Consider the following 72,089-nt stretch of genomic DNA (forward strand, 5'->3'; position numbering starts at 1 on the left):
AAATTAAATATTCTCTTTTATAAGTTTCTACAAAAGATTAAGAAAAGATTTGATATCTTTCCTTATTTGTAGATTAAAAGAGATTTAAATTTTTAGAGATAACTTTCTTTTTATCCACATGTTTAAAAGAAAGATTTTAATTTATTAAATTTCCTTTTTATAAACCAATCATAAAGGGATAAAATTATTGGAGAAATTTTTTTTATAAAAAATTTCTGGAGACAAATTAGGAAGTTTTAATTAATTAAAACTCTCCTTGTTTGTAGCTTTCATATGGCCGGCCAAATAAAATTGAGAAAGAATTTTATTTTTAATTAAATAAATTTTCCTTTTCAATGGCAAAAGAATTAAGGAAGTTTTTATTAAAATTTCCTTATTTGTCAAGATCAAGGATTATAAAAGAGGGGGTAGAGGAGGCTTCAAGGCTAATGACTCTATTCTATTTTTCTCCCTCTTTTCCTTGGTGGTGTGGCCGGCCCTTTCTTCTTCTCTTCTTCTTCTCTTCTTCTTCTCTTTGTGGCCGAACCTCTTCATGCTCATGGAGTTTTAATTGGTGGCCGGATCTAGCTTGAGGAAGAAGGAGAGAAAGCTTACATCCCTTGGAGCTTGGTTGGTGGAAAAGATCTTCATCTTTTGGAAGCTTTGTGCTTGGCCGAAATTTGAAGAAAGGAAAAGAAGGTGCTTTGGTGGTTTCTCATCTCGGAAGATCGTTGCCCACACAACGTCCGAGGTTAGAAGAGGAATACGGTAGAAGATCAAGAGGTCTTTCTAAAAGGTATAACTAGTAATTTTTTCTTTCCGCATCATACTAGTTATTTTTGGAAATAATACCAAATACAAGAGGCATACGATTCTAGTATTTGAAATATGTTTTCGATGTTGTGTTCTTTTGTTTTTTTTCTTGTGATTTGATTGTTCTTTTCGGTTCACCTAAAGTTATTTTAGGAAATTAAATATTAGCTTTCCATAAAAGGTTTTGTCTAGTCGGTGGTGGTTGCTCCCATATCCAAGAAGGCCATGTGCCTCGCCACGTCAGTACTGGGAACCAATTATGGAAATTAATATTTAATGGAATTAATAACTTAAGGTGATTTGGGTCGAACGTGTTAAGTTCAGGAAACCCAAGTCAAAACCTAAAAGAGCGAATAGATTAAGTTTTGGATCAAGCGTGTTAAGTTCCGCAGGCGATCCAAATTTAATTTAAAAGAACACATGGTAGCTAGGAAAAGGTTCAGACCTTTGTACAAAATTTTTGTACAGTGGAACCTCTAGGTTTTCCGAGTAGCAACCAACAATTGGTATCAGAGCTAGGGTTTTGCCTCTGTGTATTTGGTATTAGGTTAATTATGCACATGTCATACATAATTTAGGCAGGTTAATAGTAGGATGTGCTAACTTTGTGGATGTAGGATCCAACTATTATGGCTTTTAGTTATTATGTGTGTGATTGGACCCTTGGACATGTCAAGGGCATTTATATGTGTTTGCATGATTGTATTATAAAATACAGCAGGAGCTGTATTTAGTTTTATTAGGATTTTATTTTTGATCTAGATACATGTACATTTCTTTTATGGAATATAGGATCAAAAATGTAAAATTCTATTTTTATCGCGGATCGAATCTTGCAAAGCGTGGAACCTTCTAAGGATCAGAGGCACAGCGGAACTTGGAGCAAGATGGATGCGACAGCTAGACCCGGTGGCGGTGGCCAAATATGGCAGCAGCTTGGGATGACAACACACGGAGGACAACTAGAGATAAAAGCCATAATAGTTGAAAATTAGTTTTTCTATTTATTGCTTTTATATTGTGCTGTGTGTGCATGTTGGTTTACATATTTAGTAGGCTAGCATAGTTAAAATTCCTCATTTATAAATAACTAAGTGGGAGAGGGATTTTTAAGTAAATCCCATGGTCTCCATTACTGGTTTGTAAGTGATGCAAACAAGCTTGCGCGTTGGCTCTGAGTGCCTTCCTCCATAACGGATGAGCTTGTTTGTGGATCACTAGAACAGACTTCCATTTTTGGATGACTATAGGAAGTTAATTAAGAGCGTGTGATCTTCCCCAACGGAAGGGGCATAATCTTATTAATGGACTTAGTGTCAAGTAATGGTATACACTTAGACACATCTAATAGTATCCTCCCCATCGGAGTCACTGCTATTATTTGTGTGACTAAATGATACCAACTATTAATTTTATTTGTCAAAAAGTTAGGTTGACAAGATAATAAAATTAATGGGTTAAAACCCTCCTTTTACAAATGTTGAATTTGTATACGTCCACACTAACGTGGCATGCAAAATTCACGGTGTTTGAGGTGTTGGTGAATTTAAATAATATTGTTTGAGGAATCAATGTTATTTTAAATTCAAAAAGTTTTGACCAAATATTTGATCAAAGACAGATCAACTATTAATTTTATTCGTCATAAAGTAAAGTTGACGAGATAATAAAATTAATGAATAAAATCTCCTCTTCGATTTTGTATACACAAAATTCATGGAGATTTTAAGAAGTTGATCTTGACCAAATATTTTTGTGATTCTTAGGATTGAAAATGTTTGTCAATCCCTAGTAGTCATACTATAGAAAAGACTTAGTAGTCCCAATTGTAATGATTGGAAATAGGACTTGGACATTAAGGTAGACTGTCTTCTTAGAACTAAGAACAATATAGGTGTATTTAATTCATTAGTTGAAACATGTTTAGTGGTGTTATCTACCAGAACCTGGAGTGTAGATACAGATGCCATTAATCATGTCCGCAATTCATTGCAGGGTTCCAGGAAACCCGGCAACTAAATGAAAATTAAAACACCATCACATGGGCACTACTGTAAAAATGGTAGCTGTTGCAGTGGGAGATATTTATCTTTTGATAAGAATAAAACATGGATTTTTGAGTAATTGTATTTACGCACCAAGTTTAGAAAGAACTAGTTTTCAGTTTCTAAACTATTCAAAGAACTTGATATTCTGCCTCTTTTAATAACAAAGTTGTTATTAAGAAAAAGAGGGAAGTTATCTGTTCTGGTACGTTGGTTGGCAATTTATAAATCCAATAACTCTCACGATGCAACAAATGGAAATTAGTAACACATCTTCTAACTTTAAGAGAAAGTAACCTTCGGAAATGAACCAATTATATCTTTGGCATCTAAGGCTAGGTTATATTAACTTGAGTATGATTCATTGGTAGCTGATGAACTTTTAGGTTCATTAGTAGTGGAAATCTTTCCAACCTGTGAGTCTTACTTGGAAGGAAAAATAACCAAGAAGCTTTCAAGTCTAAGGGGTATGTTGAAATTGGTTCATTCTGATTTGTGTGATCCTATCCAGACAAGAGATAGTATTGAATATTTCGTCTATTTTATAGACAACTATTCAAGATACAAATAAATTTACTTAATGTACCGCAAGACTAAGTACTTTGATTAGTTCAAAGAGTACTAGGCTGATGTGGAGAAACGACAAAGTAAAAAGACACTATGGTGAGATCATAGTGGCAAGTACCTCTTGGGAGAATTTAGGAGTCACTTATCAGAAGTAGGGATTCAATCCAAACTAACTGCACCTGGTACACCTCTACAGAATGGCGTAGTAGAAAGAAGGTATAGGACTCTTATGGAAATAAGTAGATTGATGATGAGTTATTTTACCAAATTCATTTTAAGGATATACTCTGGAAACGGAAGTGAACATAGTACCTTCCAAAGTCAGAGCTCTCTACTCATATAGAATTGCTGAATAGGCGTAAGCCTATTTTGAAGCATATTTGGATTTGGGTAGTCCAGCACATATGCTGAAGAGAGACAATGATAAGTTGGACAGGAATTCACTTGTTTGCGGGTTATCCTAGAGAAATGAAAGTAGGTTTATAGTCTTAAAAATTAGAAGGTCATTGTTAGCATCAATGACCAATTTTTAGAAAAGGACTATATAATGAACCACGTGCTCATAAGTAAATTTGTTCTTAAGGAAATAATAAAGGACATGTCTAACCTAGTACCAACTGTACAAGATGAGATACCACAAGAAAACTGCAACACGTATCACAAATAATACACAATTGCAGAAAGTGCCTTGTCGTAGTGGGAGGGTTGTTAGGCAACCTAAATAGGTTCATGTTTTGGGAGAGTTTTTGGACTCGATCCCTGGATGACATGAACCTGATCTCTGGTCATATGATGAAGCACTCCAAGATAAAGATGCAACATCTTGGCAAAGAGTAATGAATAACAGAATTAGAATATATGTATTCTAATAAAATCTGGAAGCTTGTAGAATCACCAAATGGTGTAAAAGCCGTTGGGTGTAAAAAGGTCTATAATAGGAAAAGAGGGATAGACAGGAAGGTAGTAACTTTCAAAGCAAGGCTTGATGAAAAAGGAAACTTTTTCACTGGTAGCCATGCTTAAGTCTATCCAGATTCTTTTATCTATTTGGCAAGTGGATGTCAAGACAGCATTCCTTAATGGAAGTCTTGAAGAAAGCATCCATATAAAGCAACCAGAAGGGTTCATTGCAAAGGGCTAAGAGCATCTTGTGTGCAAGCTCAATCAGTCTATGGACTGAGGCAAAACTTCAAGGTCTTGGAACATCCGGTTTATCAAAGTAATCCAGATCTATGGATTTAGTAACCGGATAAGTCTTGTGTATACAAAAGGTGTGATGGAAGCGTGGTGGTATTTCTTGTACTATACGTAGATAACATTTTTGGTGGTTGGAAACAATATCAAAATGTTGTCAGAAGTAAGAGTATGGTTGTCCAAACAATTCGATATAAAGGACTTGGGAGAATGTATATATTCTTGAGATCAAAGTAATAAGTGATCGCAAGAAAAGAATATTTTACTTATCCCAAGCTTCATATATCAGAAAAATTCTTGCTCGTTTTAAGCATGCAAAACTCCAAGAAAGGTTTCTTACCTTTTCAGGATGGAGTAACTTTATCTAAAGATATGTCTCTGTAGACATCAAAGGAGATAAAGGAAATAAAGGCAGTTCTTTATGCTTCGGCTGTTGGAAGTCTAATGTATGCTATGCACGAGATCAGAAATCTGGTTTGCCAAGGGCATAGTTAGCAGATATCAAAGTAACCCTGGACAAGGATAGTGGATTGCAGTAAAGCATATATTGAAGTACCTTAGAGGCACTAGAGATTATATGCTAGCTTACAAGGCAATTAATTTAGTCCTTGTGGGTTGCATGGATTTTGATTTCCAATCGGATAGGGACAATAATAAGTCAACCTCGGGGTTTTGTGTTTACTTTAGGAGGTAAAGTCATAACTATGGAAGAGTGATAAGCATAGGTGATTTTCTGGACTCCACCATAGAAGCTTAGTACATGGCAAGCCTCTGAGGTAGCCATAAAAGCTGAAAGACTCAATAACCTCATGATAGACTTAGATATGATTTCTGGTTTGTCCAAAGATTATTACAATTTATTGTAATAATGTTGGTGCAGTAGCAAACTCGAAAAAACCATAAGTCTATAAGACAAGTAAACACAATAGAGCGCAAGTACCACCCAATACGAGAAATCGTATAAACGAGGAGAAGTTGTTGCCGCCTAGATTGCATCAGGTGATGACCTATGGATCCTTTTACTGAGGTCCTTAAGGCAAGAGCTTTTGATGGGCATGTTGAAGGGTTAGGAATCAGATGTATGGCAGCAGATATAGCAGTTTAGTCTTTTAGTATAAGTGGGAGATTATTAGGATGTATAATAAAAGCCTAGCTTTTGGTATAAACATTTATCTAGAAATAAGAATCACATTGGTCAAATGTCTACATTTATGATAAATGTAGTTGTTCAATTAATTTATATTATAGATAACATGGTGTGCGGTGTCACACACAGAAGATCATGTTATCGGTTCCTTATAAATTATAAACAGTAGCTCACGACCAAGATGGTAAGGAACAAACCATTGGAAGGTCGTAGTGTAATTAGGTATTAGTTTATCTTAACTATATAATTACACTAGTACACTTAGAGTGTATTGAGTAGGACCATTTGAGGTCGTTCCTTTTATACTGACTTTATGAAGGAACAAAGACCTCAGTTATTATGGAAGTGTGTGCTCTTAATCCTAATATAATAACAAGCACATATATTTGATATTTATTTCTTTAATTTATCAATGGGTGAGATTTAGTTCGATGAATCAATAAGCCCGATAAGTTGGGAAATGATATCACTTATAGTGTGTGTTGTTGATTATAGAAGGAAGCGTGTCCTCTTGATCTAGGTTGAGAATGCCCCCAAGAGGAGCTCATAAGGATTGTCATGTTAAACCCTGTAGGTGGACTTAGTCCGACATGACGATGAAGTTGAGTGGTACTACTCTTGGAGCTAGATATTAATTAAGTGAGTTGTCAGTAACTTACTTAATTAGTGGACATTTGTTATCTTAAACACAGGGAGACTAACACACTCATATTAAGAAGGAGCCCAAAATGTAATTTGGGATTGGTGCGATAGTTCAATAATAGTTCTTTAGTGGAATGAATTATTATTGATGAAATTAAGTTGTGTGTTCGGGGCGAACACGGGATGCTTAATTTCATCGGGAGACCAAAACCAATTCCTCCTCTCGGTCCCTATCGTAGCCTCTAGTATATAGAGATTTATACCCACCGCATACCCACCTTCTTACCCATCCAATGGGGCCGGCCAAGCTAGCTTGGAACCCAAGTTAGGGCCGGCCAAGACCAAATGGATGAGCCATGTAGGTGGCCGGCCAAAGCATGGGTCCCAAGCTTAGGTGGCCGGCCACTAGAATATTAAAAAGGATTTTTATTAAAATTGTTTCTTATGTGGATATCATGATTTTAAAAGAGAGTTTAAAAATTAAAAATTTCCTTTTATAGCTTTCTACAAAAGATTAAGAGAAGAGATTAATCTCTTTCCTTATTTGTAGTTTAAAAGGATGGTTTTAATTTTTGGTAAAAACTTTCCTTATTTGTAAATCATCTACATGTTTAAAAGAGAGTTTAAAATTTGAAATCTTTCCTTATTTGTTGATTAAAGGAGGATTTTAAATTTTAAGAAAACTTTCCTTTTTAACCATGTTCATGATTTAAAAGAGAGTTTAAAATTAAATATTCTCTTTTATAAGTTTCTACAAAAGATTAAGAAAAGATTTGATATCTTTCCTTATTTGTAGATTAAAAGAGATTTTAATATTTAGAGATAACTTTTTTTTATCCACATGTTTAAAAGAAAGATTTTAATTTATTAAATTTCCTTTTTATAAACCAATCATAAAGGGATAAAAATTATTGGAGAAATTTTTTAAAAAATTTCTGGAGACAAATTAGGAAGTTTTAATTAATTAAAACTCTCCTTGTTTGTAGCTTTTATATGGCCGGCCAAATAAAATTGAGAAAGAATTTTATTTTTAATTAAATAAATTTTCCTTTTCAATGGCAAAAGAATTAAGGAAGTTTTTATTAAAATTTCCTTATTTGTCAAGATCAAGGATTATAAAAGAGGGGGTAGAGGAGGCTTCAAGGCTAATGACTCTATTCTATTTTTCTCCCTCTTTTCCTTGGTGGTGTGGTCGGCCCTTTCTTCTTCTCTTCTTCTTCTCTTTGTGGCCGAACCTCTTCATGCTCATGGAGTTTTAATTGGTGGCCGGATCTAGCTTGAGGAAGAAGGAGAGAAAGCTTACATCCCTTGGAGCTTGGTTGGTGGAAAAGATCTTCATCTTTTGGAAGCTTTGTGCTTGGCCGAAATTTGAAGAAAGGAAAAGAAGGTGCTTTGGTGGTTTCTCATCTCGGAAGATCGTTGCCCACACAACGTCCGAGGTTAGAAGAGGAATACGGTAGAAGATCAAGAGGTCTTTCTAAAAGGTATAACTAGTAATTTTTCTTTCCGCATCATACTAGTTATTTTTGGAAATAATACCAAATACAAGAGGCATGCGATTCTAGTATTTCGAATATGTTTTTCGATGTTGTGTTCTTTTGTTTTTTTTTTTTGTGATTTGATTGTTCTTTTCGGTTAACCTAAAGTTATTTTAGGAAATTAAATATTAGCTTTCCATAAAAGGTTTTGTCTAGTCGGTGGTGGTTGCTCCCATATCCAAGAAGGCCATGTGCCTCGCCACGTCAGTACTGGGAACCAATTATGGAAATTAATATTTAATGGAATTAATAACTTAAGGTGATTTGGGTCGAACGTGTTAAGTTCCGCAGGAGACCCAAGTCAAAACCTAAAAGAACGAATAGATTAAGTTTTGGATCAAACGTGTTAAGTTCCGCAGGCGATCTAAAATTTAATTTAAAAGAACACATGGTAGCTAGGAAAAGGTTCAGACTTTTGTACAAAATTTTTGTACAGTGGAACCTATAGGTTTTCCGAGTAGCAACCAACAGATGGTAAGGTGGAAACCTTCAAAGCAAGGCTTGTTGCGAAGGGGTATACTCAGAAAGAGGGAATCGATTATGAGGAAACCTTTTCACCGGTGGCCACGCTTAAGTCTATCCGGATACACTTATCCATTGCCGCTCATATGGATTATGAGGTTTGGCAAATGGATATCAAGACAGCTTTCCTTAACGGAAGTCTTGAAGAAAACATCCATATGAAGCAACCAGAGGGGTTCATTGAAAAAGACAAAGAGCATCTAGTGTGTAAGCTAAATCGGTCAATTTATGGACTGAAGCAAGCTTCAAGATCTTGGAACATCCGATTTAATGAACTAATCCAGTCTTATGGATTTATTCAATGTCCGGATAAATCTTGTGTATACAAGAAGTGTGATGGAAATGTAGTGATATTTCTTATACTATATGCAGATGACATTTTTGATAGTTGGAAACAATATCAAAGTGTTGTCAGAAGTAAGGGTATGGTTGTCCAAGCAATTCGATATGAAGGACTTAGGAGAATGTGCACATATTCTTGGGATCAAAGTAATAAGGGATCGCAAGAAAAGGATGTTGTGTTTGTCCCAAGCTCCATAGATCGATACAATCCTTGCTCATTTTAGCATGCAAGACTCCAAGAAAGGTTTTCTATTTTTTAGGCATGGAGTAGCTTTATCTAAAGAGATGTCTCCGAAGACATCAAAGGAGATAGAGAACATGAAGGCAATTCCTTATGCTTTGGTTGTCGGAAGCCTAATGTATGATATGTTATGCACGAGACCAGATATCTATTTTTCCATGGGCATGGTTAGCAGATATTAAATAAACCCAGGACAAGGACATTGGACTGCCGTAAAACATATATTAAAGTACCTTAGAGGGACTAGAGGTTATATGCTAGTTTACAAGGCAGGTGATTTGCTCCCTATGGGATATACGAATTTTGACTTCCAATCAGATAGGGACAATAGTAAGTCGACCTCAGGATTTTGTGTTTACTTTAAGGAGGTGAAGTCATAACAATGGAGGAGTGTTAAGCATAGATGTTTTCTGAACTCCACCATGGAAGCTGAGTAGATGACAACCTCTGAGGTAGCCATAGAAGCTATATGACTCAGAAATTTCATGATGGACTTAGATGTGATCCCTAGTTTGCCCAAAATTATTACAGTGTATTGTGATAATAAGTGGTGCAGTAGCAAACTCGAAGGAACCACAAGCTCATAAAGCAAGTGCCACTTAATACGAGACATCGTATAACGAGGAGAAGTTGTTGCCGCCTAGATTGCATCAGATGATAACCTGGGAAATCCTTTCACTAAGGCCCTTAAGGCAAGAGCTTTTGATAGGTATGATGAAGGGTTGGGAATCAGATGTATGGCAGGGTTTATGGCAGCATAATCTTTTAGTATAAGTGAGAGATTGTTAGAGTGTATACTAAAAATCTAGTTTTTTGTAAACATTTTATTTTGAAATAAAGAATCACATTGGTCAAATGTCTACATTTATATGCTAAGTGTAGTTGTTCAATTAATTTATATTGTAGATAACATGGTTTGTGGTGTCACACACAGAAGATCATGTTATCAATTCCTTATAAATTATAAACAGTAGTTTACGACTAAGATGGAAAGGAACAAACCATTGGAATAGTCGTAGTGTAATTTAATATTAGTTTATCTTAACTATAAAATTACACTAGTGCATTCTGAATGTATTAAGTTGAACCATTTAAGGTCAGTTCTTTTTATACTGACTGAATAAAAGAACAAGACATTTGTTATTATGGAAGTGTGTGCTCTTAATCCTGATATAATAACAAACACATATCTCTAGTATTTATTTCTTTGACTTATCAATGGGTGAGATTTAGTTCGATAAATCAATAGGCCCGATAAGTTGGGAAATGATATTATTTATAATATGTGTTGTTGATTATAGAAGGAAACTGTGTCCTAGTAATCTAGGTTGATGATGTCCCCAAGAAGAGCTCATAAGGATTGTCATGTAAACCCTGCAGGTGGACTTAGTCCGACATGACAATGAAGTTGAGTGGTATTACTCTTGGAGCTAGATATTAATTAAGTGAGTTGTCAGTAACTCATTTAATTAATGGGCATTCTATATCTTAAACACAGGGAGACTAACATACTCATAATAAGAAGGAGCCCAAAATGTAATTTGGGATTAGTGCAGTAGTTCAATAATAATTCTTTAGTGGTATGAATTATTATTGATGAAATTAAGTTGGATGTTCGGGGCGAACACGAGAAGCTTAATTTCATCGGGAGACCAAAACCAATTCCTCCTCTCGGTCCCTATCGTAGCCTCTTATATATAGAGAATTATATTCACCAAATATCCACTTCTTACCCACCCTTAGGTGGCCGACCAAGCAAACTTGGATCCCAAGCTTGGGTCGGCCAAGCCAAAGGCTTGAGCCAAGTAGGGTGGCCGCCCATAGCTTGGAGCCCAAGCTTGGTGTGGCCGGTCATATTAAAATAAAAGGATTTTATTTTTAAAAAAATATTTTCTTATGTGGATACCATGGCTTTAAAAGAGAGTTTAAAATTTAAATATTTCCTTTTATAGCTTTCTACAAACGATTAAGAGAAATTTTTGATATCTTTCCTTATTTGTAGTTAAAAGGAAGATTTTAAATTTTGATAAAACTTCTCTTTTTTGTAACCATCTTATTGATTTAAAAGAGAGTTTTAAAATTAAAATTTTCCTATTATAGTTTCTACAAAAGATTAAGAAAAGATTTGATATCTTTCTTTATTTGTAGATCGAGAGGAAGATTTTAATTTTAAAGATAACTTTCCTTTTTGGAAATCATCCACATGTTTTAATAGAGAGATTTTAATTTATAAAATTTCCTTTTATAACCAGCCATGAAGGGAAAATTAATAGAGAAATTTTTATTTTAAAAATTTCCGGAAACAAATAAGGAAGTTTTAATTTGTGTTTAAAACTTGCCTTATTTGGAGCAATTGAAGGGGCCGGCCATTAGAGGTTTAATAAGGAGATTTTAATTAAATTTTCCTTCTTAAACAATGGCAAGAAATATAAGGAAGTTTTTATTTATAAAACTTTCCTTATTTGCTAAGACCAAGGAATATAAAAGAGAGGATAGAGGTGCCTCATCTCACAACATATCTTCTATTGTTTCTCCTCTCTTCCTTGGTGTGTGGCCGACCCTATTCTCTTCTCCTCTTCTCTTCTTCTTTAGTGGTCGGTGCATCCCTCTCTTGGAGTTCTTGTGGTGGCCGGTTATTGCTAGGAGAAGAAGGAGAGAAAGGAGGCTTTGCTCTTGCATCCATTGGAGCTTGAAGTTGGTGGCTGAAACTTGCAAGAAGGAAGTTGTCTTGGTGGTTCTCATCTCGGTAGATCGTTGCCCACACAACGTCCGAGATAGGAAGAGAAATACGATAGAAGATCAAGAGGTTGTTGCTTACAAAGAAAGGTATAACTAGTAATTTTATTCTGCATCATACTAGTTTTCTTTGTATGGATTTTGAAATACCAAGCACAAGAGGCATATGATTCTAGGTTTCGAATTTGTGATTCGAGTTTGTATTTTTTTTATTTTTCGAATTTGTGATTCGATTGTTCCTTTTGGTTAAACCTAGGTTTACTATAAGGAAATTAAATATTAAATTTCTTTAAAAGACTTTGTCTAGGCGGTGGTGGATGATCCCATACTCAAGAAGGCCTAGTACCTCGCCATGCAGTCCTGGAAGCTAATTTTAGAAATGAATATTTAATTGAATTTGTAACATGGGTGGATTTGGATCAATAATGTTAAGCATCGTTTGCGATCCAAATCTAAACCACTAAGAACAGATAAGTTAAATTTGGAATCAATAATGTTAAGTTCCGTTTGCGATTCCTAATTTAATTTTTAAGAATACAATAGGTTGTCAGTAAAGGTTCATGACTTGTATAAAATTTTTGTATAGAAGAACTGGTATGATATTCTGTATAGTAATCAACAAACATTTACTCTGATCGATTGCTTTAAAATGACATGAAAATCACGAGTAATATTTATCCACCTCTAATGCTTTCGATCTTACCAGACTAGCCGACGGCTAATGGAATTCACCCTCCAACGATTCCATATGATTGGTCCTACGACCGTCTCTAAAGAGCTAAATCGAAAATTTATTGACCAATAAGATTTTAATGCGTAGGTCTTATGACTCCTGTACCAAGTTGAAACACAGATTTTAGAGGACTCCGCCGCGTGAATGTTGAAAAAGACCAATTTTGATGGAAGGGAAATTGTGATGGCACGTATATTATCAATGTTGCAAAGAGCAAGAAAATATTGGCAGTCCTCTCAAAATGGTATGGTAGTTGAGTCATGAGATGGTGTTATATAAAATTTGGAGGTCTAAATTTCGAGTTCGGATCCCTAAATTTTTCTATCCCCGTATTTCTTTGTCGATCGGACAGGTCATATTATATCTTAAAGATATCTTACATATCACGAGGATACTATACACATTTTAAGGATGTCATGATGTCTTATAATGTAATCTAGTCCGTCCGATCAATAGGGAACACCGGAACAGATAAATTTAGAGACAGAAAATCTGAACTACTAAACTTCACGCCTCCGAACATATTTTCTTTTATACTTTGGATACTTATATTAATGATTAATAATTATTTATGATTTATTTTGTTTAGTATTGATCTAAAAATAAATTGACAAGATACTAAAAACGAATGAATATCTTCTGCCACTTAAGAAAACATTGACAAGGCATGGTGTGCACGTGCGTGAGAATTGATTTAATTTGTAGGAAAAAAGGAAAATTTTCCCATGGTTTGGTAATGTCATATGCTTAACGACTGTTAACACACTTTGACTAAAAAGAAACATGTCTTATTTGCTGGGGAGATGCTGGGGAAAAATGATGTTTTTTTTATGATTAGCATCCTCCATTATTATTTTTGTCTTCATTACTATGCATTGGACTCACAGCCTGCGCAGCCTGATCGGAGCACCATGCTGAGGCTTGAGGGTGAGAATTGTGTGCGGCGCATGAGTGTACGACGGCGACAGCTCAAACGAGAAGCGTTGAAGGATCAAGCACAGCACCAACTTGGCTTCCACCAGAGCAAAGTTCTGGCCGATGCAGATCCGGTGGCCGGCGCCGAAGGGGAAGAACGCGTTCTTCGCCGACGCCTTGGACACGCCCTGAGCGAACCTCTCCGGCTTGAACTCGTCCGCGTCTTTGCCCCAGAAGTCCGGGTCGTGGTGCATCTGGATGAAGGACAAGAAGAGCAGTGCGCCGGGAGGGTAGACTACGTTCCCAATTTTGATGGTCTTCAAGACCTGCCGCTGGATGCCGATCGCCGGCGGGTACAGCCTCAGAACCTCGTACAGAACCATCGTCATCTGCCGATGTCACATTCAATCGAATTTAGACATTTTGAGGAAAAAAAATTAAGTGGTTCGCGAATAAGGTCTAAGAAAATTAATGTTGCTTACGGTCTTCAACTGGCTCAATCCATCAAAAGTCGGCTTCTCTTTTCCGAAAACTTGCAGAACCTCTTGCCGTGTTCGTTCTTGCCAATCTTGATGCATGCTCAGCGCCACCATCGTCCATGTCAGCAACAGCGACGTCGTCTCTTGGCCTGCGAAGTAGAACAGCTTGCATTCTTCCACCACCTCTTCGGTGGTCATACCGGCCTTCCCGTGCTCCCGGAGGTGTTGCAGATTGGACTCCATCAACAAGCCAAGAAGGTCATCGTTGTTTCCTTTGCTCGATTTCATACTCTCCTCTCTCTTCTTGATTATGCCCAGTAAAATTTGTCGCACCTCTTTGTCGATCGATTCCAATCTATTGTTGTTTCGGGTGGGCAGAAACCTTCACGGAAGGTATCAATTACATATGAATTTTATGCAGAGACCGAATTCTTACTCCATACATGTTGTTCCAGTTATAAGTGCTCACCTGTAACCTGGTATATGTGCATATGGCAGAGTAGTGGCGACGAGCAGAGCTTGCTCATCCTGAAGCCGGAAAACTTTCCTTCCTTCCTCGAAATTACTACCAAAAGCAGTGCGAGAAATGACATCTCCGGTGAAGCTCTGAAGCTCAACGCAAACATCTACCTCTTTCCCTGTCGCCGCCATCTTCTCCCACTGGTCGACCAGGTCCTCGCTGCAAGCAGCGAAGGCCGGCAACATGCCCTGCATAATTAAGGAAAAACAAAGTCACCGTCAGATTTCAACAAACAGGAAGATAAGGCGATTCAATTCTCAGACCTTTAGCTTCTCCATGTGGAAAGCGGGGTTCAAAATCTTGCGGTGTTGGGCCCATTTGTCGCCTTCATAACCCAGCAAGCCTCGAATGAAGTACCTCACCAGGTAGGTGGCTCTCGCCTTCCCGATCTCGCCGGTCTTGTTGGCCAAAACCTCCCTCGCTTGATCAGGATCCACGATCAGCGCTCTGGGAAGCGGTCCCATCCAGTGGAACGTCACTTTGTTGTCATTCCCTGCATCAAATCCGACATCAAAGTTTTCAACTTTAAGAGAACTGAAACAGGGGAGGGCAAAGTCGTCGGCGCTCCGCTCACCGTAGGTCTCGATGACGCGCTGGAACAGGGGCATGACGCGGGGAAAGATAGCGTGGGAGAAGGCGGGCATGGGCTTGGCGCGTGCCTCCTCGGCCAGCCGCGCCATGTCCTTGAGGTCGCCGCTGAGGGGCCGGTAGGTGGAGCCCTTGAGCCCCTGCGCCCGGAACGACTGCTCCATCCGCCGCGGCCGCCACAGCGCCCAGTCCAGCATCCTCACCGCCCATGCCACCACCAGCAGCAACACAGCCAGGCCACCGGACACTGCCAGCCACGCCATGTCGGCAAATGAAACAGTCGAATCGAAGACGGCACTGCCTTCCTCACACTTAACCGGTGGATTCATTTATATAATGGCAGGCAGATCTAGATATGGGAGAGGTAGATTGGTCGGAGACTTTGACTTATGGGCGACGGCTCCTCCCCGGCGTCTCTGGATGCTAACTATTACAACAACGCAGACTGAAAGCGCCATAACTTCTCAACCGAACAAGTATCTCCGGCATTTTTTTTTAAGTAAGTCTTTGACTTATTAATACTGCAATGGTTGATCGGTTCCATATAAATTTTCAATCGAAATTACATGAAGGTTAATCCTTATGGTAAAAAAGATGAATACGTTTGCTCTCAGTACTCTTGTCAATTTGTTCTAAGATCAACACGGAGGAGATAAATCACGGACGGCTACTAATCTTTGGAATAGTACTAATATATAAGAGAGATATTTACCTCGATTTTACCGAGATTCGAATATCAAACCTCATTACGATAATACCTCATGCGTTTAGCCATTAGATACATCCGAGAGACACATGAACACTAATCCTGTATCTACAGTGTGTCCGACATTTGCGTTGCAATTTGTAGTCTTCAGGTTTTGAAATATTTAGGGTATAATTTTAAGTCCAAAATTATGATTATTCTAATGAAATTATTTAAAATTCTGAGTCGTTGAACAAAATACTTCAAACACCAAAAGCAATGTAGGCCCTACCAATAAATTTTTAATGAACATGCCTATTTCATTTATGTATAAAAAGATTATTTAATTATATTATTAGTCAATTACAATTATTGATGAGAATTAATTGTGCAGTACAAGATATCGAATTTTTAGAGTATAGGATGGCAGATATAATACGCCAATATGTATGTTTTATTCAAAATCAAAAATTAAAATAATACTTTTTTTAAAAAAAATAGAAATAAAAAGTAAAGATATAAATTATTCCATAAATTTTTTAAAATAACTATGTTAATTACATATTTAACCCTAAGTTGTAGATCCTTTTCTTATTGAGAACTAGTATTTCACTCGTCACCGACTATATCTCGTATACAATATGATAAAAAAAAAATTGGATAATATGAATCTTTTTGGCTATACAATTAAAACGTAAAAACCAATTAATTTGACTATGACTAATACATTTAATATGTGGAAAAAAAATTATTACAAATTATGAAATACTTCCTTAAATACAAGATATATGGTCGAACTTTCTTGGTTATCATCTACCTCGCATATTAAAATTTTGAAGCCCGTAACTGAAAATAGATTTCTTTCAAAAAAAAAAAGTCTTATATGAGATACTGATTGTCTTTGACTTTTGTTAATCGTCATTGCATATGAAACAATCAACAAACTTGAAAGGAAGTCTTGGATCAAAAGAGGTCAATGATATGTTTGGAATAAGAACTTAATGACCTGCACTACTAGTAAAAAATTTTCCTTCCAAAACTTGATTTCAAGTCTCGTGATGATCAATTTAGTTTCATTGCATAATCCAAGAGAATGATCTATGTTCCGTAATAACATAACCAGAGTTCCAATCTTCAAATTCAGTTCATGATTTATAACTCCAAAACATCTAATTCTATTTTAAGAATTCGAGTGTATGAATACCGTGTAATAGATCAACATTTCTATTTGGATAACATGATGAATCAGAACTTAAATGAAACCTTCCCTCTGAATTGTTCATTGATATCATGTATTTATTTATGGACTGAACGACATCATGAGTAAGTGCTAATATGGCTCTCTGCTGGAAGTATGTTCTATCAATTATTGTACAACTAAATAATGGATATATATTCTCGATGATTGTTGCAATGGGATCATCAATGTCTTTAAGCAACATTTCATCTGGATATCAATTGTGGCATAATCAACATTTGATTCTTTAATTTTTCCATCTCTTATATTTGAAATCCAATTAGAAAATCTATTGATTTCATCACCATATTCATCGGAAGCTGAATTATGAAGTTACATATTCTTAGTCAATCTCAAAACTTTGCAATGTTTCCACATATATGACGAATTAATAGTTGCATAAATAATATCTTGTCTGCTACCCTTCAGAATAATTGGCAAAATCTATCTAAAATCATCACTGAGTATAACTCTTTTGCCTCCAAAAGAGAGTCGAAATCTTGAGGGATTTGCAAATCTCAATATGTCACGCATGCTTCTATCTAGTGATTCAAAACAAAACTTGTGCATCATTGGAACCTCATCCCATATGATAAGTTTGGATTTCACAATGAGTTCCGTAAGAGGACTCCCTTATTTGATATTACAAGTTGATTCTTCATTGGGATGTAATGGAATTGCAAAGTGAGAATGAGCCGTTCTTCCACCAGGAAGAAGAAGAAATGTGATACCATTGGAAGCCACATTTAATATAACTTCTCCCTTCGAACTCAAGGCTGTTGATAGTGTGTTCCATATGAATATTTTTCCAGTACCATAATCGTAAACAAAGAATATTTCACCCTTATTTGAATCAACTATAGTTATCACCGTATCATACACATGATGTTGCTCATCGTTCAAATTCCATATGAACGTTTTATTCAAAATAAAAAATTTAAGTCATACTTTAGAAAAAATAAAAAGAAAAAGTAAAGATATAAATTATATTATAAATATTTTAAAATAACTATATTAATTTAGATTTTAAAATATTATATTATCTTATATATATATATATGATATGACAGATGATGTGGAGCCTTTGAGTCGGGTCAAAATCGAGAAGATTGGTCAACGTGACAGTCAAAGTCAAAGAGGGGTCAACCCTCAAAGCTAGCGCAGTCGATCGTCATGGCCGAGAGTTCGTCCAACCGGACCAATGGGTCGGTTGAATGCCTATCCACTGAATACTAATGAATAGTTAAAGGTGAATCAACACTTGCCATAGCCAAGACTTCTTTCCCACTCAAAGATAGCACAATTAACTAGCTTGGTCGAGTAGTTCAGTCGATTGGAACTATGGTCCGATCGAACAGACTGGATGCCCGATCCGATTGAGCTCTTTGGCTAAACAAATAAGCCAAGTGAGAGGCGAGTCCCTGGCAACACTCTATAAATCCAATCGGCCTACCCTTGCAAGCGATTGTTGATCATATTATAGGAGGAACTGTTGGTTGCTACTCGGAAAGCCTAGAGATTCCACTGTACAAAAATTTTGTACAAAGGTCTGAACCTTTTCCTAGCTACCATGTGTTCTTTTAAATTAAATTTTGGATCGCCTGCGGAACTTAACACGTTTGATCCAAAACTTAATCTATTTGTTCTTTTAGGTTTTGACTTGGATCTCCTGCGGAACTTAACACGTTCGACCCAAATCACCTTAAGTTATTAATTCCATTAAATATTAATTTCCATAATTGGTTCCCAGTACTGACGTGGCGAGGCACATGGCCTTCTTGGATATGGGAGCAACCACCACCGACTAGACAAAACCTTTTATAGAAATCTAATATTTAATTTCCTAAAATAACTTTAGGTTAACCGAAAAGAACAATCAAATCACAAGGAAAAATAAAACAAAAGAACACAACTTCGAAAAACATATTCGAAATACTAGAATCGTAAGCCTCTTGTATTTGGTATTATTTCCATAAATAACTAGCATGATGCGGAAAGAAAAATTACTAGTTATACCTTTTAGAAAGACCTCTTGATCTTCTACCGTATTCCTCTTCTAACCTCGGACGTTGTGTGGGCAACGATCTTCCGAGATGAGAAACCACCAAGCACCTTCTTCTTCTCCTAGCTAGGTTCGGCCAATCACAAAGAAGCTTCACCAAGGACGAAGAACAAAACACCAACCAAACTCCAAGGGATACAAGCTTTCTCTCCTTCTTCTTCTTCTTCTCCAAGTAGTATCCGGCCACCACAAGAACTCCAAGCAAGAGATAAGTTTTGGCCACCACAAAAGAGGAAGAAAAGAAGAGGATGGCCGGCCACAATAATTTTCTTCAAGGATGAAGAATTTCGGCCACCAAAAGGAGAAGAGAGAAAGGGAAGGGCCGACCACCACACCAAGGAAAAGAGGGAGGAAAATAATAGAGGTTGTTACCATGAAGGCACCCTCACCTCTTCTTTTATATTCCTTGGCCTAGGCAAATTAGGAAATTTAATTACAAAATTTCCTTAATTCTTTTGCCATGTAAAGAAAAATTATTTTAATTAAAACAATTTTTCTTCTTTTAAACACAATGGCCGGCCACTTTTAAAAAAAACAAAACAAGGAGAGTTTTAATTAATTAAAACTTCCTAATTTGTCTCCAGAAATTTTATAAAAAATTTCTCCAATAATTTTTATCCCTTTTATGATTGGTTTATAAAAAGAAATTTCTATAATTTTAATTTTTCAACATGTGAATAATTTATAAAGAAGAGAAATAAAATATCCTTTCTAATCTACAAATAAGGAAAGAGATTTAATCTCTTTCTTTAATCTTTTGTAGAGATTTATAAAAGAGATATTTTAATTTTTAATCTCTTCAATAAATTATATCTTTCACATAAGAAAATTTTAAAATTAAAATTCTTTTTAAATTAAATAGGGCCGGCCACCTAAGCTTGGGTTCTGCTAGGGCCGACCACCCATGAACCAAGGTTTGGCGGACCCTAGCTTGATCCTCAAGCTAGCTTGGCCGACCCCTATAATATGGGTATGAAGGTGGGTATAGGTGGGTATAGTACTCTATAAATAAGAGGCTACGATAGGGACCGAGAGGAGGAATTGGTTTTGGTCTCCGATAAAATTAAGCATCCCGTGTTCGCCCCGAACACACAACTTAATTTTATCAATAATAATTCATTCCACTAGAGAACTATTATTGAACTACCGCACCAATCCCAAATTACATTTTTGGGCTCCTTCTTATTATGAGCGTGTTAGTCTCCCTGTGTTTAAGATATCGAATGTCCACTAATTAAGTGAGTTACTGACAACTCATTTAATTAATATCTAAGTCCAAGAGTAGTACCACTCAACCTTATTATCATGTCGGACTAAGTCCACCTGCAGGGTTTAACATGACAATCTTTATGAGCTCCTCTTGAGGACATTATCAACCTAGTATCTCTAGGACACAGTTTCCTTCTATAATCAACAACACACACTATAAGCGATATCATTTCCCAACTTATCGGGCTTATTGATTTATCGAACTAAATCTCACCCATTGATAAATTAAAGAAATAAATATCAAATATATGTGCTTGTTATTATATTAGGATTAAGAGTACACACTTCCATAATAACCGAGGTCTTTGTTTCTTTATAAAGCCAGTATAAAAGAAACGACCTCAAATGGTCCTACTCAATACACTCTAAGTGTATTAGTGTAATTATATAGTTAAGATAAACTAATACCTAATTACACTACGACCTTCCAATGGTTTGTTCCTTTCCATTATGGTCGTGAGTTACTGTTTATAATTTATAAGATACTGATAACATGATCCTCTGTGTGTGACACCACACACCATGTTATCTACAATATAAATTAATTGAACAACTACATTTATCATAAATGTAGACATTTGACCAATGTGATTCTTATTTCTAGATAAATGTTTATACAAAAAGCTAGGCTTTTAGTATACACTCTAACAGGAACTCGGTCAGCCTACCAAGTAAGCATGTGGTAGGGCCCTCATCTCAACGACCTCATATTTCTTTTTAGCATCTTGTGTCATGAAGGATAGAGAATATTCTATATGTAAGTTGTACATTAAAAACTTCCTCTCTACTAAACGCAAAGATTGTGGATCCATTTTAGGAAAGGTGGTAGAGCATCTTTATAGTCTGTCTTTCCTTAGAAATATTTTGAGATTCGTGCAGAAATAATAACACTATAAAAAGGGGTATCCATCTACAGTCGCAGGTATGCGATGCTACGTGATTACATATACTCATGGCCACTGCTCATACTATTGATTCTACTATTTCTTGCCTTCTATCCAATCACTGACTTGAGTGTTGGAGTTCCTGCATCGAGGCTCCTTTCCTAGCTCGGTTGTTAATGCTCTTCTTGACATGCAGGACCACTTGGAGTCACTTATTGCTGAGTCAGAGTCTCCTGCAGTCAACATCAGAGTCATCTTCTTAGCCAATCATCTTCTCTATTTTTGAATATGATCATATTTGGCACGGTGTGTAAGAACTTCACCTGCATTCGAAATGTGAAGATGGATGAGACTAGACAACTCACCACAGTGACATTGTCACAAGAAGATTTAGAGCTCTTAATAGTCGCCCAAGCGACCAGATTGGCGCTATAGCAGCAAGCAATGACCAAGTACCCTTTGCCAAATGACCAGACTATACCTGTAATCGGCCAGTAGGCAAAATGTGGGACCCAAGTTAAGGGCTCGACCGAGTTCCAATCGATCCCCCCCTCCTCCGGGCGCCTTCCCCCAAGCACCCGTGTAGTCGACCAACCTTCTGCCTGTGTCTCCACTATTAATTGCATATCACCGACCGTTGTTCCGAATACCCCTTGGTGACATGGGTTGAGCGGAAAGGTGCCAAGGATCATCTTCTAAAAATGCACCGGCTCGGGACTAGTGTAAAGGTAAAGCCCCAATGATCAGCAACTCCCCTAAGTATCCAAGCATGTCTTTCTCCCAAGAGATCTTGGAAGATAAATTATCGGCCTATTTTCGACCCCTATCAATCAAGGAATATGGAGGAGCAACTAATCATGAGGATCACCTGCTCAAATTTGAGAACACATCTATCCTCCATCAATACATGGATGGAATCAAGTGCCGAGTGTTCCTCACCATCCTCTTTGGCTCGACATAGAGATGGTTTAATAGGCTCCCATCCGAATCCATATGTTGTTTCAAAGATTTTCGTTGGGCGTTCCTTCATCATTTTGCCAGCAGTTCTCGCTAATATAAGACAACGTTGAGTTTGTTCTCACTTAAGCAAGGGCACAAGAAGACATTGAGAGCTTACATTAAAAATTTCAATCAAGTGGTCATGAACATCCTCTCTATCACCCAAGAGATTTTAGTGAGTGTCTTCTCCCAAGGGCTTATAGATGGTGATTTTTCCAATCCCTCATCAAGAAGCCTCCGAGGGACTTCAATCATCTGCTTAGATGAGCCACCAAATATATCAACGTTGAAGAAGCTTAGTCCACTCAGAAGAAAGAGGTGGTTCCTTCTATTCCGATCGCTGCTCCCAAGCGTCAAGCTCCTCTCCTGCTTTGCCACCTAAAGGACCTGACCAAGCTACCCGCCACATCACCATGAGCCAAGGCTGCATGTAGTTCAACATGTAGAAGCCGAGCACATGTGCTTCCCTATAACCTGGCAATGAACTCTAATATTTTGTACCTATCACAGATCAGGAACACATAACACTGAAGAATGCTACCATTACAATTAAGAGCTATGCCCGGACTGATTAGGAGTTTCACTAACGATCCCCTTCTCCCAATCGTTAGGGTTATCGCCGATCAAAAGGACCCCCAAGCTGAAGCCCTGCAAGGGCCGATCGGAACCATCAAAGGCCCCAACAAAGAAATAATCGAGCATTAGCTTGGGCCTCTACACAGCAGCCTCACCAGTTTACTCGAGAAGAATAAAATCATAGCAATGCTACTCGGGGCGATATTAATATAATAGCGAGCAATCCGATCGATAGTGATTCCAATCGGGATAGAAAGTCACACGCAGTCAACTACAAATTCATGCAGTCGGATGTAGACAGGAGAAGGCACAAGGGCCAGAAATTAGTTTTAGCCCTAAAGATTTGGAAAATGTGAAGATACCTATGATGATGCTTTAATTATTAAAGTTGCAATAGCTAACTATAACATTCATCACATTTTTGTTGACGCAGATGGCTCGGTCAACATCATTTTTAAGAAAGCATTTGAGCAACTTCAGATAGATAAGAGTGATTTACAGTCAATGACAACACCTCTTTTCGGGTTTACTGGCAACGAGGTGCAGCCGATCGAACAAATCTGATTGGCTATCTCTCTTGGGGAGGAGCCTCTCATGAGGACTCGCAGGTCAAACTTTATCGTGGTGGATGCCTCTTCAGCTTATAATGTAATTTTGGACCGACAGGCGTTGAACGAGTTCCAAGTAATCGTCTCTACATTCTATTAAGAAAAGATCAAATTCCTAGCCAACGACTCGATCGGTGAGGTAAAAGGAGATCAATCAGTGGCACATAAGACTACGTGGAAGTGGTAAGGACTGAAGCTCACGTCGCTCAAAAAACTCAGTTAGTAAAGGTTAACGCTATTCAAGAAGCTCCCCTGACTTTAGTTTATGAAGAAAAAGAGGAGGTGCAAATTCATCTCAGCCAACTGGAGGCCACTACTTAAGTAGCGGCTGATCTGAGCCCAGAGAATAAAGCATAGTTGATCACCTATTTGATGCGCAATAATGACGTCTTTGCTTGGACACCCCACAAACTCACAAGTATCTCACCGACAGTGATGGAGAATGTGTTGCACATCCCCTTAGATGCTCAATCGGTCGAATAGAGGAAGAGAAATTTTGGAACCGATTAGAATCAAATTATTCGAGTGGAGGTGGACAAGCTACTTGAAGTTGAACATATTCGTGAGATTCAATTCCTGAGTTGGCTATGTGGTGCTAGTGTCCAAGCCTGGGAACAAGTGGTGAGTATGCGTTGATTTCAGAGATTTAAACTAGGCATGCCCAAAAGACTACCACGCTTTACTAGGCATCAATTAAGTAATGGATTCAACCGCTGACTATAAGTTGATTTGAATGATAGATGCATACACTACAACAAAAATCACTTTTCGCAGCGCGTTATTAACAGCGTACATTAAAAGCATGCCGTTAATAGTATTATTAACGGCGTGCATGTTGATGTGCGCTGTTAATAGTATGAACTTTGAAATAAAAAAAGGTATTAACAGCGCGCATTAAAAGCACGCCGTCAATAATATATTATTAACGACATGCATGTTAATGTATGCTGCGAATAGTTAATAATAATAACAGCCAAACGTAGTAAATAAAAAAACATGATTAAAATTTAATGATTAGTTTGGAAATAATAAAGAAAAAAGTAAAAAATAAATAAAGTTGGTTAAAAACGTAACTTAATTGGTTAATTGGTTAAATTAAATTAAAAAAAATACATGAAACAAAACATAACTTAATTGGTTAATTGGTTAAATTAAATTAAAAAAAATACATGAAACAAAACGTAACTTAATTGGTTAAAAAAATTGTTGTAACTTGGTTAAAAAAGTCAACAATTCCTTCGAATAAAATTATATGCGTTCATTAACTTGGTTAAATAAAGAGTGAAGATTCTGCTAAATTAAAAAAACGCCCGAACCCTTCGCCGCCGAAGCCTTCGCCGCAACCTCTCCGCAATAGTTCTGCCTCTCTTCACTACCGTCGCCGTCGCCGTCGCCGGACTCCTCTCTACCTCTCGGCACTCACCGCCACCAGCCGTAGGAATCCTCTCCGCCTCTCTGCACTGATCATCGCCGGTCGCACGACTCCACTCCGCCTCTCCGCACTTGCCGTTGCTGCAAGACTTCCTTCCATCTCTCCGTATCATAGGACCACAGCAAGAGTAAGCAAGCCCTTTGATAGCCACTCCACACTCTACATCAAGCCAAAAGCTCAAAGCAAAGGTAACCCTAATCTCTATGTCCCTAAACTTATTTGGGCGGCACTCTACAGCAAGTAATTTTATTCATAAATTGGAGCTCGAGTGTATTTATATATTTTACGATTTTATGTTCATTCTACTTGCATTGAAGATTTTAATCTTGCATGTTCATATTGCCAGCACAAGATTATTCTATCAATTTTTTTCTTTGATCCCCATTCCTGTTTGACGTATTAGTCGACAAATTGCATACTTCCTCCTAAATTGCATACTTCCATTTCTATTGCCAGCACAAGATTTTAATCTTGCATGTTCATATTACAGCAAGTAGTTTTTGTCTGCTGTCTAATGTACCTACTAAATTTTTGGGTTTCATATTTTAGACTATTCCTTTTCATACTTCCTAGAGCTGATCTCTATGCAATTTATTGCACTTCTATTAGTCGACAAATTTTTGACTTGTGATCTTCTGGAATATCATTGACTGTCCTATTTAGATTTATATGTGATCTTCTGGGTTTTATTAGTCGACAAATTGCATTATGTGACTTGTCGGACCAGTGGTATAAGTTTTTTTTTGGACTTATATCGAGAGAGATGTATTTCTTTGGTAGCCGAGAAGGTTAGCTACTTCCTCCTTTCTTTCCTCTTATTTTTCTTAGAAATTATTTTGGAGTATAGTGTCTCAAATTGTTATTATTATTTTTCTTTTAAATTCTTCCCACAGCATAGATTAATTCTGATTTAATAGAATTGGTTAGGGATGATCAATTCTATAGAGTGTAGTGGAGGAGTTGGATTAATAATTACAATTTCGCATCCTCTTTTTGTGAGCGATTTATATAAAAGAATTTTTAGTTTTGATTGCTTAATGCTTCGATTTGTCTTACAATATTTGCGCTCCAAGAGTCATGCCTTTCTTCTTTATAAAATGATCAAGTATTTTACTAGTTTCAATTTACAAGCACATTATTGATGGTATAATTCAACACCTCCCATTTTCTTATCTTGATGGTATAATTTAACACCTTCCATTTTCTTATCTTGATTTGGAACACGCTAATTAGATTAGAATTAACTGATCTTGTGTGTTACATGCATATATTAATACAATTCTATTAATTATGCTACCCTTGCTCTACATGAAATCCACATTATTTAGTTCTCACCATTGATATATTTTGTTTGATCTTTTGACACGAGTATATCATTAGAGACAATGATTGATACGTGTAACAAGAATGAATGGACACAAAAATAATGATTAAATATATTAAACTAAAAAAGAAAAAAATAAATTATCTGTCTTTAAAGTGTGTGAATAATACTTTGACATGGCTAGTAAATACTACTATATATGACACATGATATTTATTTGTTTAAAATATTATGATGTAGGAATCAATTTTTTATATTTAAGTTTTTTATTTATTATGTGGTGTTTTCTTATACATATATTTTGATAAAATCTCATAATTATTTCATATAAATGAAAAAGGTGTATTCACGAGATGGATAAGGAATGGATGCATCTGCCTTCAAGGCTTGTACCCGAGTATGAAGAAGGGGTAAAAAAATTTATTGCACAAGCTAGGAACTATGCAAAAATACGTGAAGTAATCTTATGTCCTTGCAAGCGTTGTAAAAATAAAAAGTATATGAAATTTGACCAAGTGTACGACCACTTAATTATTAAGGGGTTTGATCCTACTTACACTACTTGGGTCTTCCATGGGGAAACTTATAACTCACAATCTCAAGATGAAGGTAGTTCAAAAGGAGTTCAAAAAGAGGATGAATGTAGAGAGGCATATCACTTATATAAGGATGTTTTGGTGCCAGAAGAAATGGTTGGACACACTATGTCTGGGGCAAAAGATTATGAGTTTGATGATTTATTAAAAGATGCAGAAACACCTCTCTTTCCTGGTTGTACAGCTTATACAAAGTTGTCGGCAGTCGTCACACTCTATAATTACAAGTCTACTAATGGTCACACAGACAATAGTTTCAATGAGCTCCTTAAGATCTTAGGTGACATGCTTCCAGAAAACAATACACTTCCAGAAACTGTTTACACAATGAGAAAATTATTAAAACCATTTGATTTAGGATACGAGAAAATTCATGCTTGCCCAAATGATTGTTGTCTATTTAGAAAAGAGTTTAAAGATTTGGACTTATGTCCGAAGTGTGGTTCCTCAAGATGGAAGATAGACAAAGTCACCACCAAAGTTTGTAAAGGAGTTCCTGAGAAGGTCCTACGATATTTTCCAGTGATACCAAGATTGAAAAGGATGTTTAAATCAAAAGAAAAGGCTGAAGAGTTGATTTGGCACTCGAACCACAAAAGTCAAGATCATATGATGCGTCATCCAGTTGATTCAGTGGCTTGGCATACAATAGATCATAAGTGGCCAGATTTTGCATCAGATCCTAGAAATCTCCGCCTTGGTCTTGCGACAGATGGATTCAATCCTTTTGGTGACCTTAGTTCCAGATATAGTTGTTGGCCAGTTATTTTGGTCAATTATAACCTTCCTCCATTGATGTGCATGACAAAGGAAAATCTTATGCTGACATTACTGATTCCAGGTCCAAAGCAACCGGGAAATGATATAGATGTATACTTGGAACCCCTTGTGGAGGATTTAAAGGAGTTGTGGGACATAGGTGTGGAGGCATATGATGCATTTAGCAAGTCAATATTCAACCTGAAGGTTATTTTGATGTGGACAATCAATGATTTTCCAGCTTACGGAAATCTAGCTGGATGTGCCACAAAAGGAAAATTTGGTTGCCCAATATGTGGTGAAGACACATGTTCTATGTGGCTTAAATATAGTAGAAAGTTTGCATACTTAGGCCACAGGAGATTTCTTTCCCCTAATCATCCATTTCGTCAGAAAAAAAAGTGGTTTAATGGGGAAAAGGAGAGTAAAGGGAAACCTAGACTTTTGAATGGGTTAGAAATTATCAATGAATTGAAAGATATTGAAAATGACTGGGGTAAAAAGAAAAAGGGTGAGACTGTCGACACTTTGAGGAAAAAGAGGAAGAAACAGGGGAGTTCAAAAGAGGTACAAAAACCAGTTCAAAGGTGGAAGAAAAAGTCAATTTTTTTCAATCTGCCATATTGGAGTGTAAGTTATTTTTCACTGTATTCATTAGCTTTTACAATTTGTTATTTTTTGTTCTTAAATTATGTTCTAATATTCTGAACTAACTATAAATCATGTTGATGTTTACCTTTAGGGCCTCTTACTACGTCATAACTTAGATGTGATGCATGTTGAAAAGAATGTTTGCGAGAATATCATAGGCACATTGTTAAACTTGAAGACAAAATCCAAAGATGGTGTGAATGCTCGTAAAGATTTGGTACACTTAAAAATTAGACAAGAATTACATCCTCAAGAAAAAGGAGAAAATAAATATCATTTGCCCGCTGCACCGTACACATTATCTAGAAAAGAAATGGATGTGTTTTGCTCTAGGTTGAAGAAAATAAAGTTACCCGATGGATATAGTTCAAATATTGGTAACTGTGTTTCTGTAGAAGAGCGTAATCTTATTGGGCTGAAATCTCATGATTGTCATATTCTAATGCAACAATTGCTATCAGTAGCATTGAGAAATCTTCTACCGAAAGGTCCACGTAATGCTATATTTATGTTGGGTGTATTTTACAATGAATTATGTCAAAGAGTATTAGACCGGAACCGTTTAGAACAACTCGAGGAGAATATTGCTGAAATTCTATGCATGTTGGAAAGGTATTTTCCACCTGCTTTCTTTACCATCTCGGTTCACTTAACAATTCATTTAGCAAGAGAGGCTCGTTTGTGTGGACCAGTCCAATTCCGTTGGATGTATCCATTTGAAAGGTAATAAATAATTATTATTATTTTTGATAATTTTAATATTATAAAATAATTTATATTTTATTAAACACTTCTTTCATTTGAATTTTGCTTTGTGATTTAGATTTATGAAAACACTAAAAGGGTATGTGAAGAACCGGGCAAGACCAGAAGGATGCATAGCTGAGTGTTACCTCGCAGAAGAACGAATGATATTTTGTAGTGCTTATATAAAAAAGGCTTATAGTATTGGTGTTCGTTCTAATAGGAATGATGATTTGGAAGATGGATTATTAGAAGGTCGCCCAATTTCTAAAGGGAAAGAAAAGATTTTAGAGGACCACGTGTTGCAAGCTGCACATCGATATATATTATTCAATAGTGCAGAAGTTGAACCTTACTTACAGTGAGTGTAGTTAATTTCATATTGTTAGTCTTGATCTATTACATTTCTTATGTATTCTAACATCTCCCTTTAATGATTTTAAATAGGATGCACATTGACGAGCTTAAACAAACAAATCATCGTTTCTCAAGTAATGAAACATTGTTACAAAAGAAACATATGGAAACATTTGCCGAATGGTTATCAAAACAGGTTTCTGTTAACTCTTCAGGTCGAATTCAATGGCTAGCACATGGTCCTAGAAAGCACGTTACATCTTATACAGGATATATTGTAAATGGATATCGGTTCCACACAATTGATGTTGGAAGGTCGACACAAGATAGTGGTGTTTCAATTGAAGCCGATACTATTTATCAATCTAATGCTAATGACAATTCACATACAGTAGGAAGATTATCATACTATGGAGTTATTCGAGATATTATTTTGCTAGATTACTATTCTTTTAAAGTGCCTGTTTTTAGATGTGATTGGGCCAATCCTGGAACTGGTATCAAAATTGAAGATGGTTTTACACTGGTCAACTTACATCAAGGACTAAAAACTTTTGAAAGTGATCCTTTCATTTTAGCATCACAAGCAAAGCAAGTATTCTATTCCAGGGATAATGATGAATCAAATTGGTATGTGTTGCTAAAAGCGCCGCCTCGAGGTATTCATAACATGAACGTGCTTGAAGAAGATGCTTATACGTCATCAACACCTCTTGATGTATCCCAACTTGAGATTAACATTACTGAGAAAGAACCGTACTCAAGGAATGAGTGTGAGGGAATTGATGTGATTGAGACATGATGGACATTTTCAACTATATATTTTATAGTTATTTATTTTGATTGATACATGTTCTTATCAATAATTGCATAACTCTTTATTTAGTGTTTCAATATATTTGTCTGCTTATTTATTTTCAGCAATGCATCATGTCATATTACATGTTTGACCAGGTCATTACATAGCTTTCAAAGGATGAGTAAAATGGTTAAAAAACGTGGCAAAGGATCTGTAGCTGAAATTCAGGTGATATTGTATTCTATTTTAAATCGTGGTTTATTTTACTAAAGACATTTCAATATCTCTTTTTGCTATTTAACAGGAAAATATAACTAATAAGTTATCGAGAATGGACTCTAACAATTCAGCCAATTCATCAGAAGATTTGCATGGTAAAGAACCAATTGTTGATGAGAAAATTGATAAGAAAAAAGGACGGGGTGCGTCAAAGTTGAAAATGGTTAGTGGCCAAGACAAGTGCAAAGAGCTGGAGCGTAATGAGTTTGGTCAGCCGATTGGAGATAATTCAGTGAAGTACGCTTCTTTCCTAGGTTGCATGATAAAGGAATTTGTGCCATATACATTAGATGGATGGAGTGATATTGATGAAGAAGTGAAAGATAGGATGTGGAGTTGTCTTCAGGTAATATATTTAGTTACTTAATTTTTCATTTCCATTTTTATAACAAATGTAGACATATTTTTGTGTTATTAAATGTGCAGATGACTTATAAAGTTGAGGATTGGGAAAAGAAAATAATTTTTCAAAAGTTAGCTAAATTGTGGCGTGATAGAAAATCCAAATTGCAAATACTTGTACGAGAAGCTAATACAAGTCGAGTGGCTTCACGAGATCTCAGTTTGTTGAAGCCTGAATTTATGGACCAAAATCAGTGGGACTTGTTTGTACAGAGGACATTATCATCTACCTTTCAAGTAAGTATTTATTCACTTAGACCATGAGTTAGATGGGAATGCATTGAATTTATTCTAATGCTATGGTTGGGTAAGAGACTACTAAGTTTTAATATGTTAGAGAGTTTGATTATGCGATTTTGACTAATCTTAGGAAAAGAGTGCAAGATTTAGAGCAATGAGGGAAAAACAAGATCACATTCACACAATGAGTCGGAGGGGCTATGCTCGTTTGACTCACATTATGGTAATTATTTTTAATTTATTATAATTTAAGTAATAATTAATGATATATGCATCTTTTAAGTTATGCTGTAATGATTTTGTATATATTTTTATATTTAAGGAAAAGACAAGTCCGGTGGACACAAAAATTACGAGATCGCAAGTTTGGATTGAAGGTCACAAGAGAAAAAATGGGGAGCCCAGTACTCAAGTCGTTGGAGAGAAAATGGTAAGCATGTTCATTCATTTTAGATTTCTTTGAAATTTTATTCCATTGATATGGTTTTTCATAAGCATTTATACTTAAGATCTACATTTATACTCTTACCAATGTCTCTGTAGAAAGACTTTTATCATTGTTTTACTTAGTGAACAAGTATAAATGAGGTCTTGTCATGTTGAGTACCCAACTTTATAACCTTAAAAAATTCTCCTTGTTTTACATTGAACTCATAAATACCAAAGCCAAAAGTAGATTAGAATAAAGAAAACTGGACTTTCAGTAATTCTCTCCCAATCAAACAATTCAAATCATAAAGTAATATATCACATATAGAGAAGGCAAGTAGTGTGATTTCTTAAAATTGCTGCTTCTTAACATACTGTAACAAATGTATGCATGAGAAAGCAAAAAATAGCAAGACCCAAAAAAAATACAAAAAAATGTCTCTTTTCCAAGACAAATACACCATAAGTATAACAATAGTTGTTGGCCAAACAACAATTGATACAAGAAGGAAACAACCATTATCGTTGAGAGTACAACTATCTTGCTGGAAAGCAGCCATTAAGCTGACTTGGATGAAATAGAAATTTCATATCAGGTAAATAGTTACCTGGAAACCTACAGAGTCTTCTTTTAATCTGGACTTAATAATGGGTGACAATAATGAGAATGCATACAACCAATTAGCACTTTTTTTCCCTTTTTTGTGTGTATGTTTGGGCAAAGGTTTTCATACTCCAAGAGGAAAATGAAAATTGTTTTAATTAGCTTCATTGAAAACATATGGTCAGTGTTCCTGGCATTTAAGTTTGACAGGAATAATGGATTCCCACTTCTTTGCATCGTAAAATGAGATAGTAAAACCTCAAATTAAGTGCCTACTCACTGGATCATACTGAATAAACTAAACTCGATAAAAAGCAAAGAGGAGTAACAATGGAAACCTTGAGACAAGGATAAAATAAGAGACAAAATCAATCACAGAACCAACAAACTAGACCCCCAAATCTAGCTTTTCAATATAATGAAAATTAATTCTTCAATGACATCTGGTATATTGTATCGATAGAAAGAAGTTTATAGGATAGAGGAGTATGTTAAAGTTGTGCATCTGTTTTATCCTTTGATATCTTTTCTTACCATTTGCATAAATTTATCAATATGATGTCTCTATGTTACCTGGATAACTGTCTTTGTGTCAACAAAGGCTTCTATCTTCTTCCAGTCTTGATCAAAACTGAAAATCCAAAAGATTATTATAGTACTAAAGCACTGTAATTATTAGTCAATCTTCTTCCAGTCATCTATTATATTAATGATAATATATTGAAAGTTATTTTTTGTTGCAGAAAAAAATATTAGAATGTCCACCCGAATCTCAAAACACAACTAATATTGCTGATGATGCAATTAGCATTGTGTTTGGCAATGAAGCTCGGGGTAGAGTGCGTGGAATGGGCTTTGGAGTAACACCATCGAAAGTTGGAGCTTCAGTGCAACAAAATGGAATGGTTCAACAACTTCAAACTATAGTACAAAATGTTCAACAACAAATGCAAGAAATGAGGCAACAAAATCAACTAGAAATGCAAGAAATGAGGTCTATGTTTTTACAAAGTATGAGACAACAAAATCATCCAGAACAGGTTAGTAAGTAAACAATATATATATAATAAGTTTGATATGTACACTTAAATGATTTTGAATTATCATGATGACATTGTTTGACATGATTTGGTTATAAAATTAGATTGCTAATGGTGGTATTTGTAGCGGTATTGGGAATGAATTTGGTAGCAATAGCGATATTAATATTGGAGCCAAAAAAAGTGATGATTTTGGTCATGTTTTTCAGGTGATTATCATAAAATTATGTATTTCTGAATCACAAAATTGTTACAAAAATATATATGATTTAATTAATAACTTTGTATTGTTTATTTACAGTCAAATTCGAGAAATGCGAGTCGTGGAGATATATGTGTTAATACTAAATGTAAGCTGCTTCATTGGTCTACTGATGAATTAGTTGTTGCAGAAGGTCGAATTGCATCCACAGATCCAAATACAAAAGTGCATCACGTTATTCTTGGTGGATCATGTTGGAAAGTTTGGGTTGATAAAGTTTTGGTGGAAAAGGTGGACCTAATTCGACCAAATGATGAAATGCAGTTTCTTGATGATGCAATAGGAAGCACGGTTGCATGGTTATCGAAATTTATAGTATTGTGTGATTGATACATAATATACTAATTTGTGTGGATTGTAAGTTTAATTGTTGTTATGTAATAACTAGTTTGATAGAGATTTTGTATCTTGTTTAAGATCTTTAAATTTTTTTGGTATAATGAAAAACTATGACTTTTGTTAATTTTGTGGATTTATTTGCACTAAATTTATTGTAAAATTTTGATTTATTATTTTCATCAAATTAATATTTTTTTTAATATAGTTAAGACTATCAACAGCGTACATTTATAAGCTGTAGATTATTATCCTTAGTGCATAAAAATGCTTTCCGCGGCGTGCTTTGCGCGCTACGGATAATATTATCCGCAGCGCGCAGAGCACGCCGCGGAAAGTATTATCCGCGGCGCGCAAAGCACGCCGCGGATAATATTATCCGCAGCGCGCAAAGTACGCTGTCAATAATTTAGGATTTTTAACAGCTTTTAATTGTGCAGCATGCAATGCGCGCTGCGGAAAGCGAATTTGCGCGCTGCGAAAAGTGATTTTTGTTGTAGTGATATCAGGGTTATCATCAAGTCTTCATGGTAAAAGAAGATAAGAAAAGATTAACTTTATTACTGCTAAACGAATATATTGTTATATATATCAAGATTTTTTTTTTAACTTTCCAAAAAAACATTTCTTAGTTATAAGGGATAATTCTTGAAAATTTAAATAAAATTGAGATTTTTGAATTCCTCTTTCTCAAAAAAATCGGAATCAATTCAAATAATTAAACTCAAATGGGATTTTTGTAGTTTTTTTTTAAATGTAAAAAGAATAATACTAGCATAATCTTGAAATCAAAAATAGATTTTTTTTTCTTTCCGGATTAACAAGAAAATTTTAAGTTATTGCCAATTCTCTAATTTTTACATTGTGATATTTAAATTTCTATTTTAGTCTATTATAATTTCTCAAATTTGAAGCAGAGAATTTTGAACATACAGAAAATTTTAAAATTTGTATTTGTTCCTTTAACATGTCATTTTCTATTTTTAGTTTGTCGAGATCCTTTAATTGGCAAACTATTGCTAGAGTTTCTTTTAACTCACTATTCTTTGTTAATAACTTTTTATTTTCAATTTCTAATTCGCAAAAATCTTTTGACAATATTTTGATCGAATTAAGCAATTGGTCAGGAGGTGGAGACCGTACTTGACTTACCTTGTCGACTGTTGATGCTCCCCCTGTTGAGTTGCTTTCTTCCGAAGACTCTCCCCCTTCATCGATGCTCATCGCAATGAGCTTTCTATGTCCTCAGGAAGGAATTCGGCTATTAGGGTTGTCCCGACAATTTCCTCGGTCTCGGATTCTTCGTAGAGCTTCAAGAACTTTTCCCAAAGTTCTTTTGCACTTTTGTATTTTCCAACTCTATCGAGATCCTGGGCAGGTAGTACGCTTAGAAGGTGGGACTTAGCTTTACCATTTTCCATGGAATCATTACGTTGTTCGTCAGTCCATTGATGCTCCTTAAGTTCTTCTCCTTCTTTGCTTTTGGACATATTAAAACCATATTTAATTGTTAGAAAAAGATTAAAATAACTTTAAAAATAAACCTCCATTCGTCGCTTCCAAAAAGCGAACTACCCCTCGAACGTTGGTGGCTAGATGTTAGCTCCAGCCATCTTGGTTCTTCAGTCGATTGTTAGTCCTTCTGAGGCGTCCTTGCTCTGATACCATTTGTTGGGACCGTTGGGCCGGCTAGAAGGAGGGTTGAATAGCCCTGCAACAAATCAAAAGAACATACCCTTCTCGGACTTAAAAGAACACTTGTATAAAATAATTAAATAAACAAAAGGATGAGGCTCACAGATTTACTTGGTTACAATCGAGGAGGTTGTTAATCCAAGGCAGATGAAAAGTGCACTAAAAATCTCCTATGGGCGGAGAAGCCTCTTACAATATTCAAAGCTCACAAATGACAAGGCTAAACTCTTACAAACTCAAGCACAAGTGTTGTATTGGATCTTTCTTGTTAATTTTAGCTTCTTGGACTAAGTCTATATTTATAGCCTTGGTCGGGGAGCCTGGAAGGATTCCAGGTGCCTGGAGGGAGATAAAATTTTATCCCCTCCACAACGAATCGCTGTCAAAAGTGATCTGGATAAAATCGGGTTCCGGGTGCCCGGAATCGCTCCGAGCGTCCAGACTGGTCCAAGCGCCCGGATTGGGTCAGGGCGCTCGGAGCATTAAAGTCAACATGGTTGACTTTTTCCGGTCCGGGCCCTTAGCTCCGATTTTGCTCGCCTCGGCCCAGATCTTCTGCTCTAGCTCTGCTCGCTTGGGTGATCTCAACCATCCGGAATAAGGCTCACTCGAATCCAATTTTTGGTCTTCTCGAGTAGGCTTCCGATCTGACTTCTCGTCCCTCAGAATAGTCGCATGCTTCCTTCTCGTCCGCCAGCATACTCATCCGCATCTCTTCGTCCCTTGGACGCACTGAGCCCGTCGACTCTCTCCCATGCTGACCTTCTCGCTAATTGCGTCTCTTGCTCCTCAAGCAATATTCCACTCCGGCTTCTCATCTCTCGGAAACACCGCACGCTCCATTCTCGTCCGCCGGTGTACTCTTCCGCAGCGCCTCGTCCCTCAGATGCATCGAGCTCGTCGACACTCTCCCATGCCGTCCTTCTCGCTAGCTGCGTCTTCCGCTCGACTTCCTGTGCTCTTGAGTTCCTGCACACTTATATACAAGGTCAAATATCACATGACCTAACTTAACTTGTTTGATCACATCAAAACAACACTATCAACATCTCTAGTTCTTCTTGTGTCAAGGTTACTGTGGTGAGTCGTCCAGTCTCGTCTATGTTTACGTTTCGAATGTAGGTGAAGTTCCCACAAACAACGCCAAATATCTTATCCAAAAGCTGGGAAGATGACTAGTTGGAAACTCCGCTCTACTGCTGACCAAATGAAGACTTCAAGCTATCCTGTGTGTCACAAAGAGCGTTAGCTATCGGGTCAGGGAAGGAGTTCCCGACGTTGGTCATCTGACGCTCAAGTTAGTACTCAATCTTTAGAGATGAATAGTAAAAGAACTGTAGCAATGTGCATGTAAAAATATGTGGCATCGCATACCTTCGTCTGTGGATGAGGACCCCTTTTATAATGTCATTGTTGTGTCTATATACGAATTACGAAGCATTTCTAAAAAAGGGCATGCCACAAAGTGACTCTGACACCTTTCCTAAAATAAGTCCACAAATCTCTATGATTCGACAGGTTAGAAGCTTTGAAAGTATGTTTTGACTGCAAAATATCTTCTATCATCCATGGCATAAAAGACAAAAGAATGTACTAGTTTTGTTGGGCTACGGGGCCCACAATAGACTACTTTGACCAACTAATTAAATTACTGATATAATCCGACCGACTGTGGCTCCCAAAGAGTCCCCTAGTCAATGTTTATGAGTACATTTGGTGACTCGACTTTCACTCAGTTTCTTTATTTGAACTGTACACAATTAGACGTTTAGTATGTCCGATCGGACCATTCGTTGATCAGCTGGAGCACTCAATTAGGATAATTGATACTTAGCTTTATATTTCATCATACTTCATCATTGATTACGAGTTCAATCTTCGAGGCAAGACTAATCGGAGGGCTCGATCGGATGAACCCCTTAGCCTAACACTTTGTCTGTAGATAAGACTGTGACTCACGATCAAGTCGGCTTGGAGGTCCGGTCAAACTTCTCTTGTTCCCCATGCGGTTAACCACCCTTTGATTTTGACTTTAACTTTTACGTGAGCCGGTATACTAGATTTTAACCCCTCCCAGAGGGACAAATCTTAAACGGATTGTGATATTCTGTCCCAAAAATGATATGTCCCCGTGTCCCCTCGCCGATCGAACGGACTAAATCGCATTTCAAGGATGCAGTGCATATCACGAGAATATCATAATTGTCCGATCGACGAGTGACATGAGGACACATCATTTTTGAGACAGAGAATCTCAACTAATCGTAAGAACTGTGTCATATAAAACCTTGAGTCGCAGATCCTTTTCTTATTGAGAGCGAGATGCAATATTATTGAATGTTTTATTAAAGAGCCCATCTAAAATTGCAGAATGCGCATGATCAAAGCCAATCTGCTCAAAGCCTGCGCAACCTGATCGGAGCGCCATGCTGAGGCTTCAAGGCTAGAACAATGTGCGGTGCGTGAATGTACGCGGGCGAGAGCTCGAACGAGAAGCGTTGAAGGATCGAGCACAACGTCAACTTGACCTCCAGCAAAGAGAAGTTCTGGCCGATGCAGACCCGGTGGCCGCCGCCAAAGGGGAAGAACGCGTTCTTCTTCGATGCCTTGTACACGCCTTCCGCGAATCTCTCCGGCTTGAACTCCTCCACGTCTTTGCCCCAGTAGTCAGGGTCGTGGTGCATCCGGATCACGGACAATAAGAGCAAGACGCCGGGCGGGTAGACCACGCCCCCAATCTCCACACTCTTCAACACCCGTCGCTGAAACCCTAGAGTCGGCGGGTACAGCCGCAACACTTCGTAGAGAATCATAGTCACCTGCCATGTTAACTAATTGATTTCAGTCATTGATTTTGTAATTAAGGTAATTGAGAAAATTAATGTTGCTTCTCACGGTCTTCAAGTGGCTCAATCCATCATAAGTTGGCTTCTCCTTTCCGAAAACACGCAGAACCTCCTGCCGTGCTCGTTCTTGCCAATCTTGATGCATGCTCAGCACCACCATCGTCCATGTCAGCAACAGGGCTGTTGTCTCTTGGCCTGCTAAGTAGAACAACTTGCATTCTTCCACCACCTCGTCGGTGGTCAACCCGGCGTTGCCTTGCTCTCGGCCGTGTTGCAGATTAGACTCCAGCAACAAGCCCAGAAGGTCGTCGCTCTTTGCGTCACTCGATTTCATGCTCTCCTCTCTCTTGCGGATGATACGCAGTAGAATATCTCGCACCTCTTTATCGATCGCTTCCACTCTAGTGTTTGTTCTAGTGGGCAGATACCTATATATAATAAATATACCAATGGAAGAGAATTAACAATCAATAAATCCATGATTCTGAATCAAAAGAGATCACGTTGTTACTGTAATTGCTTCTCACTTGTAACCTGGGATAAGTGATTTTGACAGAGAACCGATGACGATCAGAGATTGCTCATCATGAAGCTGGAAAATTTTCCTTCCTTCCTCAAAGTTGCTACCAAAAGCAGTCCGCGAAATGACATCTCCAGTGAAGCTCTGGAGGTCGACCCAAATATCAACCTCTTTCCCAGTCTCCGCCATCTTCTCCCATCGGTCAACCAGCTCATCCCAACAAGAAGAGAAAGCAGGCAACATCCTCTACAAACGTGTAGACGACGGACACATTATGAACTCGATCAAAGCCATGGATATATCATCAGTACGCGGTTAGTAATTTACCTTCAACTTCTCTATATGGAAAGCTGGGTTTAAGATCTTTCGGTGTTTGGCCCATTTCTCGCCGTCATGTGACAGCACGCCTCGAAGAAGATATCCTATCATGTAGTTGATCTTCCCCCTCCCGATCTCGCCGGTCTTGTTGGCCAAAATCTCCCTCGCTTGATCAGGATCCGCGATCAGTACTCTGGGAACCGATCCCATCCAGTGGAAAGTCACCTTGTTCTCCTTTCCTGCATCGAAAATCCCAATTTTTTCATAAAAAAAATCCAGTTTTTACACCAAGTACGTACCGGAGTGGTAGAGAGAAAAAGGATTCTGATCTGCTAATTAACCGTGGGTCTCTACGGCGCGGCTTAAGAAGCTGGTAACGCGTGGGAAGATAGCGTGGGAGAGGGAAGGCATGGGCTTGGACCAGGCCTCCTCATTGTGCTTCACGATGTCCTCCACGTCGCCTCTAATGGGGCGGTAGCTGGAGCCTTTGAGGCCCTGCGATCGAAGAATGCGCTCCAGCCGCCGAGGCTGCCACAGCGCCCAGTTCAGCGTCCGAACGGTCCATGCCGCCGCCAGCAGCAGAGCAGCGACGCCACCGTAGAACACAAGCCAGGCCATGTGTGCAGCAGCAGTTAACTGTGACTGACAAATTTTCAAGGGAGGATCGATTGGAGTTGTGAACGATGAATCGATGGCAGTGAATATATATAGATTTTTAAACCCGCTCCATCACTTGCTTTGCTAGATAAGAAGAAGTGTGAAATATATATAGAGAATACTCATTTTATTTGTATAAATTATTTAAAAGGTCTACAAATAATTCTAAATATGGCAAGTAATTATGAACAATTATAAAATAAAATGTATTTAATGTCAAAACAGTTTGTTTCCAATAACCTAGCTCCTTAATTTATTTATATAATTTTTTTAATCCTTTTACTTTTTAATCTTCATCGATGATTTTATTTGATCCTAAATATCTCCATATATTATCATATTGTTCTCTTAAGATAATCTAATGATTAGTACATGAGTTAATGATATCATAAAATTTAGGATTCAAAGTAAAGAGGTGTGATCTCCTGCGCGTTCGCACAGTGCGCGACTATGAGCGCGCAGGAGTTCGCTCAGTTTTTTTTTTTTTAATATTTTAAATTAAAAAAATCAATTAAAAAATTTAACATTTCCTTATATAAATTCTTAATACCTTAATATATCCCCTCAACATATTACAATACTCAATAAATACTTAAATTAATTTTAGTTTAATTTTTTTTTAAAACCAAACACTATAACCTAATTGGGAAGCTTGAACCCTATGTAATGGCCGAAAATTCTCAAAATAATTATTAGAAATATCCTAGTATTTTTCTGGAATTTTAGGATATTTTTATGGAATTTTTAGATTAGCGAAAGTAGCAAAAATAAATAGAGAACGAAAATAGCCGACGCGGGAATTGAACCCGAGACCTATTGGGTCCTACGACTTATAGCGAACTCCAGTAACCAAGTGAACCCAGCAGGGCCGTGCTGAAAGAAAAGGGAGGCAATTAAATTTATATTAGAGTTGGGCGAAATTACCCACTTAATATAAATAGGGAATTAATAAGTGAAGAGTTATTTTTAACGTAACTTTTCCTCACCCTCACCCCCTTCTCCTCTTCTTCTCTCGGCGCCAACCACAAGCACACCTAGGGATTTCGTCCCGAGGGCCATAGGAGGACTTTCCAGCGACATCTTGGATACGAGGACGCTCCCCTCCGCGAGAGGAACGCATAGACGCGAGAAGATCGTCGAAAGGATCGTCTTCTCCGGAAATCTAGCGATTAGAATCGTAAGAAACTTCGAGCAGGAGGTAAGAAATCTCTCACCTGCAGTATAAGTAGCTTTCGTATGAATTTTTAAGCTTCAGTTTAGTAGTATGTAGACTTTCGGCACAAAGGATGCGAACTAGCGCATACCAAGTGTTCGAATAAATTGTTAGCACAGTTAAAATGCAACTTAGGCATTTTAGTAGCTTAGATAAATGCAATAGAAGCCTTTTGATAGTTCATTTAGTCTTGCTACAACTATTACAGGACTAGATGTCCAATGGGTGGGCTCCCACAGTCGCCTCTAGGTTTAGATAACCTAGTTCTGGGTTTAGACAACCTAGAAAGAGCAAGACAAGCAATAATTAGCTATGTTCAGTATTTTACTTTTTCAGTGGCACTGTACTGGATTAGATATTCATTGGGTTGCACTCCGACAATCGTCCCTAGGTTCAGACAACCTAGTAACCCTACTAAATTCGGGACTTGCAAATCCGGGTCTAGTTAGGGATGCGCGCATAGCAAGTACAGTTGTCGGGCCCAAACAGCAGCATGATTATTATTTTAATCTATTATGAATATAGTTTTCAAACATCACAAAATAGTTATGTGAATTCAGTACAGCTTTAGCATCAGATTAGTATTAGCTTAACTCAACCATGGTATCAGTTTAGCTTTCTGTTGATACAACATGATAGTTTATAATTAGCTTTATTGCCATGATCAGTTTTGTTTCTATGTGTTGTATGTCATGCCATGCTTAGCATATTCAGTATGTATTTCAAATAGCATGTTTTAAAAACATAATTTGCATCGTATGCATGTTTTGTGAGGTAGATGGTTTCTTACTAAGCTCTCAAGCTTACAGATACTATTTTCCTTATACTGCAGATAAAGGTAAAGGGAAGATGGACTAGTGGAGGCTGAAGGTCAATGCAGTGATGAAAATGTGTGTGGATGGAACTTGGAACAAAGATCTTAGGGAATTTCAGCGAGTTTCGTTTTTAACATTAGAACTGTGAAGAAATAGAACATTTGTGAACTTAGCATTCCTTATTACACTACTTTTGCTTAGATTGTTAGTAACCCTGTTAGAATGCTAGTTGTTTGTTACTAGAATGTTTCCCAGTCATTTTAGAACTTGTATGTGTGATTGAGGCACGAAGCAGTGCTGAAATCAGACTTCTGTATGAAATCACAAACCCCAATCGATCGGCCGATCGATTGGAGGCTTCTCAATGGATCAGCCGATCGATTGAGAAGTTCGTACCGCGAACAGTAAGCTCCTGGATCGATCAGCCGAACGATCCGGATGCCTTCTGTCGCGAACAGAAAGCCCTGTGATCGATCACTGGATCGATTGACCAGTCTGGATCGATCAGCCGATCGATCCAGAATATTGCCCGAGCACAGTAGCGTGCTGAATCGATCACTGGATCGATCCAACCTAAGTTTCGCATACAGTAGCATGCTGAGTCGATCACTGGATCGATCAGACCATTCCAATCGATCCACCGATCGATTGGGAGGCCTGATATCAGCAAGAAACTCTTAGTTAAGTTCCTTGACCATCGGGGGATGTAATATATGTCATGAATAGTTTAGATTACACCCCTTAGCACATATAGAATCAAGAAATGATAATAGTTTAGCAAAGTTTTAATTAGTACAGCTTCCGCACCTAGACTTAGTGATGGTCATGGATATAGCTTAGCACAGCATAATGTGACGGTCCGGCCTTACAGCCTAGCCAGTAGAAGGCGGGTCGTTACAGAGTGGTATCAAAGCGAGGTTCCATACTTCCTACACACACATCAGCATTGAACCTGCAGCTTCCAAGTAAGAATACCTCTCACTTTGTTATGTTTATTGCTTTCATGTTTGTAGATAACTAGAGTATGCTTATCTGTGATAGTAACTAACATGATAGTATTAGTTAGGTAAACATGATGCTTTAGTTATGTATGTCCTTTGTTCCTTTAGAGATGGCACGAGGACGCCCAGCTAGAAGGGCACCAGCCACTGAGCCCCAGCATGGTGGCTCAGTTACAACAGCAGTTAGTTGAACAGAAGCAGGAGATAGCCACCTTAAAGACTAATCAGAATACTCCCACGGTCACCGGAACCAAACTTAGCGCCGATGGTTTTAGAGGTTCCACCCAACAGACAACACAGAGTCTCGAGGCAAGAAGAGAAGCCTATCTGATCCAGTGGCAGAGAGTCAAGCCAGAGAATTTCTCAGGCACCAGTGAATCATGGGATGCTCAAGCCTGGTTCAAAACACTGGAGAGTACGATGGAGCTTCTAGACTGGCCAGAACATGAGAAGGTGAAGTGTGCCTCCTTCTGTCTGACAGGAGATGCATGCATGTGGTGGGAGAGAATTAGAGCGAAGCGCCCAGTGAACCAGATGACATGGGCTGACTTCGTGAAAGAATTCTTCGAGGAGTTCTTTCACATGCGGGTCACAAACTGCCACTACGACGAGTTCACTGAGTTTCGTCAGGCCAACTTATCAGTTGAGGAAGCCATGAAGAAATTCAACAGATTGGCTCGTCTATGCCCTGAACTAGTCGGCACAGAGAAAGAACGAGTTCGGTTGATGCTCAAGATGCTGAGACCGGAAATAGCAATGAACGTGGCTGGCGGCATTCATAGGCCGTAAACCACCGAAGAACTAGTCAGCAGTGCTCTGACTATCGAGCACTACCAGAATAATATTAAACAGCAGAAGCAAGTCCTCTCAGAGTCCAAAGGGCAAGGAGGCTCAGGCACTCAGAAACAACAGGGCCACAGCTCCAATTGGAAAGGAACTCCAGCAACAAGCGCAAATCAGGGAGTTACCCAAAAGGAGGGCCAGCTAGCAAACAACCCAGTTATCCAAAGTGTGCTACTTGTGGGAAATTCCACCTTGGAGTTTGTCGTAAGGGCACACGAGGATGCTTTGAGTGTGGACAGGAAGGGCATATGGCTAAGCAGTGCCCGAACAAGACTAGTCTTCCTCTACCCCAGCCGATTCAGTATGGAGGCCAGCCAGCTCAGTTACATCAGATGCAGGCCGCTCTAGATGGTCCACACATCAGCCAGGGCAGACTAGAAGCCCCTCCAGTTATAACAAATGCGAGGATCTACTCACTCACCAGAGAAGATGTAGCAAATGCCTCGACAGTTGTTACAGGTCAGATTAGTATTTTACAGCAAAGTACAACTGTCTTATTCGATACTGGGGCAACCCATTCTTATATATCCAGGGCATTTGCCGATAAGTTAGCAATACCTTCAGAGGTACTCAGTAGTCAGTTTCTGACGACATTGCCTTCGGGAGAAATTATGGCATCCACACACTGGCTCAGAGCAGTGCCAGTCATTATAGCAGACAGAGAACTCTTTTATGATCTGATAGTGCTAAATATGACTGACTACGATGTCATATTTGAAATGGACTTCTTGATCAGATACGGTGCTTCCATAGAGTGCCGCAAACAGAAAGTCGTATTTCAACCTGAAGCAGAAGCACGGTTCGAGTTCATCGGAGAACCCAAGAGAAAGGCCAAAAAGTTTCTCTTAGCTATGAAAGCACAGAGATTAATGGATTCAGGATGTACGGGATTTTTAGCACACGTAGTCAGTACCAGTCAGGACAAGGACCGACAGCTAGCAGAGGTCCGAGTCGTATGTGACTACCCAGCAGTCTTCCCTGAAGAGTTACCAGGCCTAGCACCAGACAGGGAGATCGAATTTGAGATAGAACTCATTCCTGGTACAAATCCTATCTCCAAAGCACCCTACCGCATGACTCCAGCAGAACTGAAGGAACTTCATGAGCAACTACAGGAGCTACTTGACAAGGGCTTCATACGCCCTACTCACTCACCATGGAGAGCGCCTGTATTGTTCGTGAAGAAGAAGGACGGGAGCATGCGCCTATGTATAGATTACCGAGCACTGAACCAAGTCACCATCAAGAATAAGTATCCTCTTCCCAGAATATATGACCTGTTCGACCAGCTAAAGGGAGCAGCAGTGTTCTCTAAGATAGACCTCAGATCAGGTTATCATCAGGTGAAGGTTAAGGAAGGGGATATACCCAAGACAGCATTCAGGACTAGATACGGACATTATGAGTTCGTAGTCATGCCCTTTGGCGTGACAAATGCTCCAGCTACTTTCATGGACCTCATGAACAGAGTATTCAGAGAATACTTAGATAAGTTCGTTATCGTATTCATCGATGACATCCTTATCTATTCAGGAACTCAGGAAGAACACGCAGAGCACCTGAGAATAGTACTGCAGACCCTCCAGCAGAACCAGTTGTACGCCAAGTTCACAAAATGTGAATTTTGGTTGGATCAGGTGTCCTTCCTGGGTTACATCATCTCAAAGGATGGTATCATGGTAGACCCCAATAAGATAGAAGCTGTGAGTAACTGGAAAAGACCCAAGAACGCCAGTGAGATCAGAAGCTTTCTGGGATTAGCAGGTTATTACAGAAAATTCGTAGAGGACTTCTCCAGGATAACCTCCCCACTGACAGCTCTTACCAGAAAGAACAGAAAATTTCAGTGGACAGAGGACTGTGAGAACAGCTTTAGCGAGCTAAAGAGGAGATTGACTAGTGCACCTATTCTGACTCTACCAGAGAACACAGATAGCTTTGATATATATAGTGATGCCTCTAAGTTGGGACTAGGAGCAGTGCTGATGCAAGATGATAAGGTAATCGCCTACGCCTCCAAACAACTCAAGGAGTATGAGAGGAATTACTCCACTCATGACCTTGAGCTTGCAGCAGTTGTGTTCGCCCTCAAAATTTGGAGACATTACTTGTATGGAGCTCAGTGCAAAGTGTATACAGATCATCAGAGTTTGAAGTACTTCTTCACTCAGAAGGATCTGAATATGCGGTAGCGCAGATCGCTAGAGATGGTCAAAGACTACGATATAGACATCCTCTACCACCCAGGGAAAGCCAATAGGGTAGCAGACACACTTAGCAGAAAGTCCAGTGCTACCTTATTATCGCTAGCAGCCATGTCACCGCCCCTACAGAGAGAGATCACAGATTTTGGTCTTGAACTCATAGTTGGACAGCTCTCTACGATGACATTAGAGTCTACCTTGCTTGGTGACATCCAGACAGCTCAGGAACAGGATTCTGAAATTCAGAAGATCAAGCAAGGGATAACAGAATCAGAAGGTAGAGAGTTTAGAGTGTCCACTAGCGGGGTGTTGTATTTTGGCGACAGACTTTGTGTTCCAGATCAGGAGGAACTAAAGAGGAAGATTTTAGATGAGGCTCACAGGACTCCTTATGCGATGCATCCAGGCTCCACCAAGATGTATCAGGACCTAAAGAGACGTTTTTGGTGGCCTGGGATGAAAAGAGACATCGCTAGATACGTTAGCACCTGTCTGACTTGCCAGAGAGTCATGGCAGAACACCAGAGACCAGGAGGAGTTCTGCAGCCTATTCAAATTCCAGAATGGAAGTGGGAAGACATTTCTATGGATTTCATAGTGGGATTACCCAGAACCACGAATGGTTTTGATACCATCTGGGTAATAGTCGACAGGTTGACTAAATCATCCCACTTCTTAGCTATCAGGATATCCTACTCCATGGAACAGTTAGCTCAGTTATACCTCAAGGAGATCGTCAGACTACATGGAGTCCCACAGACCATTATTTCAGACAGAGACAGTAGGTTCACCTCTCACTTCTGGGAGTGTGTACAGTCGGCATTGGGCACGAAGTTAAAGTTCAGCACAGCTTTCCATCCTCAGACAGATGGTCAGACAGAGCGAGTAAATCAGGTACTCGAAGATATGTTCCGAGCATGTGCCCTAGATTTCAAGGGTAGTTGGTGCAAATATCTGAGTTTAGCAGAATTTGCATACAACAACAGCTATCAGGCCACTATCGGCATGGCACCTTACGAGGCTCTCTATGGGCGGAGGTGTAGATCTTCAATCTGTTGGTATGAGAGTGGTGACCAGAAAGAACTAGAACTTCAGACAGATCTAGTAGCAGATACCACAGCAGCTATATAGCAGATCCGCTAGAGGATAGAGACAGCTCAGAGCCGCCAGAAAAGCTATGCTGATACACGGCGCATACCCTTAGAGTTTTCAGTTGGGGATTCAGTGTTCCTCATAGTAGCTCCCATGAAGGGAGTAATGCGTTTTGGGAAGAAGGGCAAACTAAGTCCCAGATATGTGGGACCATACCTTATCAGCAGGAGAGTTGGCAAGGTGGCATATAAGATAGAGCTACCCCAGGAAATGTCAGCTATTCATAATGTATTTCATGTCTCTATGCTGAAGAAGCATATCCCAGATGCCACCCAGGTGATTGAGCCCCAGCTGGTACAAGTCCGCGAAGACCTCAGCTATGACAGTCGGCCTACTCAGATAGTAGATCGAGCAGTTAAGAAATTGCGGAATAAGGAGGTACCATTAGTAAAAGTCATTTGACAAAATCACACAACAGAAGAGACAACTTGGGAGACAGAAGCCAGTATGAGACAGAAGTACCTAGAGTTATTCTAAGTTCGAGGATGAACTTTTTATAAGGTATGGGGGATTGTAACGCCCGAAAATTCTCAAAATAATTATTAGAAATATCCTAGTATTTTTCTGGAATTTTAGGATATTTTTATGGAATTTTTAGATTAGCGGAAGTAGCAAAAATAAATAGAGAACGAAAATAGCCTACGCGGGAATTGAACCCGAGACCTATTGGGTCCTACAACTTATAGCGAACTCCAGTAACCAAGTGAACCCAGCAGGGCCGTGCTGAAAGAAAAGGGAGGCAATTAAATTTATATTAGAGTTGGGCGAAATTACCCACTTAATATAAATAGGGAATTAATAAGTGAAGAGTTATTTTTAACGTAACTTTTCCTCACCCTCACCCTCACCCTAGCCACGCCGCCCCCTTCTCCTCTTCTTCTCTCGGCGCCAACCACAAGCACACCTAGGGATTTCGTCCCTAGGGCCATAGGAGGACTTTCCAGCAATATCTTGGATACGAGGACGCTCCCCTCCGCGAGAGGAACGCATAGACGCGAGAAGATCGTCTTCTCCGGAAATCTAGCAATTAGAATCGTAAGAAACTTCGAGCAGGAGGTAAGAAATCCCTCACCTGCAGTATAAGTAGCTTTCGTATGAATTTTTAAGCTTCAGTTTAGTAGTATGTAGACTTTCGGCACAAAGGATGCGAACTAGCGCATACCAAGTGTTCGAATAAATTGTTAGCACAGTTAAAATGCAACTTAGGCATTTTAGTAGCTTAGATAAATGCAATAGAAGCCTTTTGATAGTTCATTTAGTCTTGCTACAACTATTACAGGACTAGATGTCCAATGGGTGGGCTCCCACAGTCGCCTCTAGGTTTAGATAACCTAGTTCTGGGTTTAGACAACCTAGAAAGAGCAAGACAAGCAATAATTAGCTATGTTCAGTATTTTACTTTTTCAGTGGCACTGTACTGGATTAGATATCCATTGGGTTGCACTCCGACAATCGTCCCTAGGTTCAGACAACCTAGTAACCCTACTAAATTCGGGACTTGCAAATCCGGGTCTAGTTAGGGATGCGCGCATAGCAGCATGATTATTATTTTAATCTATTATGAATATAGTTTTCAAACATCACAAAATAGTTATGTGAATTCAGTACAGCTTTAGCATCAGATTAGTATTAGCTTAACTCAACCATGGTATCAGTTTAGCTTTCTGTTGATACAACATGATAGTTTATAATTAGCTTTATTGCCATGATCAGTTTTGTTTCTATGTGTTGTATGTCATTAAGGATGGCAACGGGACGGGGCGGGGGCGGGTTTGCCATTCCCATCCCCGCCCCGTTCTCATTTTTTCGGGTTCGGGGAATCCCCTAACCCGAACCCACGGGTTCGGGGATTCCCCATCCTCGCCCCATTTTTAAATTAAATTTATATTATTATTATTTAATAATAATTATTAATGATAATATTAATATTAATATTAATATTAATATCAATAATATTATTATTAATAATATTTTAAAAAATTTTAATACTAATATTAACACTATTATTAATATTTTTTTTAAAAAATCATATTATTATTTATTAATATTAATAATAATAATATTCGGGGCGGGTTCGGGGATGGGGATAGTATTCCCAAACCCGCCCCATCCCCGAAAAATCGGGGATCCCCATCCCCATTTCGGGTTTTCTCTGCGGGGCCCCAAACCCGAGGGGAAAATTGCCATCCCTATATGTCATGTCATGCTTAGCATATTCAGTATGTATTTCAAATAGCATGCTTTAAAAACATAATTTGCATCGTATGCATGTTTTGTGATGTAGATGGTTTCTTACTAAGCTCTCAAGCTTACAGATACTATTTTCCTTATACTGTAGATAAAGGTAAAGGGAAGATGGACTAGTGGAGGCTGGAGGTCAATGCAGTGATGAAGATGTGTGTGGATGGAACTTGGAACAAAGATCTTTGGGAATTTCAACGAGTTTCGTTTTGAACATTAGAACTGTGAAGAAATAGAACATTTGTGAACTTAGCATTCCTTATTACACTACTTTTGCTTAGATTGTTAGTAACCCTGTTTAGAATGCTAGTTGTTTGTTACTAGAATGTTTCCCAGTCATTTTAGAACTTGTATGTGTGATTGAGGCACGAAGCAGTGCTGAAATCAGACTTTTGTACGAAATCAGAAACCCTAATCGATCGGCCGATCGATTGGAGGCTTCTCAATCGATCAGCCGATCGATTGAGAAGTTCGTACCGCGAACAGTAAGCTCCTGGATCGATCAGCCGATCGATCCGGATGCCTTCTGTCACGAACAGAAAGCCCTAGGATCGATCACTAGATCGATTGGCCAGTCTGGATCGATCAGCCGATCGATCCAGAATATTGCCCGAGCACAGTAGCGTGCTGAATCGATCACTGGATCGATCCAACCTAAGTTCCGTATACAGTATCATGCTGAGTCGATCACTGGATCGATCAGACCATTCCAATCGATCCACCGATCAATTGGGAGGCCTGATATCAGCAAGAAACTCTTAGTTAAGTTCCTTGACCATTGGGGGATGTAATATATATCACGAATAGTTTAGATTACATCCCTTAGCACATATAGAATCAAGAAATGATAATAGTTTAGCAAAGTTTTAATTAGTACAGCTTCCGCACCTAGACTTAGTGATGGTCATGGATATAGTTTAGCACAGCATAATGTGACAGTCTGGCCTTACAGCCTAGCCAGTAGAAGGCGTGTCGTTACACCCTAGAAGTAAATTTTTTTTTTTAAAAAAAATAACTTTAACACTATAACAAAAAACCCCTAAAAATAAAATCTTAAAAAAATATTTTAATTATTTTTTAATTCATAAATTAAATAAATAAATAAATAAACAGTTGATATCCTACGCGACGCGCACAGTCGCGCATTGTGGTGTCACGCAGGATAACAAGTTCGTCAAAATAAATATCTCTCTTATATATCAGTCAGTCATTATTTTAAAGCTTAATAATCATTTTTATCATCCGTAATTTATCTCCGGTCATACTTTACCATCATATTGTTACATATATGGCAGTCCTCTAAATTTATTGATATTTTTATTTTTAATTTTTACATTTTAATAAAAAAATTATTAAATTACAAAAGAAGGTTAATTAATAAAAGAAAATTTTAAAAAAGATTTTTCAAGAAAAAAAAGTTAAATATTTTTTTAAAAAATAAAAAATAAAAAATTATTTTAGTGCTACTTTGATCATATCACCAACTTGATAAAAATAAATAAATAAAAACTTAATTATTTTATATAACGATTCTGCAGTTATTTTATATAACGAGACAAAAAGTATTAATGGCCTTAAAGAATTTAATTTTGTTTAAAAAATTAAGTTATTAAATTCATGATTAATCCCCTAAATTTATTATATTTTAAATTTTATACTTTTAATTAAATATAAAAATAAAAAACTAATAACAAAATATTTTTTAATTTTTTTTTATTTTAGTGCTACCGTCATAAGCATTATATTTATTATAATTATATAATTGTATACCATATTTATAATAATTATATTTTATAATTTTTCATAATTATATGCCATATTTAGAATATTTTTTAGACCTTTAAAATAATTTATACAAATATGACTAAGGATATTCAATGATAAAATGAAAGTAATTATTTTATCTCTATATTTCACTCTTCTAAGCATTATAATTATTGTAATTATATAATTATATGCCATATCTATACTCATTATATTTTATTTTATGTTTCATAATTACATGTCATATTTAGAATTATTTTTTAGACCATTTAAATAATTTATAAAAATAAAATGAAAGTAATTATTTTGTCTCTATATTTCACTCTATTGATCTCTAGCAAAGGTGATTGAGCAAAACATTGATCCATCGTTCACAATTCCAATCTATTCGATCGCAAGACCTCCAAGGCTCCACCGAATTCGTCCTGATGAATGTTCAAAATCGGTCATCGTCCTGATTTTTGTGCTTACAGTTGGCGGTTAGTCCTTCAGAGGTGGTCGGGCTCTGATACTACTTGTTGGTGTAGTGGGGCCGGCAAGAGGGTGGTGAATTTCTTGCAAAATAAAAGAGTATACCATCCTCAAGACTTTCAACTCAAATGCTAGCAACAATTATAATATAAAAACTAAATAACAGAAACAGAAAAGGAAACAAGAATTTAACTTGGTTATAACCCAGGGGGTTGTTAATCCAAAGCAGACGAACAACTCCACTAGAATTTCTCCTTCACTGTAGGTAGAGAAGCCTTTTTTACACACTAAGAGCACTCAGAGGTTGCTAGGAACTTAATACAGAGTTGATTGATTATTTCCTAGCTCCAGGGGCCTTTATATAGCTCCTGGAAAGTCTATCTCGAGTGTTGAAGGCGCTTCCAAAAGGGTTCAAGGCACCTCCAAAACTCTATCCGATTGCAAATGGCCACTTTGGCTGGGTCCGAGGCACCTCAAACAGCCTTGGAGGCGCCTCGGACTGTCGAAGGTGACTTCAAGGTGATGGAGGTGCCTCAGACTGGGCAGGCAGCACAGGCGCCTTCAGCACTTCGTTGAAGGCGCCTCCAGCACTTCGTTCAAGGTGCCTCCAGCACTTCGTTGAAGGCATCTCCAGCTAGCTTTCCAGCTCCTTTTGACTTCATTTTGGCTTCCGATAGCTTGGGTGATTGCGGCCAACCGGAATAGGTCTCACCCAAACCCAATTCCCGACCTTTTCCTCGAGCAGGCTTCCGTCTCGGCTTCTTGTCCCTCAATGTCGCACACGTTCTTCTCGTCCACCGGAGTACTCTTCCGCAGCTCTCTCATCCTTCGGAAGCACCGAGCCTGTTGGCTCCCTTCACGTGCCATCCTTCTCGCTAGCTGCGTCTTCCGCTCAACTTCATGCGCTCCTAAGTTCCTACACACTTAGACATAGGGTTCATATAACAAAGCAGGACCTAACTAACTTTGGTTGATCACATCAAAATACCCACGGAGTCCAACACTAATCGGTTGAGAAGCCACCCGGGAGTTTACTAGGGTGGTGCCCAGAAGAAGGTGAGGGGATTGAGACTTGGGGACCTGACCGGCTGGAAGCCAGCTGGGAGTTAACTGGGACAGTGCCCAGAAGGTGAGGAGATTGAGCCCTGGGGACCTGACCAGCTTAGAAGTTGGTTGGGAGTTGACTGGGGCAGTGCCCAGGAGAAGGCAAGGTGACTAAGCCCAGGGGACCTAACCAGTTGAGAAGTCAGTTGGGAGTTGACTAGTGCGGTGTCCAGGAGAAGGTGAGGGGGTTGAGTCCTGGGGACCTAACTTGCAAAGAAGCTAGCTGGGAATTGACTGGGGTGATGTCCAGGAGAATGTGAGGAGACTGAGTCCTGGGGATCTGACCGGTTGAGAAGCCGACTAGGAATTGATATCGAGAGCCGCATTTACAGAGTGTCGAAGAGCTGCCCCCGAAGAACTTCTTGGCCATGACTACCACCTTTTCTTAACTTTTAACCGTCACGTCCCCTTGACTATTGACCTTGTTGTTGGAAAGTATACTAAAAGCTTAGCTTTTGTAAACATTTATTTTGAAATAAAGAATCACATTGGTCAAAAATATCTACATTTATGTTAAGTGTAGTTGTTCAATTAATTTATATTGTAGATAACATGGTGTGTGGTGTCACGCACAGAAGATCATATTATCTGTTCTTTATAAATTATAAACAGTTGCTCACGACTAAGATGGAAAGGAACAAACCGTCGGTAAAGTCGTAGTGTGATTAGGGATTAGTTAATCTTGACTGATAAATTACACTAGTACACTCTAAGTGTATTTAGTAGGACCATTTTAGGTAAGTTCTTTTTATACTGACTTGATAAAAGAACTAGACCTTAGTTATATGGAAGTGTGTGCTCTTAATCCTAATATAATAACAAACACATATATTTAGTATTTATTTCTTTGACTTATCAATGGGTGAGATTTAGCTCGATAAATCAATAAGCCCGATAAGTTGGGAAATGATATTACTTATAGTGTGTATTGTTGATTATAGAAGGAAACTGTGTCCTAGTAATCTAGGTTGAGAATGACCCCAAGAGGAGCTCATAAGGATTGTCATGTTAAACCCTGTAGGTGGACTTAGTCCGACATGACGATGAGGTTGAGTGGTACTACTCTTGGACTAAGATATTAATTAAGTGAGTTATCAGTAACTCATTTAATTAGTGGGCATTCGACATCTTAAACACAGGGAGACTAACACACTCATAATAAAAAGGAGCCCAAAATATAATTTGGGATTTGTGTGGTAGTTCAATAATAATTCTTTGGTGGTATGAATTATTATTGATGAAATTAAGTTGTGTGTTCGGAGTGAACACGGGAAGCTTTTTTTCATCGGGAGACCAAAACCAACTCCTCCTCTTGGTCCCTATCGTAGACTCTTGTATGTAGAGAATTATACCCACCTATACCCACCTTCTTACCCACTCTTTGGTGGCCGGCCAAGCTAGCTTGGAACCCAAGCTAGGGCCGGCCAAGATCCAAGGATTGAGTGAAGATTAGTGGTCGGCCCTAGCTTGGAGTCCAAGCTAGGTGTGGCCGGCCACATATAATATAAAAAGGTATTTTATTTAAATTTTTTCTTATGTGGATAACATGATTTTAAAAGAGAGTTTAAAATTTAAATCTTTCCTTTTATAGCTTTCTACAAAAGATTAAGAAAAGATTTGAAATCTTTCCTTATTTGTAGATTGAAAGGTGGATTTTAATTTTAAGAAAACTTTCCTATTTTGTAACCATGTTCATGATTTAAAAGAGAGTTTAAAAATTAAATATTTCTTTTATAAGTTTCTATAAAAGATTAAGAAAAGATTTGATATCTTTCCTTATTTGTAGATTGAAAGAAGATTTTAATTTTTAGAGATAACTTTCCTTTTGGAAATCATCCACATGTTTAAGAGAAAGATTTTTATTTATAAAATTTCCTTTTTACAAGCCACCATGAAGGGAAAAATTATTGGAGAATTTCTTTTATAAATTTCCGGAAACAAATTAGGAAGTTTTAATTCTTGTGTTAATTAAAACTCTCCTTGTTTTGGAAACTTTTGGAGTGGCCGGCCATATGGTTTAAGAAGAGGATTTTAATTTTAATTAATTAAAAATTTCTTTTTCATAGCAAAGGAATTAAGGAAGTTTTTATTTAAATTTCCTTATTTTCCAAGGCCAAGGATTATAAAAGAGAGGGTAGAGGTGTCTTCAAGGCTAACGACTCTATTCTATTTCTTTCTCTCTTTTTCTTCCTTGGTGTGGTCGGCCCTAGAGCCTCTTCTCCTTCTCTTCTCTTCCTCCTTTGTGGCCAGCGGAATCAACACAAGAGAAGTCCATGGTGGCCTGTTCTAGTTAGGAGAAGAAGGAGAGAAAGGAGACTTTGTTTCTAGCATCCCTTGAAGTTTGGTGGTGGTGGCCGAACCTCACATCTCTTAGAGTTTTTGTGATGGCCGAAACTTGCTTGGAGAAGAAGGGCTTGTGTGGTTCTCATCTCAGAAGATTGTTACCCACACAACGTCCGAGATTAGAAGAGGAATATGGAAGAAGATCAAGAGGTTATTTTTGCTTACAAAGAAAGGTATAACTAGTAATTGTTTTCCGCATCATAATAGTTTTCTTTGTATAGTTATTTTTGGAAATACCAAACACAAGAGGCATATGATTCTAGAGTTTTCAGATTTGTTTCGAATTTATATTTTTTTTGTTTTATTTTTCAAATTTGTGATTCGATTGTTCTTTTTGGTTAAACCTAGAGTTATATAAGGAAATTAAATATTAGCTTTTCTTAAAAGGCTTTGTCTAGGCGGTGGTGGATGCCCCCATACCCAAGAAGGCCATGTGCCTCACCATGCAGTCCTGGAAGCCAATTTTGGAAGTTAATATTTAATTGAATTTATAACATATGTTGATTTGGATCAATAGTGTTAAGTTCCGCTTGCGATCCAAGTTTAAACCATTAAGAACATATAAGTTAAATTTGGAATCAATAATGTTAAGTTCCGTTTGTGATTCCTAATTTAACTTCTAAAGAACACAATAGGTTGTTTAGGAAAATGTTCGACACTTGTACAAAATTTTTGTATAGTGGAACCGGTACGATTCTCCTAGGACCAACCAACAATTAGCATGAGAGCTAGGGTTTGCCTCTGTGTGTTTGGTTTTCAAATAGATTATGCACATGTCATACATAATTTAGGCAGGATAATAGTAGGATGTGCTAACTTTGTGGTTGCAGGCTCCAACTATTATGGCATATAGATATTGTGTGTGATTGGACCCTTGGACATGTCAAGGGTATTTTATTGTATGTGCATGATTGTAATATTAAATACAGCAGGAGCTGTATTAGTTATTAGGATTTTACATTTTTATTTCGATCTAAATTACATGTACATTCCTTTGTGGAATATAGGATCGGTATATGTAAAATTCTATTTTTGTCACGGATCGTATCCTTGCGAAGCGTGGTGCTACTGGAGGACCAGAGGTGCAGCAAAAAAGGAAGCTCGATGGACCCGACGACATGGACCCGATGGTGGTGGCTAAAGATGACAGCAGCCAGGGTTGGAACACACGAAGAACAGTGATGGAAAAGCCATAATAGTTGGAAAATTAATTTCCATATTTATTGCTTTTATTTACTGTGACATGCATGTGATGTATGCTAGCATAGGTTAAAATTCCTCACTTTAAAAAACTAAGCGGGAGAGGGATTTTTAAATAAATTTCACGGTATCCATTACTGGTTTGTAAGTGATGCAATAAGCTTGTGTGTTGGCTCTGAGTGCCTCCCTCCACAACAGATGGGTTTGTTGCGGATCACTAGATCAAACTTCCTTTATGGATGGTTATAGGAAATTATTTAGGAGCGTGTGATCTTCTCCAACTGAAGGGGCATAATCCTATTTAATGGACTAAGTATCAAGTAATGGTATACACTTAGACGCATTCAATAGTATCCTCCCCAACGGAATCACTGCTATCATTTTGCGGGACCAAAGGAATACCAACTATTAATTTGTCATAAAGCTAGGTGAAACCCTCCTCTTACAAATGTTTGAATTTGTATACGTCCACACTAACATGGCATGTAAAATTCACGGTGTTTGAGGTAATTTTATTTGTCATAAAGTTAGGTTGATAATATAAAAAGGGTAATACCTCCTCTTACAAACAATTGAATTTGTATACGTCCAAACTAACGTGGCATACAAAATTCATGGTGTTTGAGGTAATTTAAGGTTGACAAGATAATTAATGGGTAAGACCCTCCTCTTACGAATGTTGAATTTGTATATGTCCACACTAACGTGACATGCATAATTCCCGGTGTTTGAGGTGTTGGTGAATTTAAATAATATTGTTTAAGGAATCAATGTTATTTTAAATTCAAAGTTTTGATCAAATATTTGACCAAAGACAAGACCAACTATTAATTTTTTCGTCATAAAGTAAGTTTGACGAGATAATAAAATTAATGGATAAAATCTCCTCTTTGAATTTGTATATGTCTACACTAATGTGACATACAAAATTCATGAGGATTTTTAAGGAGTTGGTCTCGACCAAATATTTTTGTGATTCTTAGGATTTAAAATGTTGGTCAATCCCCTAGCTGTTATACTATAGGATAGACTTAGTGGTCCCAATTATAATGATTAGAAATAAGACTTGGACATTAAGGTGGGTTGTCTTCTTAGAACTAAGAACAATAAAGGTGTATTTTATTCATTAGTTGTTACATGTTTAGCGGAGTTATCTACCAGTACCTGGTGTGTAGATACGGGAATTACTGATCATGTCTGCAATTTATTGAAGGAGTTCCAGGAAACCCGACAACTATATGAAAGGAAAATGACTGTCTATATGGGCACTGCTGTAAAAGTAGTAGTTGTTGCAGTGGGAGGTGTTTATCCTCCGAGAGGAATAAAACTTGGATTTTGAGAAATTATCTTTACATACCAAATTTAGAAATAATTTGATTTCAGTTTCTAAACTATCAAAGAATAGATATTCTGTCTATTTTGATAACAAACTTGTTATCAAGAAAAATAGGGAAGTTATCTATTCTGGTATGTTGGTTGACAATTTATAATCTAATAACTCCCATGATGCAATAAATGGAAATTAATAACACATCTTCTAACTTTAATAAGAGAAAGCAACCTTCGGAAATGAACCAATCATATTTTTGACATCTAAGGCTAGGTAATATTAATTTGAGTAGGATCCAAAGGATAATAACCAATGAACTCTTGGGTTCATTGGTAGTGGAAATCTTTTCCAACCTGTGAGTCTTACTTGGAAGGAAAAATAACCAAGAAGCTAAGTTTAAGGGGTATGGAGCCAAAGATATGTTGGAATTGGTTCATTCTGATTTGTGTGGATCTATGACTATTCAGGAAAGATGTAGTTTTGAATATTTCATCAATTTTATAGACAACTATTCAAAATACGGGTATATTTACTTGATGCGCTGCAAGTCTAAGTGCTTTGATAAGTTCAAAGAGTATTAGGGTAACGTGGAGTAACGTCAAGGTAAAAGTATCAAGTCACTACACTGAGATCGTAGTGGCAAGAACCTCTTGAGAGAGTTTAGGAGTCACTTATCAGAAAACGGGATTCAATCCCAACTAACTACACCTGGTACACCCCAACAGAATGGTGTAGTAACAAAGTATATGACTCTTATGCAAATAGTTAGATCAATGATAAGTTATTCAGAATTACCAAAATTCATTTTGAGGATATACACTGGAAACGAAAGTGAACATAGTACCTTCTAAGTCAGAACTCTCTACTCCCATAGAATTGCAGAATGAGCGTAAGTCTAGTCTAAAGCATTTTCGAATTTGGGTGGTCTAGCACATGAGAGACATTGATATGTTGGACAGGAGTTCACTTGTTTGTAGGTTATCCTAGAGAAACGAAAGGAGGTTTATAGTCCTAAAAATCATAAGGTCATTGTTAGCACCAATGCACGATTTTTAGAAGAAGACTATGTAATAAACCATAAGCCCATAAGTAAAGTTGTTCTTAAGGAAATAATAAAGGACACGTCTAATCTAGTACCAACTGTACAAGATGAAATATCACAAGAAACTGCAACACGTATCACAGATGATACACAATTAAAGAAAGTACCTCATCGTAGTGGGAGGGTTGTTAGGCAACCTAAAATATTCATGTTTTGGGAGAGTCTTTGGACTTGATCCTTGGTAAACATGAACCTAATCCCCGGACCTATGACAGAGCGCTCCAAGATAAAGATGCAACATCTTTGTAAATATAAATGAATACAGAATTAGAATATATGTATTCTAATAAAGTCTGGGAGCTTGTAGAACCACCAAATGGTGTAAAAGCCATTGGGTGTAAATAGGTCTACAATAGGAAAAGATAGATAGACAGGAAGGTGGAAACTTTCAAAGCAAGGCTTGTTGAAAAAGGAAACTTTTTCACCGGTAGTCATGCTTAAGTCTATCCGGATTCTTTTATCTATAAGGACTATGAGATTTGACAAGCGAATGTCAAGATAACTTTCCTTAATGGAAGTCTTGAAGAAAGGATCTATATAAAGCAACTAGAGAGTTTCATTACAAAGGGAAAAGAGCATCTTGTGTGCAAGCTCAATCGATCTATGGACTGAAGTAAAGCTTCAAGGTCTTGGAATATCTGGTTTAATAAAGTAATCCAGACCTATGGATTTATTTAATAACCGGATGAGTCTTGTGTATACAAGAAGTGTGATGGAAACATGGTGGTATTTCTTGTACTATACGTAGATAACATTTATGGTAGTTGGAAACAATATCAAAGTGTTATCAGAAGTAAGGGTATGGTTGCCCAAACAATTCGATATGAAGGACTTGGGAGAATGCATATATTCTTGGGATCAAAGTAATAAGGGATCGCAAGAAAAGAATATTTTACTTATCCCAAGCTTTATATATCTAAACAATCCTTGCTCGTTTTAGCATGCAAGACTTCAAGAAAGGTTTTCTACCTTTTAGGCATGGAGTAACTTTATCTAAAGAAATGTCTCCGAAGACATCAAAGGAAATAAAGGACATGAAGGCAGTTCCTTATGCTTCGGCTATCGAAAGCCTAATGTATGTAATACTGTGTACGAGACTGGATATTTGTTTTGCCCAAGGTATAGTTAGAAGATATCGAAGTAACCCAGGACCAGGACACTAGACTTCCATAAAGCATATATTAAAGTACCCTAGAGGGACTAGAGATTATATGCTAGTTTACAAGGCAGATAATTTGATCCCTGTGGGTCACACGGATTTTGACTTCCAATCAGATAAGGACAATAGTAAATCGACCTCGAGGTTTTGTGTTTACTTTAGGAGGTAAAGCCATAACAATGGAGGAGTGTTAAGCATAGATGTTTTTCGGACTCCACCATAGAAGCTGAGTATGTGGCAGCCTTTAAGGCAACCATAGAAGTTGTATGGCTCAGAAACTTCATGATGGACTTAGATATGATTTTTGGTTTGTCCAAAAATTATTACAATTTATTGTAATAATAGTGGTGCAGTAGCAAACTCAAAGAAAACATAAGTCCATAAGACAAGTAAACACAATAGAGCGCAAGTACCACCCAAATACGAGACATCGTATAACGAGGAGAAGTTGTTACCGCCAAAATTACATCAGGTGATAACCTGTAGATCCTTTCACTAAGGTCCTTAAGGCAAGAGTTTTTGATGGGCGTGTTGAAGAGTTGGGAACCAAATGTATGGCAACATTAATGGCAGCATAATCTTTTAGTATAAGTGGGAGATTGTTGGAAAGTATACTAAAAGCCTAGCTTTTGTAAACATTTATTTTGAAATAAAGAATCACATTGGTCAAAAATATCTACATTTATGTTAAGTGTAGTTGTTCAATTAATTTATATCGTAGATAATATGGTGTGTGGTGTCACACACAGAAGATCATGTTATATGTTCTTTATAAATTATAAACAATTGCTCACGACTAAGATGGAAAGGAATAAACCATCGATAAAGTCATAGTGTGATTAGGGATTAGTTAATCTTGACTGATAAATTACACTAGTATACTCTAAGTGTATTGAGTAGGACCATTTTAGGTAAGTTCTTTTTATACTGACTTGATAAAAGAACTAGACCTTAGTTATATGGAAGTGTGTGCACTTAATCCTAATATAATAACAAACACATATATTTAGTATTTATTTCTTTGACTTATCAATGGGTGAGATTTAGCTCGATAAATCAATAAGCCCGATAAGTTGGGAAATGATATTACTTATAGTATGTGTTGTTGATTATAGAAGGAAACTGTGTCCTAGTAATCTAGGTTGAGAATGACTCTAAGTGGAGCTCATAAGGATTGTCATGTTAAACCTTGCAGGTGGACTTAGTCCGACATAACGATGAGGTTGAGTGGTACTACTCTTGGACTAAGATATTAATTAAGTGAGTTGTTGGTAACTCATTTAATTAGTGGACATTTGACATCTTAAATACAGGGAGACTAACACACTCATAATAAGAAGGAGCCCAAAATGTAATTTGGGATTGGTGCGGTAGTTCAATAATAATTCTTTAGTGGTATGAATTATTATTGATGAAATTAAGTTGTGTGTTCGGGGCGAACACGGGAAGCTTTTTTTCATCGGGAGACCAAAACCAATTCCTCCTCTCGGTCCCTATCGTAGCCTCTTGTATGTAGATAATTATACCCACCTATACCCACCTTCTTACCCACTCTTTGGTGGTCGGCCAAGCTAGCTTGGAACCCAAGCTAGGGTCGGCCAAGATCCAAGGATTGAGTCAAGATTAGTGGCCGGCCCTAGCTTGGAGTCCAAGCTAGGTGTGACCGGCCACATATAATATAAAAAGGTATTTATTTAAATTTTTTCTTATGTGGATAACATGGTTTTAAAAGAGAGTTTAAAATTTAAATCTTTCCTTTTATAACTTTCTACAAAAGATTAAGAAAAGATTTGAAATCTTTCCTTATTTGTAGATTGAAAAGTGGATTTTAATTTTAAGAAAACTTTCCTTTTTTGTAACCATGTTCATGATTTAAAAGAGAGTTTGAAAATTAAATATTTCTTTTATAAGTTTCTATAAAAGATTAAGAAAAGATTTGATATCTTTCCTTATTTGTAGATTGAAAGGAGATTTTAATTTTTAGAGATAACTTTCCTTTTAGAAATCATCCACATGTTTAAGAGAAAGATTTTTATTTATAAGATTTCCTTTTTACAAGCCACCATGAAGGGAAAAATTATTGGAGAAATTTTTTATAAATTTCCGGAAACAAATTAGGAAGTTTTAATTCTTGTGTTAATTAAAACTCTCCTTGTTTTGGAAACTTTTGGAGTGGCCGACCATATGGTTTAAGAAGAGGATTTTAATTTTAATTAATTAAAATTTTCTTTTTCATGGCAAAGGAATTAAGGAAGTTTTTATTTAAATTTCCTTATTTTCCAAGGCCAAGGATTATAAAAGAGAGGGTAGAGGTGTCTTCAAGGCTAACGACTCTATTCTATTTCTTTCTCTCTTTTTTCTTCCTTGGTGTGGTCGGCCCTAGAGCCTCTTCTCCTTCTCTTCTCTTCCTCCTTTGTGGCCGGCGGCATCAACACAAGAGAAGTCCATGGTGGCCTGTTCTAGCTAGGAGAAAAAGGAGAGAAAGGAGAGAAAGGAGACTTTGTTTCTAGCATCCCTTGAAGCTTTGTGGTGGTGGCCGAACCTCACATCTCTTGGAGTTTTTGTGATGGCCGAAACTTGCTTGGAGAAGAAGGGCTTGGGTGGTTCTCATCTCGGAAGATCGTTGCCCACACAACGTCCGAGATTAGAAGAGGATTATGGAAGAAGATCAAGAGGTTATTTTTTCTTACAAAGAAAGGTATAATTAGTAATTATTTTCCGCATCATACTAGTTTTCTTTGTATAGTTAGTTTTGGAAATACCAAACACAAGAGGCATTTGATTCTAGAGTTTTCGGATTTGTTTCGAATTTGTGTTTTTTTTTGTTTTATTTTTTGAATTTGTGATTCGATTGTTCTTTTTGGTTAAACCTAGAGTTATATAAGGAAATTAAATATTAGCTTTCCTTAAAAGGCTTTGTCTAGGCGGTGGTGGATGCTCCTATACCCAAGAAGGCCATGTTCCTCGCCATGCAGTCCTGGAAAGTAATTTTGGAAATTAATATTTAATTGAATTTATAACATATGTTGATTTGGATCAATAGTGTTAAGTTTCGCTTGCGATCCAAGTCTAAACCATTAAGAACAGATAAGTTAAATTTGGAATCAATAATGTTAAGTTCCGTTTGTGATTCCTAATTTAACTTCTAAAGAATAGAATAGGTTGTTTAGGAAAAGGTTCGACACTTGTACAAAATTTTTGTACAGTGAAACCGGTACGATTCTCCTAGGACCAACCAACACTTGCCACATTACTAGGGCCTCCTAGTACACGTCATATCATAAGCCTCCCCAGGTCTAGTAGAAGGAGGCTACGACCGACTGACTAGATTCGAGTCCTACTGCCATTCCGCCATTTGACTAGGCATCGACTCTCATGGCTTCTTCCCCAAGACATTTCTCCTGACACCTTTTTCGAAGCAATGCCTATTCGTTGTTTTAAATGTGAATTAAGGACATGGTGATAGTGTATCTAAGTAATTATTTTTCCATCTCTTCCATTATAAATATAGCTTCATGGGTGAGCACCACATGTCCTACCAACTTCATTCTGATATGATGGCCGACACATGCCTTTTCACACAACATTTGATTCATTCTTTTTGATCTAACAGTTACCTTTAGTAGGGCTATTTTGATTGAATGGTTAACATTCTTGGGCATTCTCATGCTTCTAGTTTAAAACCCTAAGCAATATGGAGAACAACCCATCACTACTTCGCCTTCCTCCACCTTCAGCTCTTCCGACTATTTGCCCTTCCTTGTCTGTGCCCTCCTTCGTAAGTGCTCATTCTCAACCTTCCTCTTTTCTTTGCTTCTTGAAGATGGCACAAGAAACTCTCACCCCCTGGTATATCACCTTCCATTCTAATTTTGATAATAGTGACCATGCATCAGCCAAGCTGAACCTAGAGATCCCTGAAACCTACAACCTTCACATTTTTGGCCCTCAAGACCACCCTCATTGTCCCCCCTAGTTTCATCACTTTCTTTAAGGACCAGCTTCATGCTGGTCTTGAGTTTCCCATTCCCTATTTTTTTGACCTAAGTCGGTATTTTCATGTTCCCCTTTCTTAGTTTACACCTAATGTATTTCGTGCTATGCATGGAATGGTAATCATCTTCCACCTATACGATATCTCCTTATCTTCCCATCTATTTTATCATTTTTACTACCTGAAGAAATCAAAACACGAGGTTTTCATGGTTTAGTCCAGGCCCAAGTCCATGTTCTTTAAGAACATGCCTTCCTCCAAAAATGAAAATCCTATATTTTTTTTTATTCAAGCACCTGAGCCCCTAATTTGGCTGACCAAGTGGCAATCAGATCTTCCTTGTTCTTCTAAGTTAGGGGACCATCATCACTGGCCCGCTTGTGCTGTTGCTTCGGAGAAGTAGATAGACATGTAGTTCATCCTATCCACCTTGCTACGTGAAAGACTTCTCTATGAATTTGGAGTGAGTCTCGTTCACACAGCCCTACCAACTCCCTTTGGTAAGCCGAGACAACTGAACTTCTGTCTCCTCACTAACTAAGGTTTTCCCTTTCTTTGCAGAGGACATCATGTTTAAATATCACACCCTTACCTCCTTGAGGCTGAAGAAAGATATAATCCGCAAGCAAGGGTAGACCATTTTGGCTGACTAAGAGGTTTAGCCAACTGGCCCGTTTGGGGGAGTGTCCCATGACCCGGTGGGTAGCAGTGCCCTAGTGGCCATCGAGGAAGCGACGGCTGATAAGTCCCCAACCATCTCCAAAGATACCTCGGTCGAGGACCTCGAATGACTTGCATGTTAGAGTGTATACTAAAAGCCTAGCTTTTGTATAAACATTTATTTAGAAATAAAGAATCGCAATGGTCAAATACCTATATTTATTTGTTAAGTGTTGTTGTTCAATTAATTTATATTGTAGATAACATGGTGTGTGGTGTCACACATAGAAGATCATGTTATCAGTTCTTTATAAATTATAAACAGTTGCTCACGACTAAGATGGAAAGGAACAAACCATTAGAATAGTCTTAGTGTAATTAGGTATTAATTTATCTTGACTAATAAATTACACTAGTACACTCTAAGTGTATTGAGTAGAACCATTTTAGGTAAGTTCTTTTTATACAGACTTGATAAAAGAACTAGACCTTAGTTATTATGGAAGTGTGTGCTCTTAATCCTAATATAATAACAAACACATATATTTAGTATTTATTTCTTTGACTTATCAATGGGTGAGTTTTAGCTCGATAAATCAATAAACCCGATAAGTTGGGAAATGATATTACTTATAGTGTGTGTTGTTGATTATAGAAGGAAACTGTGTCCTAGTAATCTAGGTTGATAATGTCCCCAAGAGGAGCTCATAAGGATTGTCATGTTAAACCTTGCAGGTGGACTTAGTTCGACATGACGATGAGGTTGAGTGGTACTACTCTTGGACTAAGATATTAATTAAGTGAGTTGTCAGTAACTCATTTAATTAGTGGGCATTCGACATCTTAAACATAGAGAGACTAACACACTCATAATAATAAGGAGCCCAAAATATAATTTGGGATTGGTGCGGTAGTTTAATAATAATTCTTTAGTGGAAAGAATTATTATTGATGAAGTTAAGTTGTGTGTTCGGGGCGAACACAAGAAGCTTAATTTCATCGGAAGACCAAAACCAATTCCTCCTCTCGGTCCCTATCGTAGCCTCTTGTATATAGAGATTTATACCCACCACATACCCACTTCTTACCCAACCCAAGGGGGCCGGCCAAGCTAGCTTGGAACCCAAGCTAGGGCCGGCCAAGACCCAAGGATAGAGCCAAGATTAGTGGTCGGCCCTAGCTTGTAGTCCAAGCTAGGTGTGGCCGGTCACATAGAAAATAAAAAGGGATTTTTATTAAAATTATTTCTTATGTGAATATCATGATTTTAAGAGAGAGTTTAAAATTTAAATCTTTTCTTTATAGCTTTCTACAAAAGATTAAGAAAATATTTGAAATCTTTCCTTATTTATAGATTGAAAGGTGGATTTTAATTTTAAGAAAACTTTCCTTTTTTAACCATGTTCATGATTTAAAAGAGAGTTTAAAAATTAAATATTCCCTTTTATAAGTTTCTACAAAAGATTAAGAAAAGATTTAATATTTTTCCTTATTTGTAGATTGAAAGGAGATTTTAATTTTTAGAGATAACTTTCCTTTTTGGAAATTATCCACATGTTTAAAAGAAAGATTTTAATTTATAAAATTTCCTTTTTATAATCCACCATAAAGGGAAAAATTATTGGAGAAATTTTTTATAAATTTTCGAAAACAAATTAGGAAGTTTTAATTCTTGTGAATAAAAACTTTCCTTGATGGAGAATTAGCGGTGGTCGGCCATTACATTTGTGAAAAGGATTTTAATTTTAATTAATTAAATTTTCCTTTTCATGGCAAAGTAATAAGGAAGTTTTTATTTAAATTTTCCTTATTTGCCAAGACCAAGGATTATAAAAGAGGGGGTAGAGGTGCCTTCATGGGTGCTAACTCTATTCTTTTTATTTCTCTCTTTTTCTCCTTGGTGTGGTCAGCCCTAGAGGTTCTCCCTCTCCTCTTCTCTTCTTCTTTAGTGGCCGGTTTCATCTTCTTTTGGAGCTCTTGTTGATGGCCGGTTCTAGCTAGGAGAAGAAGGAGAGCAAGGAGGCTTTGTTTCTAGCATCCCTTGGAGCTTGGTGGTGGTGGCCGGACTTCTACTTCTCTTGGAGAATTGTGGTGGCCGAATCTTGCTTTGAGAAGAAGGTGGCTTAGGTGGATTCTCATCTCGGTAGATCGTTGCTCATACAACGTCCGGGATAAGAAGAGGAATACGTAGAAGATCAAGAGGTTATTTTGCTTACAAAGATAGGTATAACTAATAATTGTTTTCCACATCATACTAGTTTTCTTTGTATAGTTATTTTTGGAAATACCAAACACAAGAGGCATATGATTCTAGAGTTTTTGGATTTGTTTCGAATTCATGTTTCTTTTGTTTTATTTTTCAAATTTGTGATTCGATTGTTCTTTTTGGTTAACCTAGAGTTATTTAAGGAAATTAAATATTAGCTTTTCCTTAAAAGGCTTTGTCTAGGTGGTGGTGGATGCTCCCATACCCAATAAGGTCATGTGCCTCGCCATGCAGTCCTGGAAGCCAATTTTGGAAATTAATATTTAATGGAATTAATAACATAGGTGGATTTGGATCAACAGTGTTAAGTTCCGCTTGCGATTCATATCTAAACCATCAAGAATAGATAAGTTAAATTTGGAATCAATGATATTAAGTTCCGTATGTGATTCTTAATTTAACTTCTAAAGAACACAATAGGTTATTTAAGGAAAGGTTCGACACTTGTACAAAATTTTTGTACAGTGGAACCGGTTCGATTTTCTTAGAACTAACCAACAATTGGTATCAGAGCTAGGGTTTGCCTCTGTGTGTTTGGTTTTTAAATAGATTATGCACATGTCATACATAATTTAGGTAGGATAATAGTAGGATGTGCTAACTTTGTGGTTGCAGGCTCCAACTATTATGACATATAGATATTGTGTGTGATTGGACCCTTGGACATGTCAAGGGCATTATTTTGTGTGTGCATGATTGTATGTATTAAATACAGTAGGAGCTGTATTAGTTTTAGAATTTTACTTTTTTGTTCGATCTAGAATACATGTACATTCCTTTATGGAATATAGGATCGATATATGTAAAATTCTATTTTTGTCGCGGATCGTATCTTTGCGAGGCGTGGTGCTATTGGAGGACCAGAGGCGCAGCGGAATAAGAAGCAAGATAGATGCAACAACTCGACCTGATGGTGGTGGCTAAAGATGGCAGCAGCTAGGGTTGGAACACACGGAGGACAGTGATGATAATGTCATAATAGTTGGAAAATTAATTTCCAAATTTATTGCTTTTATTTACTGTGTGTGTGTGTGCATGTGTTATATGCTAGCATAGGTTAAAATTCCTCACCATAAATAACTAAGTGGGAGAGAGATTAGTATATGAATCCCATGGTCTCCATTACTGGTTTGTAAGTGATGCAACAAGCTTGCGCATTGGCTCTGAGTGCCTTCCTCCATATCGGATGAGTTTGTTTGCAGATCACTAGATCAAACTTCCATTTTGGATGGTTATAGGAAATTAATTAAGAGCGTGTGATCTTCTCCATCGGAAGGGGCATAATCTTATTTAATGGACTAAGTATCAAGTAATGGTATACACTTAGGCTCATTTAATAGTATCCTCCCTATCGGAGACACTGCTATTATTTGTGTGACCGAAGGAAAACTAACTATTAATTTGTCATAAAGATAGGTTGACAAGATAATAAAATTATAACCCTCCTCTTACAAATGTTGAGATTTTGTATACGTTCACACTATCATGGCATAAAAAATTCACGGTGTTTAAGGAAATTTTATTTGTCAGGTTGACAAGATAATAAAATTAATGGGTAAAACTCCTCTTACAAATGTTAAAATTTGTATACGTCCACACTATCGTGGCATACAATATTCACGGTGTTTGAGGTAATTTTATTTGTCATAAAGATAGTTTGACAAGGTTATTAATGGGTATAACCCTCCTCTTACAAATGTTCAATTTTGTATACGTCCACACTATCGTGGCATACAAAATTCACGGTGTTTGAGTTGTTGGTGAATTTAAATGATATTGTTTTGAGGAATCAATATTATTTTAAATTCAAAGTTTTGACCAAATATTTGATCAGAGATAAACCAACTATTAATTTTATTTGTCATAAAGTTAAGTTGACGAGATAATAAAATTAATGGATAAAATCTCCTTTTTGATTTTGTATACGTCCACACTATCGTGGCATACAAAATTCATGGGGATTTTAAGGTGTTAGTCTTGACCAAATATTTTTGTGATTCTTAGGATTTCAAATGTTGGTCAATCCCCTAACTGTTATACTATAAGATAGACTCAGTGGTCCCAATTATAATAATTGGAAATAGGACTTGGACATTAAGGTAGACTGTTCTCTTAGAACTAAGAACAATAAAGGTGCATTTTATTCATTAGTTATTACATGTTTAGTGGAGTTATCTACTGGTACCTAGTGTGTAGATACGGGAACCACTGATCATGTCTGCAATTTATTGTAGGGGTTCCAGGAAATCCGACAACTATATGAAGGGGAAATCACCATCTACATGGGCACTACTGCAAAAGTAGCAGTTGTTGCAGTGGGAGATGGTTATCCTCTGATAGGAATAAAAAGTGGATTTTGAGAAAATTGTCTTTATATACCAAGTTTAGAAAGAACTTGATTTTGGTTTCTAAACTATAAAAGAATAGATATTCTGTCTATTTTGATAACAAACTTGTTATCAAGAAAAATAGGGAAGTTATCTATTCTGGTACGTTGGTTGGCAATTTAAAAAATCCAATAACTCCCACGATGCAACAAATGGAAATTAATAACTTATCTTCTAACTCTAATAAGAGAAGGCAACCTTCGAAAATGAACCAATCATATCTTTGGCATCTAAGGCTAGGTTATATTAACTTGAGTAGGATTCAAAGGATAATAACCAATGAACTCTTGGGTTCATTGGTAGTGGAAATCTTTCCAACCTGCGAGTCTTACTTGGAAGGAAAAATAACCAAGAAGCTTTTAAGTCTAAGGGGTTTGGAGTCAAAGATATGTTGGAATTGGTTCATTCTGATTTGTGTAGATCTTTGACTATCCAGGCAAGAGGTTGTTTCGAATATTTCGTAGACGACTATTCGAGATAGTGATACATTTACTTGACGCGCCACAAGTCTAAGTGCTTTGATCAGTTCAAAGAGTATTAGGCTGATGTGGAGTAACGTCAAGGTAAAAGTATCAAGACAGTACGCTGAGATCGTAGTGGCAAGAACCTCTTGAGAGAGTTTAGGAGTCACTTATCAGAAAACGGGATTCAATCCCAACTAACTACACCTGGTACACCCAACAGAATGGTGTAGTAAGAAAGTATAAGACTCTTATGGAAATAGTTAGATCAATGATAAGTTATTCAGAATTACCAAAATTCGTTTTGAGGATATACACTAGAAATGGAAGTGAACATAGTACCTTCTAAGTCAGAACTCTCTACTCCCATAGAATTGTAGAATGAGCGAAAGTCTAGTCTAAAACATTTTCGAATTTGGGTGGTCTAGCACATGAGAGACATTGATAAGTTGGACAGAAGTTCACTTGTTTGTAGGTTATCCTAGAGAAACGAAAGGAGGTTTATAGTCCTAAAAATCAGAAGGTCATTGTTAGCACCAATGCACGATTTTTAGAAGAGGACTATGTAATAAACCATAAGCCCATAAGTAAAGTTGTTCTTAAGGAAATAATAAAGGACACGTCTAATCTAGTACCAACTGTACAAGATGAAATATCACAAGAAACTGCAACACGTATCACAGATGATACACAATTAAAGAAAGTGTCTCGTTGTAGTGGGAGGGTTGTTAGGCAACCTAAAATATTCATGTTTTGGGAGAGTCTTTGGACTTGATCCCTGGTAAACATGAACCTAATCCCCGGACCTATGACAGAGCGCTCTAAGATAAAGATGCAGCATCTTTGTAAATAGCAATGAATACAGAATTAGAATATATATATTCTAATAAAGTTTGGGAGCTTGTAGAACCACCAAATGGTGTAAAAGCCATTGGGTATAAATAGGTCTACAATAGGAAAAGATAGATGGACAGGAAGGTGGAAACTTTCAAAGCAAGGCTTGTTGAAAAAGGAAACTTTTTCACCGGTAGCCATGCTTAAGTCTATCCGGATTCTTTTATCTATAAGGACTATGAGATTTGGTAAGCTAATGTCAAGACAGCTTTCCTTAATGGAAGTCTTGAAGAAAGGATCTATATAAAGCAACCAGAGAGGTTCATTGTAAAGGGAAAAGAGCATCTAGTATGTAAGCTCAATTGGTCTATGGACTGAAGAAAAGCTTCAAAGTCTTGGTTCATCTGGTTTAATGAAGTAATCCAGACCCGTGGATTTATTCAGTGTCCAGATGAGTTTTATGTATACAAATAATGTGATGGAAGCGTGGTGGTATTTCTTGTACTATACGTAGATGACATTTTTAGTAGTTGGAAACAATATCAAAATGTTGTCGGAAGTAAGGGTATGGTTGTCCAAACAAATTCGATATAAAGGACTTGAGAGAATGCACATATTCTTGGGATAAAAGTAATAAGGGATCTCAAGAAAAGAATATTGTGTTTATTCCAAGCTTCATATATCGAAACAATTCTTGCTCGTTTTAGCATGCAAGACTCCAAGAAAGGTTTTCTACTTTTTAGGCATGGAGTAGCTTTATCTAAAGAAATGTCTCCGAAGACATCAAAGGAGATAAAGGACATGAAGGCAGTTCCTTATGCTTCGGCTATTGGAAGCCTAATGTATGTAATACTATGAACGAGACTGGATATCTATTTTGCCCAGGGCATAGTTAACAGATATCGAAGTAACCCAGGACCAGGACACTAGACTGCTATAAAGCATATACTAGAGAATATATGCTAGTTTACAAGGTAGATAATTTGATTCCTGTGGGTTACACGGATTTAGACTTCCAATCAGATAGGGACAATAGTAAGTCAACCTCGGGGTTTTGTGTTTACTTTAGGAGGTAAAGTCATAACAATGGAGGAGTGTTAAGCATAGATGTTTTTCGGTCTCCACCATAGAAGCTGAGTATGTAGCAGCCTCTAAGGCAACCATAGAAGTTGTATGGCTCAAAAACTTCATGATGGACTTAGATATGATTTCTGGTTTGTCCAAAAATTATTACAATTTATTGTAATAATAGTAGTGCAGTAGCAAACTCGAAAAAAACATAAGTCCATAAGACAAGTAAACACAATAGAGCACAAGTACCACCCAAGACGAGACATCGTATAACGAGGAGAAGTTGTTGCCGCCTAGATTGCATCAGGTGATGACCTGTAGATCCTTTCACTAAGGTCCTTAAGGCAAGAGCTTTTGATGGGCATGTTGAAGGGTTGGAAATAAGATGTATGACAGTATAGTCTTTTAGTATAAGTGGGAGATTGTTAGAGTATATACTAAAAGCCTAGCTTTTGTATACACATTTATTTAGAAATAAAGAATCACAATGGTCAAATACCTACATTTATTTGTTAAGTGTGGTTGTTCAATTAATTTATATTGTAGATAACATGGTATGTGGTGTCACACACAGAAGATCATGTTATTAGTTCTTTATAAATTATAAACAGTTGCTCACAACTAAGATGGAAAGGAACAAACCATTAGAATAATGGTAGTGTAATTAGGTATTAATTTATCTTGACTAATAAATTACACTAGTACACTCTAAGTGTATTGAGTAGGACCATTTTAGGTAAGTTCTTTGTAACGACCCAAATTTCCTCATTTGGAGTTCTAATAGTGGTTAAAAATATTTAGAAATACTTTAGAAATATTCTAGATATTTTTATAAATTTTTAGAGTATTTTTATGTAATTTTT

The 72,089-nt window shown here is 37.4% G+C and overlaps 2 protein-coding genes and 1 long non-coding RNA gene across 3 annotated transcripts; 1 reads left to right on the plus strand and 2 right to left on the minus strand.

The window, feature by feature from the left end:
- Positions 1-13,199: 13,199 nt before the first annotated feature.
- Positions 13,200-15,322, minus strand: LOC121975603 (cytochrome P450 CYP72A219-like). The gene is made up of 5 exons (XM_042527346.1): positions 14,988-15,322; positions 14,677-14,906; positions 14,363-14,601; positions 13,897-14,275; positions 13,200-13,803 (listed from the first exon to the last, which is right to left on the minus strand). The coding sequence occupies exons 1-5, from the start codon at positions 15,262-15,264 to the stop codon at positions 13,381-13,383; spliced, it is 1,548 nt and encodes a 515-aa protein (XP_042383280.1). The 5' UTR covers positions 15,265-15,322; the 3' UTR covers positions 13,200-13,380.
- Positions 15,323-24,842: 9,520 nt separating this feature from the next.
- On the plus strand, positions 24,843-30,331 carry LOC121977747. The gene is made up of 3 exons (XR_006111030.1): positions 24,843-24,941; positions 30,139-30,211; positions 30,288-30,331. It is a non-coding gene; the product is annotated as an uncharacterized LOC121977747 (long non-coding RNA).
- A 7,335-nt stretch (positions 30,332-37,666) lies between these two features.
- LOC121978416 (cytochrome P450 72A11-like) lies at positions 37,667-39,572 on the minus strand. The gene is made up of 5 exons (XM_042530764.1): positions 39,296-39,572; positions 38,964-39,193; positions 38,644-38,882; positions 38,166-38,544; positions 37,667-38,089 (listed from the first exon to the last, which is right to left on the minus strand). Exons 1-5 carry the CDS (start codon positions 39,570-39,572, stop codon positions 37,667-37,669), a joined length of 1,548 nt encoding a protein of 515 aa, XP_042386698.1.
- Positions 39,573-72,089: the final 32,517 nt, after the last annotated feature.

Source organism: Zingiber officinale, chromosome 4B (assembly GCF_018446385.1).
Source record: "Zingiber officinale cultivar Zhangliang chromosome 4B, Zo_v1.1, whole genome shotgun sequence".
In the NCBI taxonomy this organism is placed as follows: domain Eukaryota; kingdom Viridiplantae; phylum Streptophyta; class Magnoliopsida; order Zingiberales; family Zingiberaceae; genus Zingiber; species Zingiber officinale.

Excerpts from the sequence above, each read along its gene's own strand:
- LOC121978416 (XM_042530764.1), bottom strand. The coding sequence starts at position 39,572 with ATGGCCTGGCTTGTGTTCTACGGTGGCGTCGCTGCTCTGCTGCTGGCG. Across the intron at positions 38,883-38,963 it reads TCCATATAGAGAAGTTGAAG|AGGATGTTGCCTGCTTTCTC; the intron begins GTAAATTACTAA and ends ACACGTTTGTAG. Across the intron at positions 38,090-38,165 it reads GATTGAGCCACTTGAAGACC|GTGACTATGATTCTCTACGA; the intron begins GTGAGAAGCAAC and ends TTAACATGGCAG.
- LOC121975603 (XM_042527346.1), bottom strand. The coding sequence starts at position 15,264 with ATGGCGTGGCTGGCAGTGTCCGGTGGCCTGGCTGTGTTGCTGCTGGTG. Across the intron at positions 14,907-14,987 it reads GCGCGTCATCGAGACCTACG|GGAATGACAACAAAGTGACG; the intron begins GTGAGCGGAGCG and ends GATTTGATGCAG. Across the intron at positions 13,804-13,896 it reads GATTGAGCCAGTTGAAGACC|ATGACGATGGTTCTGTACGA; the intron begins GTAAGCAACATT and ends TGACATCGGCAG.